This window comes from Falco biarmicus, chromosome 18 (assembly GCF_023638135.1).
Source record: "Falco biarmicus isolate bFalBia1 chromosome 18, bFalBia1.pri, whole genome shotgun sequence".
Classification (NCBI taxonomy): Eukaryota; Metazoa; Chordata; class Aves; order Falconiformes; family Falconidae; genus Falco; species Falco biarmicus.
This window is the reverse complement of record NC_079305.1, coordinates 454,272-519,743: the sequence shown is the minus strand read 5'-3', so window position 1 is coordinate 519,743 and position 65,472 is coordinate 454,272. Positions and strand designations below refer to the sequence as shown.

The window sequence follows — 65,472 nt, the reverse complement described above, 5'->3', positions numbered from 1 at the left end:
AGGTAGAGTTGGGTGGTTCAATCCGCAGCACCCTGCCTGAGGGATGGCAAGGATGCCACCGCCACCGGGATGGCCGGATCCTGCTGATCAGCTCATTTCCTCCAATGGCTGGGGGAAAAAAAGAAGGAAATGGGAAAACAAAGCTCCCAGGGCTGCTTGGTGGCCTCCTGCCTCCTACCACCTCTGCGCCTCACGTGCTGGGTCTTGCCTCGAAGCCTCCCGGGCTGAGGGCGGGCGGCAGATCTGTCGGTGCAGGGCTCAGGGCCCCTGGGCGATGCTGCTGTGCAGGGATGCTGTGCCTGGCCGGATCCAGTGTGGGATCAAAGATGCTGTGCCTGGCCGGATCCAGTATGGGATCGAGGATGCTGTGCCTGGCCGGATCCGGTATGGGCTCAAGGATGCTGTGCCTGGCCGGATCCAGTGTGGGATCAAGGATGCTGTGCCTGGCCAGATCCAGTATGGGATCGAAGATGCTGTGCCTGGCCACATCCGGTATGGGATTGAGGATGCTGTGCCTGGCCGAATCCGGTATGGGCTCAAGGATGCTGTGCCCGGCCGGATCAGTATGGGATCAAGGATGCTGTGCCTGGCCAGATCCAGTATGGAATTGAGGATGCTGTGCCTGGCCGAATCCGGTATGGGCTCAAGGATGCTGTGCCCGGCCGGATCAGTATAGGATCAAGGATGCTGTGCCTGGCCAGATCCGGTATGGGATCGAGGATGCTGTGCCTGGCTGAATCTGGTATGGGCTCAAGGATGCTGTGCCCAGCCGGATCAGTATGGGATCAAGGATGCTGTGCCTGGCCAAATCCGGTATGGGCTCAAGGATGCTGTGCCCGGCCGGATCAGTATGGGATCAAGGATGCTGTGCCTGGCCAGATCCAGTATGGGATCAAGGATGCTGTGCCCGGCCAGATCCAGTATGGAATCAAAGATGCTGTGCCCAGCCAGATCCTGTATGGACTCAGGGATGCTGTGCCCGGCTGGACCTGGTCTGGGCTTGCTGGCATGATGGATCCCGGGATCCAGGGGATCCCTGCGCTGCCACTCCAGTGGGAGCCTGTGGAAGGGGGGGCTGTGACGGGCGCAGAGCTCAGACACTTTCATTGCACGAGTGGCCGCAGGGTCTGACGGGGCCTCATCCTGCCCCGGCGACACAAGGCAATCAGCTGCACCAGATCCCCCGCTGCACCAAGCCGTGCTGAGCACCCGCCAGATCCTGCCAGCACCCCGCACTTGCCCCCCCACGCCCCTCGCTCGCTCACTCGGCACCCTGGGCTCAGCCCCGCACAGAAACGCCCCAATCCGGCAGGATTTGGCCCCGATCGGGGCTTTCCCGTCCGCACTCATCCCTCCAGCTCTTCCCCAGGCTCAGCACCAGCCTGGGTCCAAAACACCCGGGACGCAACATCGGCTCCTTGCCCAGCCCCTTTTAATTAACCCCCCCTTTCTGGGATTCATTAAATCATCGTTAGCGGCCGTCTTCTATGAATCCCAGCCCCAGTCCCTTTTAATTATTCCTTATGCCTCGCCGGTATTTGGGATCGCGGCCAGCTGTGCATCATCTCCAACGCACAGCAACACCAAAAGTGACAAATTGGGAATAGAACCTCTGTCCGGCCCAGCCCGGTGCAGGAGGTTCATAGCCAAGCCCCCCGCCCCAGCACTGACACCCAACCACCATTCAAACCAGTTGCTCCCAGTAACGCAAAAGCAAGAACGCCCCCAAACCACAGACACCCCGCGCGACGCCCCCAGAAGCAAGGTCCCCACCGGCGACTGTGAGCCATCCGACATTCCATATGGTGACGCAGCTTCCTATAGAGCCGGGGCAAATATCGCACCTTAACCTGTCGCGTGTCACCGCCACCGCTCCGGAGCGAGACGCACCCAGCGGAGCCAGAGGGATGCAGCGGGGACCACGGCGCATCCCCCCCAGCACAGGGAACCCCGCGGGATGTGGCGAGGGGAGCAGGAGGGGAAACTGAGGCAGATGAGGGCTGTGGGTGGGATGGGTTATGTCTCTAAAATAGGTTTATATTTCCAAAATAGGTTTATATTTCCAAAATAGGTCTATATTTCTGAAATAGGTTTAATTTCTGAAATAGGTTTAATTTCTGAAATAGGTTTAATTTCTGAAATAGGTTTATATTTCTAATAGCTTTGCAGCCCCCCACCAGGTTGGTGTTCGGGCTGCTTTGGGTGCTGAGGGATGCTCAGGCTGGGGGGGTCGGTCCCGCTCCCACCTGCCCCCCCCCAGCGCTCGCTCACTGCGCTCACTCCGGGTCCCCGCAGGCGGCCGGGACAGACAATGTCAGCCCATTAAGGGCTTTAAGAAGCCGGGGGAAAGGGGGGGGGGCGGGCTTTTAAATAAGAAAAGCGGCGCAGCTCGGGGTCAGGTTTCGGGGCCGGTGCCCGGGGAGAGCCCCCCAGTTCCCCAACACCCCCGGGGACACAAACACACACCCCGAAGGGACAAACTGAACCAAAACTAAGGGGAATAAACCTGATTTCTACCTTTTTTAGCAGCAGCAGCTGCTGCCTTCAGGACGGGGCTTGGCCGGAGCCTCACAGGACCCGAGGGGGGGCGGGGGGGGGGCTCCGGGGGGGGCGCGGGGGCACTTACGGTGCGGGCGCCACCGGGGGAGAGAGCTCCGTTGGCGAGGTACGGGCTGCCCAGCTCGGGGAGCATCAGGAAGGGGTAGCCGGGGTAGGGGGGCCCCTTAAAAAAAACCCCATCTTGTTGTCGTCTGACCACTGGGGAGAGAAGGGAGGGGGGGTCAGGCGGGGGGAGGGTGCACCCACAAAGTGGGGGGTCCTCCGACGGAGGGAGGAGGGGGTAAGTAGGGAGGGTCATGGGTAGGTCCCTCTGGGGGTGCCCCAGTCCCTGGAGGGGTCCTTGGTTCTTCCGGGGGGTCCTAGTGGCGGGGGGGGTCTCGGTTGCAGAGGGGTGGGGGTCTGGCTGGTGGCAAGGGGTTCCCGGGACCGGTGGCCCCCCGGGGTTCCTGGGGGGGGCGGTCCCGGTGCTGGTCACTCCCGAAAAGGACCCGGCTGCGGGGGGCTCCCGAGCCCGGTTCCCCGGGGGGGTGGGCACCGGTCCCCCCGTGGAGGAGCGACCGGGAGCCGGTCACCGGGGATGGGGGGGGCCAGGCTTCCCGCGGGGGAAGGTCGGGACCGGTTCCTACGGGGGGAGAGGGCACACGCGGGGGGAGGAGTGGGAGGACACAGGAGAGGCGGACACGGCGGGGGGGGGGTGGACACCGCGGGGGTCCTGGGAAGTGGACACGGAGGGGGGGGCGGGCACGGGGAGGGGGGCGGACACAGGAGTGTCCTGGGGGGGCGGACACGGGGGGGATGGACACGGCGGGGGGGCGGACACAGGGGGGTCCTGGGAAGTGGACACGGGGGGGATCGGATTCGGGGGGGGGGGGGGGGAGTCATATACGGGGGGGTCCTGGGAAGTGGACACGGGGGGAAAAACACGGGGGGGATCGGACACGGGGGGGCGGACACGGGGGGCTCGGGGGACGTGGACACGGCGGGGGGGGGGGGAGGGGAGCGGCCACGGGGGGTCGGCCACGGGGGGGTCCCGCCCGCAGCCGGGGGCGGAAACAAAGAAGTTGCGAAGTGTCGGCCGGTCCCGGGGGACGCGCCGGGGCCGGGGGCGGGGGGGGGCCGGGGCGGGGGGCGCGGGGGGCGGCGGCGCGGCCGGTACCTTCTGCCAGATAGTCCCGCGGCTTCTGGAAACTTTCCCGGGGCTGGGGGGGCCGCTCCGCCTGCGGGGAGAGGGCGGTGAGCGGGGCCGGGCGGGGGTCGGCCGCCCCCGCTCCCCCCCGCCGCCCGCCGGGCTCACCTCGGGGCCGGGGCCGGCGCCGGGGCCGCCCCCCCGGTTCTCGGTCTCGCTGACCAGGGAGGACTTGAGCTCGTCCAGGTCCCCGTGGGCCGAGCCGCGCCCCGCGCCCTTGTCCTGCTCCTCGCCCTCGTCCTGGAAGGCGATGAGCTCGTCGGGGGCCCCCAGGTCGTCCCCCCCCGCCGGTTCCAGCTGCGGCATGGTGGGGGTCCGGCACCGCCGCCCCGCTCCGGCACCGCCGGGCCCCCGCCGCCGCCGCCGCCGCCGCCCGGGAGGGTCGGGAATGCGCGGGGCGGCGGGGGGAGGAGGAGCCCGGCTGCAAACCGACACCGTGGGGCAGGGCAGGGCCCTCGCACCGCCCCGCCGCCGGCCCCGGCCCCGCCACCGGCCCCGCCGCCCGCCCCGCCACCGGTCCCGGCCCCGCCGCCCGCCCCGCCGAGCGCCCACGGGGCGGCGGCCGACAGCGTGTCCCCGCCACGGCCGGGGCTCCCGTCCCAGCCAAGGACTCCCACCCCTTCTGTGTCGTCCGTCCCCCCCCATCCCGGCCGGGGCTCCCCGTCCCAGCCAGGGCCCCCCATCTCATCTGTGTCCTCCCCATCTCAGCCAGGGATCCCCATCTCATCTGTGCCCCCCCCCCCCCCCCATCCCGTCGGGGGCTCCCCATGCCAGCCAGGGACCCCCTCCCATCTGTGTCCACAACACCCCGACCAGGGCCCCCCATCTCATCTGTGTACCCCCCATCCCAGCCAGGAGCTCCCTGGCACAGCCAGGGTCCCCCATCCCATCTGTGTTCCCCCCCATGCTGCCCAGGTCCCCCCACCCTGTCCAGAGTCCCCCCATCCCACCCAGGAAACCCCATCCCATCTGAGTCCCCCCATCCCACCCAGAGTGCCCCCTCCCATCTGGGTCCCCCCATCCCACCCAGGGTGCGCCCTCCCATCTGAGACCCCCATCCCACCCAGGGTGCGCCCTCCCATCTGAGACCCCCATCCCACCCGGGGTGCCCTCTCCCATATAGGTGCCCCCATCCTGCTTAATCTGTCCCTACCCTGCTTGATCCTATTCAGGTGTCCCCATCCCATCTGTGTCCCCCCATCCCACCTGGGTGCCCCTGTCCCACCCAAGGTGCCCCCACCCTACCAGGGTTCCCCCATCCCATTTGGGTGCCTCCATGTAACAGGAGAGCCCCCATCCCGCCCATCCCATGGAGATGGCCCCATCCTACCCATGTGTCCCACCACACCTGGGTGTCCCTGACCTGCCCAGGTGTCCCCGTCCCACCAGGGTGACCCTGTTCCCCATCAGCCGGATACTTGGAGAGGACTCCCCACCCCACCCCACGAGCACCCCCAGGGTCCTACCACAGTGCCCCAAGCAAGCCTGGAGGACAGATTCATTGGAACACCCACCCCCTGCTCCCCTTTTTCTTCCAGGCTGGGCTCATGCCCTGTGCCGGGGACACACGGGTGGGGTGGGTGCTCATCCTGCCTGTCACCCCAGCGGCTGTGGGAGTGGTACCCAGCGGGGCTTCACCCAGCATCTCCAAGCCATATTGGCTTCATCCCATCCCATCGCCCACTGCCTGAACACGAACCCCAGTCTTGGACGGAGGTACACCTCCCCATTTCACCAGACACCGGGGACAGTCCCCAGATGCCCAGTCCCCGGGGGTCACAAGTCTGTCCCCCCCGCCCCCCCCGCCAGGCCAGCAGCCCCTTGCTCCGCTCCACAAAGGTTCTTCAGTTGCTTTGCCTGAAATACTCCATGAAAAGGCTTTTGTAACATCTAAATAACTGGTGACCCCGGTCCCCCCTGCCCAAGTTTCTCAAGGAACAGCGAGAGGCAGCTGCAGGGGATCGTGCCGGCTGCCCCTTCCCGGCTCCCAGTCCTCCAGATGTTTTATTACCCTGCTTTTAATTAACATTTCCATCCATGTGCTGAATGGGGAGTGCACGCCTGCCCCTCCCCAGGCAGCTCCTTGCTCCACGGGCAGATGTGGTGGGGAGAGCCCCCCTGTGCAGGGTCCAGATGTGTCTGGGGGGCTGTGCGAGCCCTGGGCTGCTAAAAAACATAAATTATCACTTAAAGTCTTCCTTTTCCTGACATCCCCCGGGCTGGGAGATAAATAACATGGCATGAGCCCACGAAGGAGTGAGGATGTGGCTGGTTCCTGGCATGGGGCACGTGAAAGTGACCATCCCACTCCTCAGGTGACCCCCAGCTTTGCAGGACCCCAAGTACACAAGCAGGACTTGCAGGGCTGCAGTTTTGGGGTCTTTCCCAATATTTTTTGTATGTCCTACAGAGCCAGGAGAGCCTCCACAATGGGTTTGAAGGTCGCCATCAGAAGGCAACTGGTGTTCTGGAGGCAAAACCTCACTGCAACTCCTTTCCCAAGATGTTCCCAAGATGCTTCTGCCCCGTTATGTGATAATTAAGGGCATCCTAGCTGGACAGGCGGGACCGGAGGCCCATGAGATGGAGGTGACAGTGGGATAGGAGGTCCATGAGATGGAGGTGACAGTGGGCTAGGAGGTCCATGAGATGGAGGTGACAGTGGGGTAGGAGGTCCATGAGATGGAGGTGACAGTGGGGTAGGAGGTCCATGAGATGGAGGTGACAGTGGGATAGGAGGTCCATGAGATGGAGGTGACAGTGGGGTAGGAGGTCCATGAGATGGAGGTGACAGTGGGGTAGGAGGTCCATGAGATGGAGGTGACAGTGGGATAGGAGGTCCATGAGATGGAGGTGACAGTGGGATAGGAGGTCCATGAGATGGAGGAGGCGATAGATACTGAGGTGGAGTCCTTCAAAGGTGTCACACGTGACACTTGGCCACTGCGCAGCCCAAGTGAGGAGCCGCTGCTGCGCCCCAGGGCCCCATCCCCTCAGCCGGCCTTTGCCCCGGCTGCCGCACCCCGGCAGCGGGTCCTGGGGGGCACAGGGCTGGGGCCGGGGAGCAGGGACGGTGCGTTGGGACGGGAGCCCCGGGGGCAGGAGCAGCTGGGGGGGGAGGCGGGGGGGGGGGGGGGGAGAGCGGCCACGGGGGAGGGGAAGGGTGGGAAATGAGCCTGCGGCGGGGAAGGGGTGGCAGGGCCGTCAAACACCCCAGCACCTTCAGCCACCCTGGGAGCCTTGGACACCCTGGGGACCCTTGGACGGCCCACAACCCACGGCCACCCCAGGACCCTCGGCCACCCCAGGACCCCTCACCTGCCCCGGGACACTTGGACACCCTGGGATCCTCAGCCACCCCAGGAGCCTCGCGTCTCTCAGAACCCTCGGCTGCCTTGTGACCCTCAGCGACCCCATTCACCATCTGCCACCCCCATCCCACCCCCACGCTCCCCATAGACCCTCTTTTCCCCGGGGGGCTGGGGACATGCGGGGATGCCCAACCCCCCCCCCCCCCCCCCCCCCCCCGAAGGCCCAAGGAGACAAATGCCGGCACACCACCATCACTGTCACCGGTGCTGGGGACAACTGGGGGGTCCCGGGGGATTCATTTAACCCAACCTCACCCTCCGGGGGGGGCTGGGGTGGCGGCAGCTCAGCCCCAGTTATTTTGCCAGTGGATGGTGGTGGCGGCTCGGGTAGGGGGGGGGGAGGTGGGTTTCTCCGGGGGGAGGGGTGTTTCCCCCCAGTGCTCCCACAGCTGTGGGATGGGGATGATACGCTCCTGGATTTTTGGGGAGACCCCCCCCCCCCCCCGCCTCCACATCCCTCCTGCTGGTCCTGCCTGAGGGTGACCCCCCAGGAGGAGGAAGGCTGGGACGAAGAGCTGGGAGCGAAATCCGCTGAGGGGCAGGGCAAGGGGAGCACATGGAGGGGGTGCGGCTGGGAGGGACACCCCAAAAATCCCCCGAGCACCCCCCTCCTCACCCGGGGGGCTGCACGGCTCCAGCCAGCAGCTGGCTCGGGGCTGGCCTCGGGGGGGGGTGGGGGTGGGGTGGGGTGGTTAGCGGCGGTTTGTCCCGGGGGCAGGGGCGGGGCGGTGGGGACAGAGGGACACGGACGATCTGCAAATGGCCCATAAGCACCGGCCGGGGGCCCGGGCAGCACCCGCACCCCTGCCGAGGGCAGGATGCTGCCCTGCCCGGGGGCCACCGCCTGCCCCGCAGCCTGAGCCCCCCCCCCGCATTCCTCGTGCTCAGGGGGCGGCCGGCCAGGCTGGGGGCCAGTTTGCAGAGCAAAAGGGGGGTCCCAGCGCCCTGCTCCGAGCAGCAGCATCCCCTGCCCCATGCCAGGCGCCCACCCGTGCCCCCTGCCCCACATCAGGCATCCATCCGTGCCCCCTGGCCCACGCCAGGCATCCCCCCGTGCCCCCTGCCCCACACCAGGCATCCACCCGTGCCCCCTGCCCCACACCAGGCACCCATCCGTGCCCCCTGCCCCACACCAGGCATCCACCCGTGCCCCCTGCCCCACACCGGGCACCCATCCTGCCGTGCCCCCTGCCCCACACCAGGCATCCACCCGTGCCCCCTGCCCCACACCAGGCATCCACCCGTGCCCCCTGCCCCACACCGGGCACCCATCCGTGCCCCCTGCCCCACACCAGGCATCCACCCGTGCCCCCTGCCCCACACCAGGCATCCATCTGTGCCCCCTGCCCCACACCGGCATCCATCCTGCCGTGCCCCCTGCCCCACACCAGGCATCCACCCGTGCCCCCTGCCCCACACCAGGCATCCATCTGTGCCCCCTGCCCCACACCGGCATCCATCCTGCCGTGCCCCCTGCCCCACACCAGGCATCCACCCGTGCCCCCTGCCCCACACCAGGCATCCATCTGTGCCCCCTGCCCCACACCGGCATCCATCCTGCCGTGCCCCCTGCCCCACACCAGGCATCCACCCGTGCCCCCTGCCCCACACCAGGCATCCACCCGTGCCCCCTGCCCCACACCGGGCACCCATCCTGCCGTGCCCCCTGCCCCACACCAGGCATCCACCCGTGCCCCCTGCCCCACACCAGGCATCCACCCGTGCCCCCTGCCCCACACCGGGCACCCATCCGTGCCCCCTGCCCCACACCAGGCATCCACCCGTGCCCCCTGCCCCACACCAGGCATCCATCTGTGCCCCCTGCCCCACACCGGCATCCATCCTGCCGTGCCCCCTGCCACACATGAGACTGTGGGTGCCGATGTCCGTGTGTCCCCCCCAGCTGTAGCCGGGTACACCTCACCTTCATTGCCAGCCCACCCACTGCCCTGTGGGGCCGAGGCCGGGGGGGCGGCCACCCCCCACCCCCCCTGGAGGATGTTTTTAGTTCGACACCAGAACAAGGCAATTCTGGTTTGGGGCTCCTGCTCCTGCCGAGCCCCCTTCCCTTCCCACAGCACCCACATTTTGGGGTGAACTGGGGGGCCGAGAGGGACCCCCCCATGCCCTGCGTGGGAAAATGTTCGTCCTGCGGATACTTTTCTGATCCCCAAACTCGGGCGTTTCCTGAAAAAAAAGCAGAATGTTGGTGATTTTGGATAAGATAGAGGCACGTTTGCACCCCAAAAAGCTCCAGGCTCAAAGGTGCAGCGATGGGCGGAGACCCCTCCATCCCCCCACAAGCCCCCCCCCCATCCCTCCTGCCCCCCGGCTCCGTCTTGGGGAACCTCAGGGGAATCCCGAGTGGTTGGAGCAGGACTGCACTGGGGGGGGGGGCACGGGGTCATGGGCGTTTTGTCCGGGTGTCTTGGGGGGCGGAGCCACATCGGGGCGGGGCTGTGGGGACCCCCAGGGCTGCACTGGGACAGGGGACCCCAAGGGCCACCCTGGGCTGGGGGGCACATTGAACTTCCTGGGGGCCCGGGAGCCACCATGGGGTGTTGGGTCCCCGAGATCTGCCCTGGGATGGGGGCCCATGGGCCGCCATGGGGTGGGGGTCCCCGGGAGCCGCCCTGGGGGGTGGGGTCCCCGCGGGAGCCGCCCTGGCCAGGGGTCCTCAATAGCCACCCCGGCATGGAGGGTCCCCTGGGCCGGGGTCCCGGGGCCGGGCTAGGCGGGTGCCGGGGCCGTGCGGGGGGTGCCCCCGGGAGAGGGGCGTGGCCTGGAGACCAAAGGGCGTGGTATAGCGGATTGGGGGCGTGGCCTGGAGACGGGGCGTGGCTGTTCTGGGGCGGGGTAGTAGGTGGGAGGTCCCAAGGGGGCGGCGCCGGGGGGCGGTGCCGGGGGCGGTGCCGGTAGTGGGGGGCGGTGCCGGTAGTGGGGGGCGGTGCCGGGGGGCGGTACCGGTAGTGCCGGGGGGCGGTGCCGGTAGCGGGGGGCGGTCCCGCGGCGGGCGGGGCGGCGGCGGCGCGGGGCGGGCGGGAGCGGGCGCTGCCATGGCGCTGAACCTCGGCAAGAACGGGCGGGCGCTGCAGGAGGCCTACGGGCGGGTGGTGGCGGCGGGGAGCCCCACCGACTGGTGAGGGGCGGAGGACTCTGCGAGGGGGGGCGGGGTGCCGGGAGGGGGGCTGGAGGGTGGGGGGGGTGGCTGTGGGGGTGTTTGGGGGGGCTCTGGGGGTATATAGGGGGGCTCTAGGGTGTATGGGGAGATGTGGTGGAGTTTGGGGGTCTCTGGGGTGTTGGGGGACCTGTGGGGGTGTATAGGGGGCCTCTGGTATGTTTGGGGGGGCTGTGGGGGTGTTTGGGAGGGGCTCTAGGGTATATGGGGGTCTGTGGGGTGTTAGGGGGGTGTATAGGGAGCTCAGGATCTCTGGGGTGGGAGTCTGGGGTGTAAAGGGAAGGTCGGGGGGGGCGGTAGGAGTGAAACCAGGATGTGTGGGGGTGTCTGGGATGGGGCTGGGGGGCCTGGGGGGTGTTATGGGGGAAGGATTAGGGCTGGGATGGGGTCTGGGGGGGATGTGGTGGAGGGGATCAGTTGGAGGGTGTGGGGGTGTCTGGGGTGAATGGGGGGATCAGGGGTGTGGGGTGCCTGGGGGGGGATGTGGGGTGTGCGGGGGAAGCAGGGGGTGTGGGGGCGGCACACACAAATCAGGGGTGTGGGGCTGTCTGGGAGGGTGCAGGGTCTGGGGAGGGGTCTCAGGGGTGTGGGATGACCTGGGGGCACATGGGGTCTGGGGGGGTGTCAGGGGTGTGGAGTGTCAGGTGGGATCAGGGGTGTGGGGTGTCTGGGGGGACATGGGGTGTCTGGGGAGGTCAGCGCCGTGGGGTGTCTGGTGGGACACGGGGTCTATGGGGGAATCAGGAAGTGCCCAGGATGTGGGGCAGGGGGTGTGGGGGGCCCAAGGGAGCTGTGTGCATGGGGGCACCGGCCGTGCCCCGTGAGTGGGGGGAGGTTTTGGGGGCACGCTGCAGGGAGGGCTGCAGCCGAGGGGAGATGCTGAGGGGCTCTGAGCTTCGAGGTGGGGGCTTCTCCCCCAGCGGGTGAAACCTCCACTTCCCCCCCCTCCCCCCCCCAGGGCCCTTTTCACCTACGAGGGCAACAGCAACGACCTGCGCGTGGCCGGCTGCGGAGGTGAGGGCATGGGGGGCGACCCCCTGCCACCGGGCTGGGGGCTGCGCGGGGGTGTTTGGCTCCGGGGCAGGGGACACCACTTGCTCCCGCGCCTCCTGGGGAAGGGTGGCTTTTTGTGGGGTTTTCTGTAATCCCCGAGCCTGTTCTCAGCCCTGGCACTGGCGAGGGGTGGTCCGGTGGCGGGAGATGGCAGGAGCATGTGGCTGGGAGCGCCGGGGTGCTTGGTGCAGTTTTGGGATGAGGAAAACAGAGAAGGGTCTGGGTGGCAGGTGGGAGCGGCGCGTGTGTGGCTCTGCCTTCTCCTTCCCTTGCATTTTCCTCTTTTCCCAAGGATCCGGAGTCCGGGTCCCTGGACCTCCTTGCAGTCCTGAAGTATTTTAGATCCCAGCCGGCCGCAGCACAAGGTGACAGAGGGACCATGAAGCGCCTCAGGGCTGGCTTCCTCAGCTGGGGCTCCAGCTCGCTGCTGCCCAAGTGCCCTTCCTTCTTTGTTTCCCTGCTCTGTGGGACCTTTTTAATTTTTTTTGTTTTTTAACCCGGCTGCCGATTCCCACACAAATCCTTCTGGGTGCAAAGCTAAAGCTGTTAGAAAGCCGCGCATCCAGGCAGGTTTTTCTGCTCTGCATTCGCACTCCCCCCAGCTCGGCTGTGTTCCCTCACTGGCCGCCCTTCTCCTTTGGGAGCGTTCCTTGGCTGCTGCGGTTGGGTGCTGCGTCCCTGGGCAGGGCAGGGCTCGGCAAAGCCTGTGGTGCCAGGGCCTGTCCGGCTCTTTCCGAGCTGCCGCCGAGGGCCGCGGAGGATGCGCCGGCCTGAGCACGGACCCGCGGCCGCGGGGGCTCTGTGGGGCCGAGACAAGGTGTGCCGCTGTCGAAGCGTGAGGGTCATACGGAAAAGATCTGAGCTTAGGGCTCACGCAGGTGCTGGCTCCTCGGTGAGGTTTAAATTAAAAGCGCCGAGTGGTTCATAGGCTGGAGTCCGCTTGGTTCGGGGCAGCGTGCTGCGGAGCTGGGACCCCCCCGCAGAGCTCCGCTCCTCCCAGTGCTTCCCTTGTGTCCCTCCATGCCCGCGTTAAACACTGACCCGGTGCCTGGCGAGGGCTCCCAGCAGCTGACCAGCTTCGGGCTTCCAGCCTGAAACTTTTCTGCTTGCCGGGCTTGGAAACCATGGTGCCAAATTTAGAGCCGAAACGTAAATATTTAATAGTGGAGAAGAAAACAATCTCGGGTCCTGCTGCAGTGCGGAGCACAGTGGGCTGGGCTGTGCCGTCGCCGGGTGTAAGCAGTAGCTTGTTTTCCACTTTTCAGGGGTCAGGCAAACCGAAGTAGGAGGAATTGTGGTCTGTGGGAATTTTTTTTAAATGAGAGCACATGTTTTTGCCTTTTTCCTCCTTTTCTGGTAGTTTTTTGGCATGCAGTTCTCGCGGGAGCGACGCTGCAGTTCGTGGGGCAGCACAGCACTTTCCATCGCTCGCCCGCCTTGCACAGACCCTCTGCTGAGCCTTCCTCCGCACAGAGCTGGGCTCCCCTCTCCTCCTCCTCCTCCTCTCATGGCTGGCAGCATCCCCTGCAGAGACCTGCCTGGCGGGGCCCTGAGGGTTCGGCACCGTGAGGAGAGCGCGAGGGCAGCAGTTCCCTCCCGCGGCTGGTGACGGTGACCGGTGACCGTACCCCGTGCCAGCCTCTTGCTGTCATTTCTGCTTCCCATGTGATGAAGCGGGGCTCGTTGCAGCCGCCGGCGGACCTGGAATGTGGGACGGGAACAAGGCGTAGCCGGTTCTTGGGACTTTTCTGAGCTTCGTTGCATTGGTGACGGGCAGCGGAGATCTCACCGGAGACCTCACGGTGCTGTTCTGTGTAGGAGCATGTGGGCAGAGCGTGCGGCTGCCTGCGCTGGCTAAAGCCTTTAGTTAGTCGGGGGCACGTGAGCATCTCCCTGCCCTGGCGTCACTTGCCTTGTGTTACGGAGCCGGGTCTTTCCGTACATGGGTTTGTGCTTGTTGCAGTGAAGCTCTGAGGAAGAGGAGCTCTGGCAGCGAAGGCTGCTCGGAGCAGGGGCACTGGGGAGAGCGGGCTGAGGGTCGGCTCCTGTGCAGCCGAGCAGGTAATGGGAGAGCTGGGCTAAGCACGAGGGGTCTGAAACGCTTTTGGTGCAGGACAGCTCCAAGTCTAACAGGAATAACCTCCAGCAGGCTGTAGCCTCCACAGGCTCAGCCGTTCCCACCACGTGTACGTGACCTGCTTGTCTTAACGCCCTCTCCTTTCTCTCCTGGGGCAGATGGGGGCCTGGAGGAGATGGTGGAGGAGCTCAACAGCGGGAAGGTGATGTATGCCTTCTGCAGGGTGAAGGATCCCAACTCTGGCCTGCCCAAATACGTCCTCATCAACTGGGTGAGTGGGGCAGACCTCCGCCTTTCCGGAGAGAGACCTGGTGCAGATAAATCCCTGTTTCTCCCCTCAATTCTCTCCAGAACTTCAGTTGCCCAGTGCTCAGCAGCCAGCACTGGGGTGGGGGATCCCCCCCACCAAGCTGCAGCGCCGAGGACGTACTGTGCCCACTGCTGTGGGTGCATGGTGCAGACCCCATGGACACAGGCGAACACGCTGGGAGGACTCGCTTCCCCATTGTGTCTTTGGCCGTGTGGCTCGCTCCACTGGCAGCGACGCTGCTGGCAAACGGCTCCAAACCCATCAGGGATGGGTTGAATGAGGCGCTTGAGGTTCAGCAGGAGCTGGGAGCCCTCGTGGTGTGGCTGTTGTCCCTGGGCAGGAGGCTCGCCGTGACCCGCTGGGCAGTGCTTGCTGCAGAGCAGGCTGTTTTCCACGCAGCGAGCTCTGGGGAGCCCTCGCCGTGGCCGGTGTGGATGTTTTGCAGGCTTAGATCAAGGTGCTGCCGCTATAAAACCAGCCTGGGGTGGGACTCTGCTAAGCAGGTGCCGGTGGTTTCTCTTTGCAGACTGGCGAGGGCGTGAATGACGTGAGGAAAGGAGCCTGTGCCAACCACGTCAGCACCGTAGCCAACTTCCTAAAGGTCTGGTCCTCTTTTAATGGCATCTTCCCCGTACCAGTGGGCACTGGGCTGGGTGTCCCCAGCCACGGGGACCCTGCACCCTGCCCTTTGGGGGCTGTTTGCGGGCGGGATGGTGGCCAGGAGAGCCTGGGAGTGCTCGATACCGGCTGCGCTTCCCTACCTGAGCCCTTTTCCTTCCCTTGGGAGCTCCGGGAGCGTGGGCAGGACCTGTCAAAGCAGCGTGGTGGGTTTAGTGGCTTCTGGAGTCACCCCCTCACTCCTGTGCTGGCTTTCTCCCTGCTCAGGGGGCTCATGTCACCATCAACGCTCGTGCGGAGGAGGATGTGGAGCCCGAGCTCATCATGGAGAAGGTCGCCAAGGCCTCTGGGGCCAACTACAACTTCCACAAGGAGAGCAGCAAGTTCCAGGACTCAGGCCCTCAGGCTCCCGTGGTGAGTGGGCTCCGTGGGGGCTTCCTGGTCCCTCTGGGCTTGCAGTTGGGCAGAGGCTGGGTCCACTGTCACGCTGCGGTGGAAGGGGCTCCCTGTGCTCTGCTGTGCTGGCGGTGGAAGCGCTGATGATTTTACCCAGGGCTGGTTCCTCTTGGGCTTGTTGCAGGATGGATCAGGACACGAGCATGGGATGGTGGCACAGGCGAGATGTCCTTGTGGCAAGCAGAAAGCCTAAGCTCTCCTCTCTGTAGACCCAGCCATGATTTTAAGCAGGACTGGTTCCCCTCAGCTCTATTCAAGTTTTTAGAGACACAAAATCTCCAGCTTTTAAAATTTGCAGAGTATCTGCGAGGCTGGGGGCTCCTCCAAAGCTGTGGCGCAGCCGAGGGACAGGGAAGGTGTCAGTGCAGGAGCATTTTGACCTGCTTGCAAAGGAAAACTGAGGCTTCCCGCGGTGCTGTGAGGTGTTGAGGCCAGAGATCTCAGTGGCTTCCTTTCTGTCTGCATGGAAACGTTCTGTGGGCAGGTGTCTTAACACCCCCCTCCTCAAGCAAGTGAGGTTTCTCAGCTGCACAAGGGAGAAGCTCAGCTGCACGTGCTCTCCGATTCTGAATCGCTTGACCCCGCTCCGGGACATGGGTGAGGAGCAAACCGGAGCTTTGCAGGACCCTCACTTGTCCCTCGGCGCCGTGCTGGTGCGGCAGTGCCACGTTCCTGTGTGTCCTGGTCACTTATTTGCTGGCTGCTCCAGTCTGGGCTCTGCGGGCGACCTGATTTTTGCTTGGGGGATGATGAAAACCGGGGTGGAAGTCCCCATTTCTGGTGACAGGCACATGGCTGGGCCACGGCCAGCCCTGCTTTAAAGCCTGGGGCAAAGCGTCAGGCTGCAGTAACTTGTAAAGAGTCACAGACTGTGCTGAACACGGCATCGTGCTGGTTTTGCTGTTGCATTCTATCACAAAGTGTCTAGTTTTTCTTTATGCTGAATATCTTCCCTTGACCCTTTCACCCAGCCTGCTGGCCCTTGGTGTTGTGGGGCTGCCAGGGGAAGGCAAAGAGGGGCTGGCCAGTCCCGTAGCAGCAGGAGAAAGCTGCCAGAAAGCTTCCAGGACAAATTTCTGCAGAGAAATGCAAAAATGGTGATTGCTTACGGACTGCTGCTCACCTGTGCCGCCTTCTGCCTCCTTCAGGGCTCCGTCTACCAGAAGACAAATGCAATATCCGAAATCAAGAGAGTCAATAAGGATAATTTCTGGGCCAAAGCCGAGGTGAGTGTTGCCACTTCTCTTCAGCAGCCAGGCGTAAGCAGGACGAGGCGTTTGGATTTAGCCGGAGATTTCTCTCCGTCTGCATCCCCCCTCTGTAACGTGGGCTCCCCTGCCCAGAGTCAGGGATCCAGACCTCGAGCGGGTGGGGAGCTGGGCTGGCTCCAGGGGTCCTGCTGCCTCGGGCTGCCAGGGGAGGACGAAATCAGCCTTGGAAGAGCAAGATGCTTTTCATCTCATCTTAATTTGGGCTCAGGGCCGCTGGAGCAGGTGCATGGGGAGACTGCTGGGCTGCAACCCCGTTCCCAGTGGATGGCAAACTCGGGGTTTTTTTTTTTGGGGGGGGGGGGAGCTGTTTTTTGACCTTTCTGAAGGCAGCTCTCCCAGGCGGAACAGCAGGGTGAGCCTGCTCTGTATTTGCTTCCTGTTCAGGTTGCTTGCAGCAGGGTTTTACAGCGGTTTAGCAATAGTGTGTGAAGCTTCAGGCTGCGGAAGTGTCGCAGGCACCGCGGGAGCTGCCAGGGGATCCACCGTGCCAGCTGGTGGCATGGTGCAGCGTGCAGGGACCTGGGGGGGGTCTCGGAGCTAAACCCACCACTTGACTCTCGTCTTCCATTAGAAAGATGAAGAAAACCGCCGGCTGGAGGAGAAAAGGAGAGCAGAGGAGGAGCGGCAGCGGCTAGAGAGAGAGCGTCGAGAGCGGGAGCTGCAGGAAGCAGCTGGGCGAGAACAGAGATATAAAGCCAGATCAAATGAAATCGAAGCCCAAAAGTGAGTCCCTGCTGCTGGCAGGTGCTTGTGACGATGCCTGGAGCCCATCCCGCTCTTTGGGATCTCTCAGCTTGCTCTCGGTGGTCTGTGCGCCCTGGGCACCGCCTCTTCCAGGCTGCTGCCCCTGTGCTGACGGTGGAGCGGTGGAGCGTTGTTCCGCAGCGGGGGCAGGTTTTGCCTGTGCGTTCTCTGCTGCTGCAGTCACTGCAATCACTGCAATCCCAGGAAACCTCCTTCGAGGTAGCGCATGTGGCGGGGATCGGCCTCAGCTTGCGCTGGGACAGGCTCAGCCCAGCCACCCCTGCAGGGCACGGCCCTCGGGCACCATCATCCACGGGTCCCATCCTGACAGCTGCTGTGCGGTCCGAGCATCGGTCTGCACGTGCCGACGTGTCAATGTGTTGCATTTGCTTTTGCTCACCTTCCTGGAGCGGTGGCGAAGGTTTGGCCCAGCTGATTGGGCTAGCCTGTGGGCTCCTCCAGCTGGGGGTCCCCCAGCAAGCCCCTGCAGTGGGGAGAGCATCTTCTCCCTGGCTGAAGCACTGTTTATCCAGCACCACCTGTGGGTCTTCCTGCCTGTGGATCCTGCCCCAGCACCGGGTGCCCCGCTAGTGTCACCAAAACCTGCGGCTGCGGGACGGGGGTCCGCAGGGTGCCAGCAGGCTGGGTTGGGTGGTGGAGGGCTCTGAGCTCTGCACAGAGGAGGTGGCATGTGCCAGACGGCCATTGTGCTCCATCTGCTGATTTCCTTCCTCTCTGAGCCTGGCGTGACCCCAGGGAGCCTTCTTGGCGGTGGAGCCGGCTCCCGCGGGCACTGCCTTCCTGTTCTGAGCCTCGATGGGGAAGTCTGTCTCACCCGTCCGTGCTGGTGATTTTGTCTGTGCCCTGAAGGAAGAGGCTTCCCCGGTTTTGTCCTGCTATTTGAAGCAGCTTCTGCTGCTCTGCTCCTCTCTGCTTGCTGTTCCCCCTGCACGGCTCGGAGGGTGGCCTGTGGCTCCCCACCTGGCCCCAGAAATGGGAAAATGTCCTGCCTTTGGTCTTCCCTGTGCGGCTGCAGCAGGGTGAGGTCCCAGAGCAGCCCTGTGCAGAGCAAACCACTCACCCTGCCTGTTCATTAACCCCGATTTGTCGTTTGTCACCGCAGGAGGCTCCAGCAGCAGCAGGAGGCAGAGAACAGGGACAAGGAGCAGCAGCAATGGGTGAGCTTCAGCATTGTCCCCATGGCGAGGTCTCATCACACATCCTCTCAATGGAGGGGGCAGGGTGCCACAGTGCAGAGGTGGAGGGTGGTGGAGGAGCTCCCTGGGCACTGCTGTGGTGGGTGGGGGGCATGGAAAGACCCATGGACACCCTCTGGCAGGAGAGGTGCCACAGGCTGGTCCTCCAGGTCTCTTGCTCCATCCCTGATTTCGCTGGATGGGCTTCGGTTTCGTTGGATCTGGCTTTACATCTCTGCTCACGCTGGCTGCGTGCTCCCGACAGCTGGTCCGGCCGCAGCCTTGGGGAAAGCAGAGTTTAAAACTCTCTGAGCCTGGGGACTCTGGAGGGAACTTAAGTCCTTATCCTCAGACTGGCAAAGCTCCTGCATCTCCCAGATCCAGGGGGTTTCCTCCTCATGCACCCTCCATCGCCGTGGCTGGTCCTTGTTCCCATTTCTCCTGTCCTGGGGGCTGGCTGGGGAAGCGGGGGTCTCGCTGGGGAAGGCGGGCGCTGGCTTGGTGCCCACCCAGGCTGTAGCAGACCCTTTCTTGTGCCACAGAGGGAGCAAGCTGAGGAGTACGAGGCCAGGCAGCGGAAGGGCTTCAAGAGAAGTGAGTCGGTGGAGAAAGCCCAGGTACGCCGCCAGGAGCCTGAGCGCGTTGCTGGGGGGCTGCGGTGGCTCGGCTCTCCCCCTCGTGCTGCTCCCTGTCTCAGGGCTGTGGCGCCTTGACCGCGGGGTCTGCGCCCCCTTCGCCTTCGCAGGAGGCCGCGTCACTGATAGCGCAGAGGGCGGTGAACCCCCGCGACATCTTCAAGCAGAGGGAGAAGTCGATGCCGGCGGACGCGGTGGCGGCCTCCCAGCCAGGTACGGCGGGGTACGGCGCTGGGCCGGGGCGGGCAGCATGGGGCAGTTCCTGGCCCTGCACCGGGTCGCTCTGTGGGTGCTGCGATGGGGGAGCGTGGTTGGGAGGGGGGTGTCACCCATGAGGCCACCGTCCCGCCCAGCACGGGCAGCTGTCATCACACCCTGCGCTCTCCGCCATGGGCAGAGCGATGTCTCTTGCCTGGCTTGTGTGGTTTGCTGTGGCACAGCTCTCGCTGCCGGCTGTGCCAGCTTTCAGCAGCTGAGGTGGAAATTTTCTATACTTTGACACCACTTCTGATGCTTAAACTTTATTTTTTAAATGAAAAATAAATATTTTAATGCCAGGAAAGCACCACTGTTGGAATCTATCCCGTTGGTTCCACCTGATATTTTCTTTTCACTGGCTGAACCAAGCAGGAGTGCGTCCCTTAGAACAGACCAGTCTGATCTATCGGACAGAAACCAGGAAGCTGTGAAAACCAAAGCTGAAAGTGGCCAAGGAAGTCGCTGAGAGCACGTGACATCCTCCGCAGTCGGTGCAGCCTTCTTGAAAGTGCCTTGAATTAATTTGCAATAAGCACTTTTATTTTGTGATATGAGGGCAAACGCACTTGCTTTAGGTAGGCAAGCCATCAGTGGGACAGGATGGAATGCCGCGGCGGGGGGGTGGGGGTGGAAATGTCTTTCTTGCTATTTAAATGTCACAGAGGGCGGCTGATTGCTGAGGGTGAGAAATCTCTCGGGATTTCCCTCGTTAGTATTCGGTGTTTTTCAATGGAGGAAAGGAAGACAAATGCCCTGGCACTGGTAAAAGCCAGTGAGCTTGGTGCTTACTCACTGCCGTGCTGGGGCAGGGCTCGCCTACCGCTCCTGCTTGGCTTTTGTTTGCATTCAGAAGCATAGATGGGGGAGATAACGGCCGATGGTTACCTCCTGCCAAGGAAAGTGCGCTGGCTTAGAAGACTGGGAGCAACCAGTCTGAGTTGTACCCCTCCCAGCTGCTGATCCTAACAATGTCTGCGAAATTCAGGGTGCTCCAGAAATTCAGGGTGCTCCAGAAACTGCCGCGGAGAGTCGGACCCGGGTGAATGGTGGCCTCCAGCTACTCTTCCTCCCCCAAAATATATCTCTCTGGTTTTTCCCTTGGCTGCAGCTACTGCTGTAACCAGTAGACAAACTTGTTTTTTGTAACCAGGATTAGAGCTGGAAAATCCTGCTTAGGAGGAGGACTGAGCCACGGGCTCCTAAGGCAAAAAGCGTCTGGCAACACCCTTTGGTGGCTGACTCCTGGGGAGCCATGGAGCTGTCACCTGGAGCATGGAAGCCTTGATGCCTGCCTGGCTCCTGCAGCGCATTTCACTCCTTTTCCAGGCAAACTTCGCAGCCCTTTCCTGCAGAAGGAGGTGAACTCTGTGCCGAGTCCTGCCTCCCCGGTCTCTCCTGCCCGGGATGCTGCCCCAGCCTCCTTCACCCCCTCCTCTGCTTGGGGGATGCCTCCAGCTTCCCTGGTACCCGCAGCAGGTGTGTGGCTTTGCTTCCTCACCTAACCAAAGCTTTTCACCTCGCCTCTCCAAAGAGATCCCCAAAACTGGGCATGCTGAGGTTAGGTTCCGAGTGTCTTTTGTTTTTCCATGCCTTGGCAGAACATGTGTGGATCTTTAGGTCAGAAACCTACAGCGATGTCTTTGGCCGTGGCAGGGGTGGCAGGGGCTGAGCGTGGTGCTGAGGCCGTGGTGCTGAGGCCAGGAAAGGTGGCTGGTTGTTGCTGCCTGGTGCAGAGGTCCCTTGTTTCCTCCTCAGGCTCAGCAGACGGTTCAGCAGCTGAGGGGATGAGGAAATCTCCTGGCTGAAAGGCTGACATTCAGCTGCGTGCACCCCCAGAGCCCCCTCCAGACCTCCTGCTGCAGGGGCTTTGAGGTTTGCACACAGACCTTTCCAAAATGCCTTTGAGACCCAGCAAAGAGGGCTTTTTACCCCCACGCAGTGATTTCCCTCTGGGCAGCAGCCAGCTCTAGCAGTTAGAGCTGTTTTGCCATCCCAGTAAAGACCAGAGGATCCGCGCGTGCCGTGGTGCAGGGCTCCCCCTGCCCAGGCATCGCTGCCCTGGCTGGGGTGGCACGGCAGGGACCGTGGTGGGATGCTCTGTCTCCTTTCGGGTGGTTTGGGTGGGAGGAGGGCTGGCAGTATCCAGAAGGTTTTCCCATGTGCCATGGGTGGCACGGAGGTGTTGCTTTGTCCTTGAAGGGCTGTGTCATTTCACATCCCTGCTGGCTTGTCCCCGGCTCTCCAGGCTGCTTGCTGCCCTGTCCCAAGGCTGCCCCACAGCTTTGCTTCAGGAAGGTGGGCGCTGGCAGACAGCCCCCAAGCTGCCACTTCCCTGCTTCCCAAGTAAGTCAGAATTTACCTGGTCACAACCAAACCCTTTGAGCAATTGAGTTCAGCAAAATGCTTCAGCCAGAAATAGGTTTTCTTTGGTGGAGCAGAACCAGCCGTTGTTTCAGAGCGACTTGTTACGCTTTCACTCCCGTCCACCCCAGGGACTTGGTGGGGCAGGAGTGAGCAGGGGGCCAGCAAGGCTGAGCTCCAGCGGTCCCCCGGCTACAGTCACTGCTAGACGCTGCTCTTGGCCGTGGCCTCTGCACCAACCCTTCCCCATCAGGTTTGGTGTTCACCGCAAGGAGCAGCCTGGAAACAGTTCATCTTGAGCAAGAATATTCCTTTCCACATCAGAGATCCCGACTCTCTCCCTTGTCCTTTTCATCGCTCCCGAACCCCCTGCTCACCCCGTGACTGGGTTTGTGCCTGCTGGACCCATCCCCTCGGCAGGACAGGAGACCCGGAGCGTGTCCATGCTAGACGTTTGGTGGCACCTCAGCCTGGAGCAGCAGCCAGACAAGCGAGGGGACAGGAGGAGGTTCAGGTGACTGATGTCGTGGTGAGATGCCATGTTTCTGTTGCAGGACAAGACTCCGGGTACAACTCAAGCATCGCAGCTTCCCACGTGGAAGAGGCAAATCTGTATGAGGAGCCGCCGGACCCCTCGGCCATCTATGAAGAACCCCCTCAGGTTGGTGCATGGGAGAGGACAGAGGACCCTGGAGTGACAAGGGCACCTGAGAGCTGGCCAGGATCCTCCTGCGACAGAGGGTGGCTTGGTCTCAGCTTTTAGGATGAGCCTGGAACCCTCGTACGAGTGTCTCTGTGGGTGCAAGCATCCTCCGGCGCTCCCAGCTGCCTGGGCTAAAACCTGTAGCAAGCTGAGAAATCCCGGAGTTCTCGCCGCGCTCAGGTCACATCCACATGGCTGGGGGTGCTGTGTCCCTTCGCAGCGCTGACAGCGAGAGGTGCTGGTGCTGAGCCCCCGTGTCACCCATCCCACAGCCTGAGTCCGCTCCAGCTGGTGGCACTGCCCCGTCCCTGGAGCCCTGGGAGGTGGGGGTGGGGGGAGTGGGGGACACACGCTCTTGTCAGCCCCTTTGCCAAAGTGCTTTCGCCTCCTGCTGCTTCGCAGGTCCCAAACCAGCGGAGCTGACAAAGCCCAGCTATTCTTGGCATGCTCTGTCAGATTCTCCAGTGTCTAATAGTGGGGTTGTGTCACGCTGCAGTGTTGCCCTTGGAGATGTCGTGGCTGTTTGGTTCCCTTTCCTCTGTTCCTCCATCTTCCCTCCCACCCCCTGCTCACAAAACCATAAGCGTTTCAAACACACTTAATTTTCTCATTCTTGAATTTGTCTGGAAGTGTCCAGCTGGTTCAAGAGGAGCAGGAGAGGGGCTGAGTGGTTGCCTCAGCCTTCCTCTGCAAAAGAAAAGAAAAAAAAAAAAAAAAAAAAGAAAAGAAAAAAAGAAAGAAAGTAAAGAGCCACCAGCTCAGGTCTCAAAATAGCAAAGAGAAACGCTTGGGGATCCAGGCTTGGAGCTGGTCCAGCTTCACCAGACTTAAATGTGGGGGTGCTGAGCCGCTCTCTGCAGCAGGGGTCCTGAGGGATGCGGATCCGCTCCCAGAGGGGCTGTCTGCTGCCGGCCTTTGTTCCCTCGGTGCGCGGCTGGCTCGCATGCTGTCTCCTCTCTCCTGGCAGGGACGCGTGGCGTGACATTCCCAGAGCCACTTTTTTATCCCGGGGGGCATCTGGGGTCTCCTGCATGCGATGCTCTGAGGCTCGTGGGGCTGATCTGAATCTCTGGGTGTTGCACGGTGTTGGACTCCTCCCCTCCCACCGTTTTCTCTTGCAATTCCCGGTGGGCATCACCTCCTGGTCTGCCCGGGAAGCCAAGCAGGGCCGTGAGAAGCGGAGCAGGGCGATGTGCACCCCATGTGCCGGGCATTGGGGTGGCGAGCCCCCCGGCTGCAGACCCTTGCAGTGCCTGTTGAAGCACGAGCTGCCCGGCACTGCACCGTTCACGCCGGTAACTCCTTTCGTGCCTCTCTCCTTCCCGAAGGGACACGTTGACGATGCCAAATACGACTACGCCGTTGAGTACCAGCAGCCGCCGGACCTGACTGGGAAGGGGCTGTGTGCCCGGGCGCTCTACGACTATCAGGCTGGTAAGAGCTGCAGGGCTCGGGCTTTGCCTCTGAACTGGGGGGGGGCTTTGCTGGGCCCAGTCTGTTCCCAGAGAGCCAGACTGGAGACACCACCCACCACACTGGGCGTTCCCACGGCTGTGCACTGGGTAAAGCGTCTTCCACCCAAATCAGAGCTGGAAAAGCAAGCAAAGGGAGCTGTTGGCCTCTGGTTTTTTTCCTCTAACATCTGTTCGCGCTTGCCTCCCTGTCTTCCCTCCCCTGCCTCCTGCCTCAGAGCCTGTTTTACCCAGATATTCATGTTATAATTTACCGACCCCCGGCCTTTCGCAACAGCAGTGGGGCTGGGCCGCCCTCGCTGCCTCCGGCCGTAGGAGCACGGCTGTGCTGGGGAGGTGGCTCGCAAGGGGTTTGGCTGCAGCAGCGCACGGCCCCAGGGAAACTGAGTCACGGACCCCTTCCTTTAAGCAAAGGGGTGTCTGTCAGGGGGGCTGCGTGCCTGGCACAGTGTGTCCCTGCAGGAGGGTCGTCCGAGGCAGGGGGGGACTCCCAGCCTCTCTGGCTGTGCCGGGCAGGGGGGTCGGGTTGGTTTTAACCCCCTCCCTCACTCTGTCTCATTCCAGCTGATGACACCGAGATCTCATTTGATCCGGAGAACATCATCACCAACATCGAGATGATCGACGAAGGCTGGTGGCGCGGCTATGGTCCCGATGGCCACTTTGGCATGTTCCCTGCCAATTATGTGGAACTGATAGAGTAAGGGGGCTGGCAGGGGCTGCAGGGACCAGAGCTGCTCCATCCCCCTGGGAGTGTTTGACTCCTGCCTGATTCTTCCAAACGCTGTGTGGCTTTTATTTTATTTTATTTTTTTTTTTCCTCTCCAAGTGAAGTGCCATTGCCCTGCGCCCTCGCAGCAGGGCTGACCCAGGCACTGCTCCTCTCTGCCCTCTCCCATCCCCCATAGCTGGCCCTTGGTTGGGATGAAGGGTCCCATCCCATCCTGAGCCCCTGCAGTGCTGATCTCCCCCTCCTCCCTCTGGTTTGGAGTGTGAATTCTCTTTCAGGACTGAAGGAGGGGATGACTAATCCCTTATGGGGCATTTTCAGGGAACAAGTTGCCTCTCCCCCCATGCTCCCTCTGAGCCCGTGGCCACGATGCAGATACCGCTTTCCCCATTTTGGCTCACTGACAAAGCTCACTGTGCTGATTTTAGCATCTCACAGGGTGTGACAGCACCAAGAGAGCCAAAACTTGGCTCCGCGGCGTTGCCATCCCCACCCTGAGCATCCCAGAGCTGACACCAGGGCTGTCCCAGGTGTCCCAGTGTCTTCCTCTCTGCTGTGCCCACCGGAGGGGTTTCCTCTGCCCTTCCCTCTCCCCAAACCATGCTTTGGGAATGTAAATCATGGGTGAGCAAGCTCCCCTGCAGAGGAGATCCAGCGAGGCCAAAGTGGGTGGTTTGAGTTAATTTTTCAGCAAAACCTGTGAGCATGGGATCCCTCCCCTCCTCCGTCACCCCAAATTCACTGTGAACAAGGAAGAGCCCAGCCCAGCTGCCACCTTCCCCGTGTTGTTTCTTCCCTCGGTGTTGCTTTAGAAGTAGAAGGAGAGGATGGGGTTTGGAGGTGCCGAGGGTCCCGGCTCGCCCACCCCTCCGACAGCACTGGGGGATGCAGCAGCTCCCCTGAGCCTGTTCCCCTGGGTCCTGTGGGCTCCTTCCCCACTGCTCACTCCTCCCGTTCCCTCCCTGTCCCTCCCAGCAACAATAAAGGGCTTTTCTTTGGTGATGGATGCAGCAGGATCGGTGCAGTCCTGGGCAGGAATTGGGGTGAAATGCCAGTGTGTTGGCACGGGGCCGGGCAGAGCTCATGCATTCCTGATGTCAGCTGTGAGCGCTAACGAGAAATCTTTTAATAAGGCAAAGCCGAGCTGTGTGGGGGAATCACCACGTGTTTTTGCAACAGGTCACTGTGACCAGGCTCGTGCTCCAGAGAGGGGGAAGGAAGTCAGGGATAATTGGATAAATAATTAGCCCCAGCGCTCATTATTTGAGTCTAATGAGGGAGGGAGGTTTGGTCAGGAAAGCAGCCGGAGGCAGTGGCTGGCAGAAATGAGCAGCAGTGATGGGGGTCCTGCATGTAGAGGGGCTTTAGGGGTGTTCTTGGGGACGTGAGGACATCAGGGATGGCAGGGGGGGATGACATCAGGGACACATGGGCATGGAGGCTGCAGGGACACCAGGATGAGGGGACCTTGGTGGGGCAGGGACACTGAGGATGTGGAGACAAGAGGGACTTGGGGACATGGGTGATTTGGGGACGTGGGGTCCCCAGGGATGTGGGGACCCAGGGCTGGCAGCCAGGTGGGTGCCACAGGCCATCTCCCACCTTTTCCAACTGTGTGGGGGTTGGGTACTCATGCAAGAATGAGCGCTCCCCTGTCACCACAGCAGGGGGTGTCACCCCAGGGGGCAGAGGTCTGGTGCACTCATGACACAGGTGGCCCTGCAGGATGCCATATGGGGTGGCATCACGCTGGGGTGCTGGGGACATCTTCCTGCTGCTGCCACGGCCCCTGCACTGCCATAGCCCTGCACTGTCTGTGTCCTCTCGTGTCCCCCCACCCCCAGGGCTGGCACAGCACCCAGAGCAGCACGACGTAGGACTCGGCATTCCTTTATTCTCCAGAGCCTGGGTGCAGGATGGGGGAAATGTGGATGCAGGGGTGGGGTGGGCATGGAAATGGTGTAGGCACAGAGGTGGGGTGGGCAGGAAGATGATGTGGGCATGGGGACAGCATGGGCATGGAGACGATGGGGTGCAGGTGGCACAGCACGGGCATGGGGTGGTGCGGGCATGAGCAGAAAGGTGGTGAGGGCGTGCAGGTGGCAGAGGCATGGCAGCAGTGAGGGTGGGGGGGCTTGGCACAGGGTCACTGTGGGCATGGCATGGGCTTGGGGTGGGATGGGGAAGGGAATGACAGGGCATGGGGTGAGCAAAGGCACGGGGGTAGGATGGCACAGGGCCGGAGATGGTGTGGGCTTGGGCATGGCATGGGCATAGGGTGGGCAAAGGCATGGGGATGGGGCTGGGATGGGGCTGGGATGGTATGGGGGTGGAGATGGGATGGGGATGGCAGGGGGATGGAGATGGGATGGCATGGGGGGGGCTGTGATGGAGATGGGATGGCATGGGGATGGCAGGGGGATGGAGATGGGATGGCATGGGGCTGGGATGGCAGGGGGATGGAGATGGGATGGCATGGGGGGGCTGTGATGGAGATGGGATGGCATGGGGATGGCAGGGGGATGGAGATGGGATGGCATGGGGATGGCAGGGGGATGGAGATGGGATGGCATGGGGGGGGCTGTGATGGAGATGGGATGGCAGGGGGATGGCAGGGGGATGGAGATGGGATGGTCACAGGGACAGCTGAGCAGGGTGCAGGTGCTGGCAGGGAGCTGGCACAGCCGGCATATGCCTGGTGACGCTCTGGGCTGGGCGCTGGCCCTGTGGCCACCTACTCCCTCACTTCCAGCTGGTGAAGAACTGCTTGAAGAGGGGCGTCTCGTGGCCCTGCGGCAGGATTTCCACCTGCCAGGACAGGTACAGGGAGGGGATGGGGACCAGGATGGGGTGACATCATCCATGCCAGCGCCCGGGCACCCCTCGCCGCCTGCACCCACCTGTGTCCGGGGTGAGTGACCCATGCGGGTGATGACCTCCTCGGCCACCTTCAGGGCCGCCTGGCGCTCCTGCTCATTGGCCTTGCGCCCTGTGGATGGGGACATCAGAGCCATGCTGGGGGTGGCCCCGGTCCCCCCATCCCCCCCCGACCCTGTCCCCAGGCACCTTTCCAGACGTAGACCTTCCCTCCGGCGCTGTCGTCCAGCACGAAGCAGTCATCGGAGCAGAGCAGGCTCTGGCTGAAGGGGCTGCTTGTGGCCACCTGGCTCAGGTCCATGCGCCCTGTCATGTCTGACACCTGCCCGTGGCCAGGACGTCACGTCACTGCACGGCTACCCTGGGGTCCCTCAGCTGTGCCCAGCCCTGCGTCCTCCCACACGGCCACTGCAGCATTCCCCATCTGTGCCCTGCCACAGGGCCACCACAGTGTCCCCTGGCCATGCCCAGCCCCCTATACCCCCTGAGGCCACCGTGCTGTCCCCTGGCCATGCCTAGCTCCATGTGGCTTTCCTAGGGCCACCGTAGTGTCCCCCAGCCATGCCCAGCCCCATATAATCCCTGGGGCCACCACAGTGTCCCGAGCCATATCCAGCTCCATGTCCCCCCCTGGGGCTACCGCAGGATCCCGCAGCCATGCCCAGCAACAAGGCCACCCTGATGTCCCCTGGCCATGCCCCGTGACCGCCATGGTGATACTCAGCTATGTCCAGCCCTGGTGCCACCATGGTGCCCCACAATGGCCTTGCCTTGTAGAGGACAGCTGCCCCCGCGTTTCTTTGGTCGGCCACAACGTCCTCCTCAGGGCTGCCCTCCTGCAAGGTGGGCTTGGGGCCCAGCACCTGCAGGTGAAGAGATGGGGTATCACGGACCCAGCCCAGGGTCACTCGGGTCCCCTTCTCCTCCCGGCGGAGATGTCCGGGCCCCAACACACCTGGAGCATCTCAGGTGGCTCCTCGCCATCCACCACGATCTCCAGGCGAGCCTTGCCACCACGCTCACCATCCCGGATGGCCATGGCCAGCTCCTGCGCCTTGCTGCGCTCCAGGATGTTGCACCTGGCCCCGCACCAGACAAAGAGGGTCTGGGGACAAGGAGAGGGACAATGGTGATGAAGCCATCCTGTGGTGGCCCGCAACCCAACTCACCCGGGCTGAGGGTGAAGGAGTCACTGGCGTTGAAGGTGGCCCAGGGAGATGCCCCAACAGGCACATGGACACCGCAACAGACGGACACCCAGACAGGCAGACAAGACACCCAGATGGATAAATGGCTGCCCCAATGGACGAATGGACACCCGGAGGGACAGGCAGATACTCCAACAATCAAACACACCTATAGATAGGGGGGACACCCCAAATTGATTGATGGGCACCCCAAGAGGCAGATGTCTCCAGGGACAGACACCCCTGTGGATAAACAGGTGGCCACCTGGAAGGACAGAGGAGCAACCCAGCAGCCTGGCACTCAGAAGGACAGACAGACAGCCCTGCCAACAGACACCCAGAAAACCCGGCAGCCATCCCTATGCGTGGACGGAGGCTTTGACAGACAGACGGACACCCCAACAGATGGACACCCTGAAGGACAAACAGCCAGCCCTACAGATGGATAGTGCAGAGGGACACCCGAAGGAGCTGGTGGACACCCCAGAGGACAGATGGACACCACAAAGGACATGTTGCACTTTGCCCTGCACCAGGTGAGAAGTGTCTGGGGGACAGAGGGAGGGACAGCAGTGACAGGGCCACCCCTGCCCACCTCGCCCAGGTCAAGGATGAAGCAGTCGCCGGTGTTGAAGCTGGCCCAGCTCAGGTCCTGCTCGCTTGCCCGAATGTTCTTCTTGCCCTTCACCTGGTAGAGTTTGCACACGGGGCCGGCACCAGCGCTGGGGCGGGTGGGCTTGAACGCTGAGTCCACACCTCCCTCCTGCTGGCACGGGGGTGCTGAGCACCTGGCACGGTGTCCAGCACCCAGTGGGGAAGACAAGCACTGGGGATGGATACTGAGCACCCAGAGGTGATGCTGAGCACCCACCAGGCAGGCTGAGCACCCAGCAGAGATACTGAGCACCCAGAGGTGATGCTGAGCACACAGTAGAGCTGTTGAACAACCAGCAAGGATGCTGAGCACCCATCAGGGATGCTGAGCACCCAACGTGGAGGCTGAGTGCCTACTGGGGATGCCCAGCACCCACAGAGGGTCTCACATGCTCAGTGGGGAATAAGCAAGGTGGGGAGGGTGCTGAGTACTCAGTGGAGATGCTGAGCACCCACTTGGGATGCCAAGAGCCTGGCTGGGATGCTGAGGGCTCAGCGGGGTGCTGAGCACTGGGGGCACCCCAAGCCTCCACTGGGGAGGCCCAGCACCCGTACCTGATAGGTGATGCCACACGGGAAGTACTCCATGAAGACGTCGGACTCGTTGCCCTGTACCTCGCGGTGCGTCACGGGGCGCTCACCCAGCAGCGCGTTCAGCTGGGTGGAGAGGAGGGCACAGGCGCCCTGCTCGTCCCGCGAGGAGTCCCGGCCTGTGGCAGCGGGCCAGCACTGAGCCCCCTGCTCCCACCCCTGCCCCCCCTCCCCTCACCCCACCAGGGCTCACCCATCCAGAGGTGGAGGTGGGCTCGCTCGTCCGGCCCGTTGTGCAGCACCAGGTAGGCGTCCCCCGAGAAGAAGGTGCCCCATGTTGCTTTGGGGACCTCCACCGGCCGCAGCTTCTCCACCCGCCAGATGTGCAGCCCTGGGCGGGTGGCGTCGGAGCCGAAGGGGGAACCGCTGTGGGGTGAGGGGGGGGCGTGAGCTGGGGGGGCGGGGGGGGGGTCAGGGGGCGAGGGAGTGGTACCTTTTGGGGAGCGCAGTGTACATGGCGTCAGGGAGGTGGTGATATCGGAGGTGGGTGGATACCACAGACCTGTGGGTGGAGGGACGCTGTGAGATGGACAGCACAAGGGACGGAGAGCCAGGAGGTCAAAGACCAACAGGGAGATGGACGCCCCAACAGACACTGAGAGGGACAGAGAGACACCCCAACAGACACCCAGAAGGAGAAGCAGACACCCCAATGGACAGATCAACACCCAGAAGGACAGACAGATGCCCCGGCAACCATCCAGGACAGATGGACACCCTGATGATGCCCCAATGGACACCCAGAAGGACAGATGGACACCCCAGCAGACACCCAGAAGGACAGATGGACACCCTGATGGAAATGAACATTCCAACAGGCAGACAGACACTCCAACAGACACCCAGAAGGACAGATGGACAACCCTGACAGGGAGATGAACACCCCAATAGACAGATGGACACCCAGGAGGATGGACAGACACCCCTATGCACAAACAGATGCCCCTATGGGTAGGGGGACACCCCAATAAATGGACCTCCAGGAAGACAAATGCCCCAATGGCCAGTTGCACCCTGACATAGAGCGGGACACTCAGAAGGACAGACAGACGCCCCTACAGACAGACAGGCACCCTGACAGCTAGGCTGACATCTGGAAGGACAGACAGACACCCCAACAGCCAGCCAGCCAGCCCGGGGGGGGGGGGGGGGGGAAGCCCCAAGACAGACAGATGGACACCCCGAAGGACCCCTGGCTGGACAGACAGACACCCCCCTGCAATGGACAGACAGTGACACAGCCGGACAGACGGACACCCCAACAGACACCCCCATCTGACGGACAGACAGTGACACAGCCGGACAGACGGGCACCCCAACAGACACCCCCATCTGATGGACAGTGACACAGCCGGACAGACGGACACCCCAACAGACACCCCCATCTGACGGACAGACAGTGACACAGCCGGACAGACGGACACCCCAACAGACACCCCCATCTGACGGACAGACAGTGACACAGCCGGACAGACGGGCACCCCAACAGACACCCCCATCTGACGGACAGACAGTGACACAGCCGGACAGACGGACACCCCAACAGACACCCCCATCTGACGGACAGACAGTGACACAGCCGGACAGACGGGCACCCCAACAGACACCCCCATCTGACGGACAGTGACACAGCCGGACAGACGGGCACCCCAACAGACACCCCCATCTGACGGACAGACAGTGACACAGCCGGACAGACGGACACCCCAACAGACACCCCCATCTGACGGACAGACAGTGACACAGCCGGACAGACGGGCACCCCAACAGACACCCCCATCTGACGGACAGACAGTGACACAGCCGGACAGACGGGCACCCCAACAGACACCCCCATCTGACGGACAGACAGTGACACAGCCGGACAGACGGACACCCCAACAGACACCCCCATCTGACGGACAGACAGTGACACAGCCGGACAGCCAGGCGGACCCCCGGTGGGCGCACAGCCCCTCACTCAGGCGGGCGCAGCGGGCGGTGGCAGGACGGACGGACACCCCGACGGCCGGGAGGCTCCTGCCAGCCACAGGCACGCGGAAGGCAGCGGTGACTCAGGCGCAGGAAGGGTGGGGATGTCACCCAGCATCATCGTCACCAGGAAAACTCCCCACAGCGGGAGCGGCTCAGCACGGGGCTGACGGGGGGGGCACCGGGGGTCCCGTCCCCCCCCCACCCCGAGCCACGCGAGGGTGTGCGCTATGGACAATAAGACACTTGCAGATTCAGAAGACATTGCGTATTAATTGTCACTCACGCAGGGACCAGTGACACAATTCTCGCCCCACACAAACCAGCGGTGCCTGCACACAGTACCACCCCGTGTGCCCCCCGGCGGATTTGCCCTCTCTGGGGGGCTCCTGGGGTCGGAGGGCGCCATCCCCCCCCCCGCCCCCCCCCCCCCCCCCCCAGTTACCTTTGTCCCGCTTTCAGCCAACTTTCTGTTCATGTCTGTGGGCTGCAAGCCCTTATCGCCCATCTCCTCCTGCGCTTTTTTTCTTAGATCAGCATCGAGACAGAAGCTTGTCATCAGCAGGTCTGTGTTTCCTGCCCCCGCAGAGGCGGCCCCCCTTAATTAGAAGTCCCTTCATTCATCGGTTGTGACAACTCTATAGGGTCAGCTTGACCTAAGTTTTGTGCACGTAAGTGCTTAACCAGAAACACTAAATCAGAGTTTAGCACTAGATCATAACTCCATAATTTGGGAGTTTAGACAATTCCCTCCCTTTGGGACTTATGTGCTATATGAATATCAATATATATTCATATATGAATGTCATGTATATTCATATATGAAATAAGTCCCACTCTCTCTGAACTTCTTTCAGTTGCAGCGATACAACACTTCACCATACAGTGTCGTATGATGTACAGGCAAATATAACGATCACGAGTACGATAATTACAATTAACTTCTTGATCTGTAGGTGTAGATCAGGAAACCAGGAGGTTAGCCAATTCCAAACTTTCTGAAGTCCCTAGGAGGTGTCATCTTTGTGGACCTCATGCAAGATTTTAGTATGTTTCTAAAACTCTTGGAAGTCGGTAGAATTATGTCACTTTGACACATGTACACACAACAACTAGTATTAACACTAGGGCAAATGCTGCCTTGAGGTGCCCACAGCATACCTGATGCCAGCCTGTTTTGCAGAGCTATTTCTGCAACGCCTTCCTGCGAAGCCCCCGTGGCACCCGCAGCATTGCTGGCTGTCCCTTCCGTTACTGCCTATACCTTTATCACTGCCTTCCCCAGCTCAGCAACCCCCAGCCAAGGACTAGAGCACCCAGCAAAAGCACAGCATCGAGTGGGTCTGTCTATAACGGGTTTTAATCCTGCCTGTAGAGGAAGGCAGGCAGTGGGTTGATTGACACGGGTGATGTGCAGCTGTAGCTTGCTCCCACTAAGTGGTTAAATAGCCCTGAGGCTGGTGGGAGGGGGTGCTGGTGCTCTGACCTCTGAAGGAAGGAGATGCAGCACAGACAGTAGAATCTGACCGATGGTAAGAGCCTTGTTGCAGCCTACTGGTTTGTTGTGCTGCAACACCTGCCTATAGCTCTGTGGGTAGGTCCTTAACCACAGATTATTATCAAATTTCTCAGCTATAGTCATATTGGGAAGAGCCACCCCCAATGTGCAGGTGCCTGAGCCTCTTGGTGGTGAAGCTTTTCGTGCTACGCTGCCGCAAACCCAGTGCCACCAGTCCCCAGTGGAACATTCCAGTACTTTCTTGCAGTTAATTCTGGAGGGGTTCATCAGACCAGACACAATGCAGGTGGTGCCCCACAGACCCCAGTTCCTCTTGTGCGTGTCACACGCATCGCAGCGGGTGAGTGGGGTTTCCATACTGTCCAAGTTCAGAGGGCAGTCTCGTTCCGATTAGCGCAGTTTGGTCTTGCCCACAAGTTACTCCAATTAGTCCTGAATGGAATGGGGACACCAGCTAGAGGAATTCCTCTGTGAGTGCACCCAGGGAAATGGGTACAGGCCCAACAATCAGTCCTATGAACAACCACCATCGATTTTTCCACCATTTTCAAATGAGTGTTCTGTGTCCATGAGGCCTCCTGATCCCACCGAATTTGAGAATTTATCGCACCATATTGCAGTAACAGGCAAAATTCTATACATCTGTATAACGTTTAAACAAGTATCTACAAAGAAAACATGCTAATATTAAAGAGACAGTTAAACTCAGACCTCCCTGTTATACAATCCGGTCCTACAGAGGGGCTTGTTTCAGTCCAAGAACGGTTCATTAAAATCTCTTGATTTTTAGTTTCAAGAGGAGCCATCTTTCAATTTCCACTTTACTTCAGAACTCTTAATCCTGGTGTAACGGATCCAAGAATCAATTCCTTTAAGTTCACTGCAGTACTAGTTGCCAGCATTACTAAATACGGTCCTTTCCGCCGCTCCTTCAACGGCTCGGCATGCTGCAACACTGGTAAGATGACAGGTCTTACGAAACCCTTGTATTAACGTTAAAATTAAGCTTTCACCTCCATCTGCACGGCTGTTTGTGCTGCCTGTTAGTATAGCAAGAGACTCAACCCAGAACTTTATGATTCTCGAGTTCGCTTCAAGCATAAAGGCCCTCCTGGCTTGACAGTCCATTCTGGCGGTATGGTGGTCCCTGTGATGTATCCACGGAGCGACTCCTTCAAGCTTGGCAGTGTGTAGGTGGTGAGTAAAATCTGGAGAGGACCTTTCCACTTCTCTTTGAGCAGTTTATCTGACCACACTCTCAGATACACCCAGTCTCTGGGTCGGTCTTGACTTGATGTGGAGGCATGTCCAGGAATAAAGGTGTGCTCACGGTGACGTACCATCCTTCTTGGGTTTTGGTTGCCTTTAGTAAATGAGCCAATGGCTCGTCTTCTGGTGTATGCTGTGAGCTCTTAGGTCCTAACTTCTGGATTTTTTCTGGCAGGACTAGCAATCCTTGCCTTTCAGCTGCTTCTTTCGCTGCTTTACCTGCCATTCGGTTTCCTAGATGCACTGGACTATCTACAGATGTATGCGCTTTACAATGTTAAATTGCCACCGATCCAGGAAAATGGATCACCTGTAAGAGTTGTTGGATCACTGGCCCGTATTTGACTGGGAATCCTTGAGAGATTGAGAGTTCTCTTTCTTTCCAAATGCCCCATGAGCACAGACCACTCCATCGGTGAATTTTGAACCTGTCCATACATTAACAGGGTTATCTTTTGACAATTCCAATGCTCTCAATCAGGCTATGAGCTCCGCCTTTTGGGCTGATGGGTCAGATGATAGGGCTTTGGCTTCTAGTATTTTCCACACAAGGCTGCTACCATCTACAGACAAGTGCCAGACAGTGTTCCCTGTTGGCGTCTCTTTCAAGTCCACCGGGCTAGAGCAAACCTGTTCCATCGTTTGCAAACCATCACAAGTGAGTTCTTCATTTCCACTAGGCTCAGCAGCAAGGGCAGCTGCGGGATTCAGGGTTGTGGTCACTTTCAGTTCCACATTGTCTTGTTCCAAAAGGACGGCTTGATTCTTTAGCATTCTGCTTGGTGACAGCCAGTGCCCTCCTTTCTGTTCCAGCACCGCCGTACCTGCGTGGGGGGCAAGTATGGAGGGTTTTGGCTCGTGTGTCGGTTCGGGGGTCTCTTGGCTCAGTAGCTCTGTAGCTGCTGCTGCTTGGAGATGGGCTGGCCGTTGTCTGCTGGCATTGCCCAGGTGTTTGGAAAAGTACCTGCGCATCTTTTCCATGTCCCCAGTCTCTGGGCCAGCGCTCCTAAGGCAACGTGCGATCTTTCATGCACCAATAGTTCAAACGGGTTTTCTAGATTTCGGGACGCCTCGAGCTGGAGCACTCACGAAAGTCCGTTGCAATTTAGAAAACGCATCTCTGCACCCCAGAGTCCAGACAAGAAGTTTTCTGCTTCCTCCTGCAGCTTCCTAGGAGAGTTTGGCAATGAGTCTGAAATTCATTATCCATAAGCGACACCGCCCGGCCATCCCGAGGAATGCTCCAAGCTCTTTGATTCCGAGACTCCGCTGGCCCTTGGGAAACTGTAAATCCCCAACACGTTACTTCTTCGTGGGTGAGCGGTGCCTTTTTCCGGGATACTTGGTACCCCCCTAGCCCCCAAAAGTTTAGGAGATCTGTCATCAATGGTATAGAATCTTCCATATAGCTGGTTGCTAGCAGTATGTCATCTACACAGTGCAGCACGGTGACATTTTCACACACCTTTTGCCAGCTTTCCAGATCTTTGGCCAATTGATTTCCAAAGATTGTAGGACTATCTTTAAATCCTTGTGGCAATACAGTCCAGCACACGTGGGTTTTTCTACCAGTCTCAGGGCTTTCCCATTCCAAAGCAAACAATTCTTGACTCACAGCGTTGAGTGGAAGGCAAAAGATCACAACTTTTAATTCTAACCTAGAAAATCATTTATCTGTCCCCTTCAGGGTGGTCAGGAGGGGGTACGGGTTTGCTGCCCCTGGGTGGACATCTTGCACAATCTGATTTATAGCTCTTGTATCTTAGACCATTCTAGATTCTTCTGAATTTGGCTTCCTGACTGGCAATACTGGAGTTATATTCTGATTGGCATTCCCTTAGTAACCCCAAATTTATGAATTGTTCCATTAATGGCTCTAGTCTAATGACTTCTAGTTTAATTGGGTACTGCTTTTGCCTTACTGGTTTGGTGTTTGGCTTCAACTGGATGAAAATACTCCGGTGTGTGCTTGGGGTCCTCACGGCTCCTCCGACCCATGGAGATCCCAGAAAGCAGGTCCCACCTGGGGCACTCAATTCTGTTACAGAAAACTGTCACCAGGAAAGCTCCCACAGCGGGGGCAGCCCAGCACGGGGGCAACAGGCCATTGCGGTGCGGGGCATGGAGGGGTCCCCCCACCGCGCACCCCGAGCCACTCGGGGGTACATGCTATGGACAATAAGACATTTGCATATTCAGAAGGCATCGCGTATTAATTGTCACTCACGCAGGCAGTGACACATTTCTCGCCTCACACAAACCAGCGGCGCCCCCAGACAGCACCGCTGGAGGGTTGTACCACCCCGTGTGCCCCCCGGCCGGTTTGCCTGCTCTGGGGGGCTCCTGGGGTCGGAGGGCGCCATCCCCCTCCCCCGTTACCTTGGTCCCGCTTTCAGGCAGCTCCGGGTGGGCTGCGCCCCCAGCAGCCTGTCTCCTCCCGCGGCCGGTGCTGGGGGCTCCTCGCTGCACAACCCGGCTGACGAGGTGTCTCTCAGCATCCCCAAGGCCGCCCCCCTTAATTAGAAGTCCCTTCGTTCATCAGTTTTGATGACTCTAGAGGGTCAGCTTGATCTAGATGTTGTACACAGGTTTGTTTAATGTACGGCTGAACAGTAAAGCAGAGTTTAGCGCTGAATCAGGGGTCGGTAGTTCGGGAGTTCAGGCAGGGCTGAGCGGAGGGGGGTGGTTCGGGGGGGTGGGGGTGGGGTACAAGGGGTGTCCCGAATTGCCAAATCCCGTAGCCTCAAAGAGGGGAAACGACATCAAATGTTTAATAAAACAAAATGTATTGCTAGAAGTTTGAGACAATTGAAACGAACTAGCTGTTAATGGTTAATTCAAGATTTATTTTTGTGTATCCTGCTTTGTCGAGCTTCGAGGAGCGCTGATAAATCCTTTGTCTCCAAGAGCGACCCTGGAGGAGGCTCCCCACGGCGAGCGGAGCTGCCCGGGAGGGTGGGTTCGGCAAACCCGGGGGAAACAGAACTGGTGGGGATGGCACCCTCCGACCCCAGGAGCCCCCCAGAGAGGGCAAACCCACCGAGGGGCACACGGGGTGCTACAAACCTCCAGCGGTGCTGCCCGGGGGTGCTGGGTGAGAAACGTGTCACCGGTCCCGTGCGCAAGTGACAATTAATAGGTGATGCCTTCTGAATATGAAAATGTCTTATTGTTGTCCGTAGTGTGTACCCTCGCGTGGCTCGGGGTGCACGGTGGGGGGACCCCCCATGCGCCTGCCGCATGTGGGGACCTTTCCTGGTGACAGTTGATGATGGGGGGAGCTGTACTGGGGGAGTCGTACAGGATCCGGGCACTGTGCTGGGAGTGGAGCTGGAAGTGGGGGGCACTACTGGGGGCTGCATGGGTGGAGCACACAGGGGGTGGGCTGCAGCAGAGGCTCACTGAGAGGCACTGAGAGGCACATGGCTGGGACCTCCCCCCCCCCCCCCCCCCCCCCCCCCCATCTCCCCACAGGCCCCAGCCACAGCATTGCTGGGAAGTGACTCACAGCTGGGGGGGGGGCACGTGTGTGACGAGTGTGGGCGGCCTGAGCCCGCCACGTGGCCCCACCGGCCTCCACGCAGCCCAGGGAGCCTGCTGGGCCGGGGCGGTGGGGGGCAGCCGCTGCACCCCCTCAGTGCTTTGGGTGGCACGCTGAGGGGTGCGCACCCCATCCTGCCCCCCAGCCCCGGGGAGCTGGGGGGGGGCACGTGTGTGCAGCGCGTGTGCAATGTGCATGCTGTGCCGTGTGCTGCATCCCACGTGCAGTGGGTGCGTGGTTCACGTGCGTGGTACCTCTGACACACAGGGCATCCTGCATGCTCCGTGTGTAGTGCATGTGCAGGGAGCCCGTGGGCAGCCTCCCACACGTGTGCAGGGACTCGTGTGCAGTGTGTGTCTTGTGTGCAGTGCGTGTCCCACGTGCAGGTTCTCATGTGCAGTGTGTCACACTGCGTGTCCCATGTGCAGGTTCTCACATGCAGTGCATGCAGTGCATGTCCCGTGTGCAGTGCGTGTGTGGTGTGACAGTGTGCTGTGGGGTTCCCATGTGTGGTGCATGCAGTGTTGTGTAGGCAGTGTATCCGCGCAGTGCTGTACGTGTGCAACGCTGCAGTGCCAGGGCAGCGTGTGTGCATGTGTGCACATACAAGGCTGCAGTGCCAGCGCCTGTACCAGCATTGGTGCCGGTGCCAGGGCGGTTCACCACATGTGGTGCCAGCATTGGTGCTCACACAGTGCTGATGCTGTGCACGGTGCCAGTGCTGTGCCAACGCCAGTGAGTGCTGGTGCTGGCACAGTGCTGGTCCCTGCACGGTGCCAGTGCCCTGTAATCCAGATCCCACGCAGCACCAGTGCAGCAGTGGGCCCAAGCCAGCGTGGGGCCCTAGGCAGTGCCAGTGCTGTGCAGTGCCACTGCAGTGTGGGCTCCCCATGCAGTGCTGGTGACAGTGCGGCGTCCCAGTGCAGTCCCAGTGCCAGTGCAATGCCACTCCTGTGCAGTGCCGGTGCCGGGGTCCAGCAGGTCCCATGCTGGAGCCGTGCAGTGCCAGTCCCACGCAGTGCTGCGCAGTGCCGGTGCCAGACCCATGCAGTGCCGGTGCCGGTGCCAGTGCCGTGCAGTGCCAGTGTTGGTGCCGAACGGGTCCCGTGCAGTGCCGTGCAGTGCCGGTGCCGGTGCCGAGCGGGTCCCGTGCGGAGCCGCCGCAGCTCGGTGCCGCCCCCGGCTGCTGCGCCCGCCCCCAGCCCGCCCGCCCCGGCTGTTCGGGGCCGGGGCCGGGGCCGGGGCCGGTGTGGCGGACGCGGCGATGGGGCTGGCGGGGCCGCCCCGCTCCTGCCTCCTGCTGGCGGCCGCGCTGCTGCCGCTGCTGCCGCCCGGGGCCGCCCCGGGCCCCGCCGCGCCGCCCGCGCTCACCGACGCCGAGATCGAGGCGTTCCTGAGGGGCTTCCTCGGGCCCGGCCAGCTCGGCGGGGACGGCGACGGCGCCGGGGACGGGGACGCGGATGGCACCGACTCGGCCTTCGGCACCGACCTGAGCATCGGCACCGGCACCGGCACCGGCACCGGCACCGGCACCGGCATCGGCACCGGTGAGCGAGCAGCACCGGCACGGCGGGTCGGGGCTGCCCCGGCCCCGGGCACTGCCGGGGTCCCGCGGGGCCCCCCCAGCCCGGCCCGGCCGCCCCTCACCCCGCGGCGGGGCGGCGCCCCCCTCCCCCCCAGGCTCCCCGCGGCCGCTGCTGGAGCCCGAGAAACCCAAGAAGGGGAAGAAGGAAAAAAAACCCCAAACCCACCAAGAAGCCCAAGGAGAGACCCCGGGGCTCCAAGAAGGAGAAGGACAAGGACTCGGGCAAGGACAAACCCCCCAAGAAGTCCAAGGAGAAGCCCCCGAAAGGCTCCGAAAAACCCCCCAAAAGGCTCCAAAAAGCCCAAGGAGAAGCCACCCAAGGCCACCAAAAAGCCCTCCGGCAAGAAGCCACCGGAGCCACTGACCACCCCTGCTGAGCCCCCCCCCACCCCACAGCCCCCACGGGGCAAGGGCGATGTGGTTACGCGCCAGTTCCCGGAGCAGCCTTCGCCCTACGAGGAAGGGGAGGAGGAGGATGGAGGTGGCCGAGGTGAGTCTTGGGGACCCCCATTTTGTCACCAGCCGGGCTGGGGTGGGGGTTCTTGGCACACCACGGGGTCACCCCATGTCCCGCTTGCCTCCCTGGTGGCCCCCGGCGGCTGGCTGGGCTTTGTCCCGCTGGGGTCCCCCCCACACCCCCACCAGCCTTCCTCCCCGATGGGATTTTCTTTCCTGTGTGGAGCTGCCAGGGGCCAGGCTGGGGGGCAGGGGGGGCACCACCAGCCCCTCAGTCTGTCCCTGTTCCCAGGGGAGCTGGAGGAGCTGCCGAGTGAGCCCTGGGAGCCGGGCCGGGAGGACTGGCACCCCGAGCCCAAGCCTGGTGAGTCCCCAGGGCCACCTCTCGGTGTCTTGGGGCCACCTCCCTGCTCCCTGGTGCCACCTCCCTGCTCCCTGGTGCCACCTCCCTGCATCCCGATGTCACCTCCCTGCACCCCGATGTCACCTCCCTGCACCCCAGAGCCACCTCCCTGCATCCCAGAGCCACTTTCCTCTACCCCAGGGCCACCTCCCTCCACCCCAAGGCCACCTCCCTGAGTCCCAGTGTCACCTCCCTGCACCTTGGGGCCACCTCCCTATTTCCAGGTGCCGACCCATCGCAACCCAGTGCCACCTCCCTGAACTGCAGGGCCACCTCCCTGCACCCCGGGGCCACCCCCTGCACCTCAGTGTGACCCCCTGTGCCCCTTCCCCACGTGCCCCCTCCCTGCAGAGGTCCCTGAGGAGCAGGAGCCACCGACCCTGGACTACAACGAGCAGCTGGAGCGGGAGGACTACGAGGACTGTACGGTGCTGGGGTGCGGGGGGGGGGGGTCCTCCAGGGTCCCCTGGCCTGCTGGGAGGGACGGAGGGTGCATCCGTCACCCCCCACCACCACCTTGCACCCCCAAAGCCAGTGCCACCCCCCTGTTCTGTCCCCAGTCGAGTACATCCGCCGGCAGCAGAAACCAAGCCCCCCAGCAGGAAGAAAACAGAAAGAGTCTGGCCCCAGCCCGAGGAGCCACGTAAGTGGGGGGATGGGGGGACCAAGGGGGGGCTGGCACCACTAGGGGTGGAGTTGGGGGGACAAGCCTCAGCCTTGGGGAGCATCATTTTGGGGCAGCCTGGAGCTGGGGTGGGCACAGGGACTGCGTAAGGGGTGCAGGGTACCCCACAGGGGTGGGGGGATCTCTTGGGGGCACGGGGACCCCGTGGGGATATAGAGGGGTCCTGCGGGGCCATGCAGAACCCCTAGGGACACAGGGATTCCACAGAAGCATGGGGAACCCCCAGGGTACACCCACTCCCCCCACCATCCCCAGCATGGCCCCTTTCACCCTTCCCAGTGAAGCCAGAGGAGCCACCCCCCGCCGCCACCCCCACCGCCCGTCCTGGTGACCCGAAGGGGACTACGGGGAGGGCTTTGAGCAACCTGACTATGACGACCGTGAGTGCTGAGCAGGGGGGGAGCCTGGGGCATCCCAGGACCCCCATCCCTGGGGAGCTCTGCCTGGCCCCATGGGTAGCGATCTCCCTCCCTGTGCCCTGCTGGCCTCCAACCAGTGGCATCCACCCCCGCCCCCCTGGCCCTAAAGGGGTGTCCCAGCCCCCCTCGCCATTTGCACCCTGCAGTGGCATACGGGCTACCCCCCCCGCCGAAGCCCAGGAAACACCCAGAGAAAGAGGACGAGATGGAGACGGACAAGGAGAAACACAAACCCTGTGAGAGATGGGCAGGGGATGGGTGCTGGGGTGTGGTGGCATGTCCTCATGCCGGGTGGCACATCCCAGCTGGGGGCAGCACATCCCTAGAGTCAGTGGCACATCCACAGGGTGGCTGGCATGTCTCTGAGTTGGGTGGCACATCCCTAGGGTCAGTGGCATGTCCCTGGGGTAGGTGACATGTCCCTCGGGTGGGTGGCATGTCCCTGGGATGGTTGTCACATCCACAGTGCGGTTGGCATGTCCCTGGGGTGGGTGCACAATCCCTGTGGTGGTTGGCACATCCTTGGGGGTGGGTGACATGTCCCTGGGGTGGGTGGCACATCCCTGTGGTGGTTGGCACATCCTTGGGGGGTGGGTGACATGTCCTTGGGGTGGGTGGCACTTCCCTGTGGTGGTTGGCACATCCTTGGGGGTGGGTGACATGTCCTTGGGGTGGGTGGCACTTCCCTGTGGTGGTTGGCACATCCTTGGGGGTGGGTGACATGTCCTTGGGGTGGGTGGCACATCCCTGTGGTGGTTGGCACATCCTTGGGGGTGGGTGACATGTCCTTGGGGTGGGTGGCACTTCCCTGGGGCATCTGGCACGTCCCCAGGATAGTTGGCACGTCCCCAACAGGGAAGCCGAAGAAAGGTGGCAGCAGCAAGGAGGAGGAGGAAGACCCTTGGGTGGAGGAGAAGGGCCGGGACCGCAAAGGTGGGTGCCAGCGACCTGTCCCCTCACCCCCGGACCCTGGGCTCTGTCTCCCCTCACCACGCCTCTTTTCCAGGAAAACCCAAAAAAACAGGGGGGAAGAAGTGGGAGCCGGATGAAGATGAATGGGCCCCTCCGGAGGAGAAGACAAGTGAGTGTCCCCGTTCCTGGGGGGGAAGCAGGCACCCCACTGCGGGGGATGCCCACTGCCTTCCCCCCCACCTCCACTGTCCCCAGGATGTCCCCCCATCGGGCTGGAGTCCCACCGCATCGAGGATGACCAGATCCTGGCCTCCTCCATGCTGCGCCATGGGCTGGGCGCACAACGCGGGCGCCTCAACATGCAGGTGAGGGTCACCCAACTTGTGCTCGCCCCCTGTGCCAGCGGACCCCCCCACCCACCTCCGCCTCGCTGCCCCCACCCCAGGCAGGCACCAACGAGGACGATTTCTTTGACGGGGCTTGGTGTGCCGAGGACGACAGCCGGGCGCACTGGATCGAGGTGGACACCCGCCGCACCACCAAGTTCACTGGCGTCATCACCCAGGGCCGCGACTCCCAGATCCAGTATGGGGCTGGGGCCGGACCCGGGGACAGGGGGTGGGGCAGTGGCTCAGGATCCCCCCTCCCAACCTGTCCCCTTCCTTCTGCAGCGAGGACTTTGTCACCAGCTTCTATGTGGGCTTCAGCAACGACAGCCAGAACTGGGTGATGTACACCAACGGCTACGAGGAGATGGTACGTACAGGACACCAACACGGGCTGGTTGAGGGGGGTGGGGATGGTAGGGACCCTCCTCCCACCCTGGCTACATCTCGCCCCCCTCGGCAGATGTTTTACGGCAACGTGGACAAGGACACACCAGTGCTGACCGAGTTCCCCGACCCGATGGTGGCCCGTTATATCCGCATCTACCCCCAGACGTGGAACGGCAGCCTCTGTCTGCGCCTCGAGGTCCTGGGCTGCCCCCTCTCCAGTAAGAGCCACCCCAAAGCAGTGGCTGGGGGGGTGGTTGCGGGGCGGTGGCATCTCTCTACACCTGCCACACCATGTCCCTGTCCCCTCCACAGCCATCAGCAGCTACTACACCCAACAGAATGAGGTGACCTCCACGGACAACCTGGACTTCCGCCACCACACCTACAAGGACATGAGGCAGGTGAGCACCCCTGTGGGGCAGGCACCTCTGTGGGGCAGGCACCTCCGTGGGGTGGACACCTCCATAGGGGGTGGGCTCAGCCCCCCGAGCACTGCCCCCCATCACCTCCCCCCCCAGCTAATGAAGGTGGTGAACGAGGAGTGTCCCACCATCACCCGCATCTACAACATCGGCAAGAGCTCACGGGGGCTGAAGATCTACGCCATGGAGATCTCCGACAACCCGGGTGAACACGAGACGGGTGAGGATGGGAGGTGTGTGGGGAGCAGGCGGCATGCCCCTGGTGCAGGCGGGGGTGGGGGCAGCACGCCGACCCTGCCCGCGCCCTGCCCACAGGTGAGCCCGAGTTCAGGTACACGGCGGGGCTGCACGGGAACGAGGTGCTGGGCCGGGAGCTGCTGCTCCTGCTGATGCAGTTCCTGTGCAAGGAGTACCATGACGGCAACCCCCGCGTGCGGAGCTTGGTGACCGAAACCCGCATCCACCTCGTGCCTTCCCTCAACCCCGACGGCTATGAGCTGGCCCACGAGGCGGTAAGGGGATGGTGGGACAGGGGATGGGACAGCGGCACGGGGGGATGCAGCCCCCCGGCTCACCGCTGCCCGGGCTGCCCACAGGGCTCCGAGCTGGGCAACTGGGCGCTGGGCCACTGGACGGAGGAGGGCTACGATCTCTTTGAGAACTTCCCCGACTTGGCTTCAGCACTGTGGGCGGCCGAGGAGAGGAAGCTGGTGCCCCACAAGTTCCCCAACCATCACATCCCCATCCCAGAGCACTACCTGGCCGAGGATGCCACGGTGAGCCACGGCACAGGGCACGGTGCTGAGGCGGTGCTGGGGAGGTGCTGTCTCACTCTGCTGTGCCCGCATTGGCAGGTGGCTGTGGAGACACGGGCTGTCATGGCATGGATGGACAAGAACCCCTTCGTGCTGGGAGCCAACCTGCAGGGCGGGGAGAAGCTGGTGTCCTACCCCTTCGACACGGCCCGGCCCCTCAGCGAGACACCAGCGGCCGCCCCTCGCTCTCCGGATGACTATGAGGACGACAACCCCGAGCTGCAGGAGACACCTGACCACGCCATCTTCCGCTGGCTCGCCATCTCCTACGCCTCGGCCCACCTCACCATGACCGAGACCTTCCGCGGGGGCTGCCATACGCAGGACATGACCAATGCCATGGGCATTGTGCAGGGTGCCAAGTGGCACCCCCGGGCTGGCAGTAAGTGGGGGGAGCACGCCGTACAGCGTCGGCTTGCCTGCCCCATGCTCCTGCCACATGAAGGCGTGAGCAACCAGCTGGGTGGGCACTTAAGCTGTTTTTCCTGCAGGCATGAATGACTTCAGCTACCTACACACCAACTGCCTGGAGCTCTCCATCTACCTGGGCTGTGACAAGTTCCCCCACGAGAGTGAGCTGCAGCAGGAATGGGAGAACAACAAGGAGTCGCTGCTCACCTTTATGGAGCAGGTGTGTGCGGGGACGAGCGGGGCAGGGAAGCGGCAGCTGCCCTGCCTGCCCCACTCAGCTCCTCCCGTCACCTTTCCTCGTGTAGGTCCATCGGGGCATCAAGGGCTTGGTGACGGACCAGCAGGGAGAACCCATCGCCAATGCCACCATCGTCGTGGGGGGCATCAACCACAACATCAAGACAGGTAGGGTGCCAGGCAGCGTGCTGGGCAGGGTGCTGGCAGCACCGTGCTGCCTCCATCACCCCACTGCCCCCCCTTGCTGTCCGCAGCCAGCGGCGGGGACTACTGGCGCATCCTGAACCCGGGTGAGTATCGCGTTGTGGCTCGGGCCGAGGGCTACAACCCCAGTGTCAAGACCTGCAGCGTCTTCTACGACATCGGAGCTACCCAGTGCAACTTTGTCCTGTCCCGTTCCAACTGGAAACGCATCCGGGAGATCATGGCCATGAATGGCAACCGGCCCATCCGCCGCATCGTACCTGGCCGCCCCATGACGCCCCGTGAACGCATGCGCCTGCGTATGCGCCTCCGGCACCGCATGAGGCTCCGGCAGCAGATGAGGCTGCGGCGCCTCAATGCCACCACAGCTGCCAGCGGTCCCACGGCTCCACCACCCACCACGACCCTGCCCTTCCCCCTCAGCAGCACTGCCTACACGCCCTGGAGCCAGGAGCCACCCACAGCTGGCACCTGGGAGATGGAAACCGAAACAGAGGTGGTCACCGAGCTGGTGACAGAGACAGAGGCCTGGGAGCTGGGCACAGGGACGGCGCAGCCCTTCACCACGGCCGAGACCTACACCGTGAACTTTGGTGACTAGGAGGTGCTCATCCTCTTGCTCCTGCCTGAAGCCAAGGCTGGATGCTCACAGCCCGTTTGGTTTCACCTGCCACAGGCTCTGGCATCTGCTTCTAAAGTCTTCCTCGAGCCCCGGGCAGCCTGCTCTGGGTGGGCTCCAGCTCCTCCACTCATGCTGCTTCCTAGGACTGCAGGGCACGCCACCCCGATGCTTGCCCCAAACGCTGGGCAGCCGCGGAGCGTCTCTCTTGCTGGGCTCCAGAGCCAGGCAGGAAAGGACACGCTGCCCTGTCCCTCGGGGCTGGGCAGTGCCAGCCCTTGCCTGGCAAGGGAGAGGGTGAGGCCAGCCCCAGCCCTCGCCCCGTCCCCACCTCCCAGCGCAGCAGGGTCGGCAGGGGTGGTTCCGTTCTCCAGGGCAGGGCCCGCACGGAGGCAGGCACAGCCCCTTGTCCCCTCCACACAATTTTCTGTTACACAAATAAATCGAGTTATATTGGTACGAGCTTCTCTTCTCTCCTGTGCCCCCGGCAGCCACAGGCCAGCCCTCCCAGGACAGATGGGAATAACACAAAGGCGGTGGGCGCCAGGACCCTCTGAAGGGCCAGAGGTTTACCGAGTCCATGCCCTGCCTGCTCAGTCAGTGCCCAACCTCCATGTCCCCATCATCGTCCTCGGCCCCGAAGCCGGAGAAGCTGATGGGCTGGCAGCTGAGGTTGCACAGGTTGACGAGGCAGGCGGTCTGCGTGGTGCTGAAGGCAGGCACTGTCACCAGCAGGACCTGCTGCCCATCCTCCCCTGCAAAGACAGGCGGGTGTCAGGGAGATAAGCCCCGGGTCAGCACCCCGGTGTGGGGTCCCAGGCCCAAGCGAGGATGGGGGGGTGCTGCAGGCCGTGGGACTCACCTTTGAGCAGCTTGGACTGGAAGTGGGGAGCGTTGCCACAGAAGTAGACGTGAGGGCACTCAGTGAGGATGAAAGGGTCGGATTTGTAGAAGGGGTAGCAGCCTGGGAGGGATGGAAATTAGGAGGGGAACCTGCACCCCTTCGGAGGGCAAACATCTCCCCAGCCTCAGCAGCCACCCAGCCCTTGCCTTACCCAGGGTGTCTGGGGCTGTGGGGCTGATGTGTCCCGCCCGCAGCGTCCACTCCAGGATCTCTAGGTAGTCATCCATGCTGCTGTATTTGAAGATGTCGCTGACATTTTGTCCTGATGTCCCCAAAAACCTGTAATATTTTGGGGGAAGGAAGGGGAGATTCAGATGGCTGTCCTAACCGTGACTTGCCCCGTGGTCCCACGCCACCAGCAGCTGTCACAGAGCTGGTGGCGCACCAGGCTTTTCTACCTGACACCGTCCACATCAGCCTGGTAGGGGTTGGTGACCAGCCGGAGAGTGGAGTAGGCGCTGGCGAGGGGCAGCATGCAGTGATGCAGTGGCTGCTGGGGCAGCGTATAGTTGGTGGGGTCAAACTCGCCGGGCATCACATCCACAGGCACAGAGGTCTGCAGGCAGAGCGGGGATTAACGGGGATGACCAAACGACCCTCCTTCGAAGGGGCTCAAAGCAAAGCCCTGGCTGGAACCTGCTGCCAGCTCTGCCTGGTTTGGCTCCTGCCACTTCCCCATAGGAAGCCCCACTTGGCTTCACCACAGAGACCAGATGCTGGGAGAGGGATGTGAAGCTGAGCTGTGTGCTGCCTCCCCTTCCCACCGCGCGCCCGCACGGCACCATGTGTGGTGCTCGAAGGGAAGCTGGGGCTGGGGTATTTACTACCCCACACCCTGGGTTGCTGGCAGTGTTGCTTCTGTGGCTTGGGAGCCAGGCTCCCTCTCCCAGAGGGTACTCAATGCCCCAGCCAACCCTTTCCTGCTCCAAGCACTCACGCAAAGCTGCAGCAGGATCTCATCCAGCATCTTCACAGCCTCCACACTTGCCGCCTGGGTCTTCTTGGTCAAGTACTTCGCCTGGGTCAGCAGGGAGACAGTGAGGGAACAACCCTGTGCTCCCCCCAGTCCCTCTCTCTCCACCTCAGCGGGACCCCTGGTGCCAGCCTAGGCCCCAGAGAGCATTGCTGAGGTTGAAGACCCCTTCCCCGCCGTACCTTGTTGATGGTGTCCCGGCTCTGCGTGTTTTGGCTCAGCAGGTTCCCTGCCAGGATGACGCGGGAGATCTGTGCGGCACAGCTCTGCTCACCCTCGGCGCCCAGCTGCCCCGTCACCACGTCCACCAGCAGCTGCGTGCTCAGCAGGGACTCGCCACTCCCACTGCCCAGCCCCAGCCCCGACACCAGCAGGACAAACCTAGACGGAGAGGCTCGGGCAGCATGCCGTGCTCCCTGCCCACGTGGCAACATCAGGGCTGTCCACACCAAGGGGCTTCAGAGAGCCAGGGGTGGGGGGAATGAGCCCCTATTCACGCCCTCTCCTGGCACCAGGCACCTACTTCGATGGGCACGTGGGGCACACAGTTCCCAGGGCGCGGGGATACGGCAGGGGACACGGTGCCAGCCCCACTCCTGTCACGGCAGGAGACTCACCGGTCTGAGCTGGGGCCTTTCCAGCGCAGTGGCTGGGGCAGGTCGGCGAAGCAGTGATCCTCCACTAGGAACTTGCCGTCGTCCTGCTCGGAGCCATACACAGCAAAGATGGTCCCTATGGCAGAGAGTGGGTGGTCAGTCCCTGGGCCTGCCCCGTGACGGGGCTCCCACCAAGGAGCCATCATCCCCTACCTGTCACCAGCCTCTGCACCTCGACGGCTCCTTCCAGCTTGATCCGCTGCAGCTCATCCTCGAGGATGAGCTCGTCAGTGGGATGGATGTACTTGGGCAGGGCTGGTGGAGGTACCAGGTTGTGCTGCAGGTGGGACAGGGCATGCTGTGATGGCCTCAGCGAGGACAAGCTGCTCTAAAGGGCCCTTCCCAACCCCAGCCAAACCCTGCTCGTGGAAACCAGAGGGTGGGCGAGTGACTCACAGGAGCTGCTGGCGCGGCCCCCCACTGCTGGCCAGGCCAACGCCCCCACTCCCGCTTTGAAGGCGGCGCTTTGGAGGCTCCAGCAGCTCTCGGCACTGCTCGCCAGCTGCACGCCACCCAGATGAGCTGGTTTTGTTTAACACTTCCCCACAGCGCCCTGGCGAAGCAAACATGCGTGCTGCTTCCCGGCCAAGGAGGAAGCGGCTCAGCCAGGCGGCGGGAGACAGCGCTTTGGCTCGCCTCGGGAAACATGTTTGCAATCACCGCCCAAGCAAGCGCTCCGCTTTCTTTGAACCCTGCCTGGCGGTGCTAACCCCATGCCGCGATAGGCAGGCTCCAAACTTCCCAACACGCTCCCCATGAGCCGGCTGGGAGCAGATGGGCCTCTGGCACCGCACAGGGATGGCAGAGCTTCCCTAGATGCCCCCCTCATCCTCCTCCCCTGCAGTAGGGAAAGGGGGTTTACTCTGCTAACCCCACTGGATCCAAACCCTCCAAGGGCAGGAAAAGCAACACCAAGCAGGCATACACAAGATGCAGGCTGACACAAAGAGTGGTGGCGTCTCAGGACGAGGTAGGCACAGAGATTATACACCAGCTCCCCAGGTCGAAGCCCTGGCAGTTCCCACTTGCTCAGCCACAGCGAGCACAAGGGAAGCAATGGGAAGCTGGCCAAGGCCCTGATAAGTGTTGGCACATCCCCCAGAGCTGTGCGGAGGAGGGGCACGCCATGGGAGGGCATGCTCCCACCATTACCTCCTCGCTGATCTCCTGCAGGATGGAGGGCTGCAGCTGCATCGCCTTGAAGAGCGTCCCCACCACACAGCACTTCTCGCCTGCCTGCAGCTCGCAGAGCTTCCTCAGCACTATGCCATTCCCTGCAGAGAGAAACGGGGCTCAGCTTGGGGACAGCTGCAAGGGCAGGCAAGGCTCACGGCTGGCTGGGACCAGCTGAAATGGCCTGAACATTGAGGCCAGCAAGAGGCAGAGGGGGAATGTTGCAAAGCCTCTTGCTTTTCCTCGAGGCAGAGCCAAATCCACATGTGTAGGCCAGATGGGGCCAACAGAGCAGAACCAGAGCGCCAGCACTGCCTGCAGGCATTTCCTCTGCATCAAGATGGGGGAATGCTGGGTCATGCTGGGGTCCAGGAGACTCACAGCTACCAGCCAGGCCAGCATCCTGCTGGGCCACAGGTCCAGCTCTGCCTGGGAAGGGAGGGTGCACAGGTCTGGGATTGTCCTGCCTGGGCACAGAGCCGCTACTCTTGCCCTTGGCCTTGAGGGGCTGGTGTTCCTGCTCCTCAGCCCGGAGACAACCCAAACATCCCACTCAGAGCTGACAGGCAGGAGAGATCATTCACCGTTCCCAAGATCCTGCGCCCGGGACCCCCATTGCAACCAGGCATGTGAGAAGATCCCAGCACAAAGACAAGCTGCTGCAGGGTTTCCTTTGTTGGAAAGGCACAAACAGATCCCTGGGCTGTAGCCAGGGATCCACAGGAACATACAGGCTGGGGGAAACAGTACGTGCCTCAGGAGGTGCAAAGAGCATTGCAGCCCCAGCGCTTTATCACCCTTGTGGCTGGGGAGCATTTGCAGACAGCAAAAAATGCATCTCCCTCACCTCAGGCTAAGCCCAAGACTACTCATCTCACCCACAAGGGCCTAGCAACACTTCAGCCCCATCCTTTACATGTCTGTAGGGCCTTTATTTCTCCCTTTAAATCAGCCCGTGAAGAAGCCCATCCATCCTGAGCCTCAAGCCTTGGAGGGAGGAGGACTGGCTGCTGGGCTGCACTGGCGCTGCAAGAACTGCCGGGCTCCTCTCCCAGAACAACACTGCCAAAGCCCATTGCTGCGCCACCTCCTCCATCAGCTCATCCCTTCGGGCTGCAGGCAGTGAGGTGATATTTTCCCCCTCAAAATCTCCCTTTGCTCATCACATGCTGCTGAATGTGACTCCTGTCTGGTGGAAGGCACCCTGCTGTGATCACAGGCACTCTGGCCTCAGTGGAGCTGGAAACACAGGTTTATCAATCCCAGGAATGCAAACACTCAGAGTCAGAAAAAACAATCCAGTTTTAGTTTCTTATTCTTGGCTCTAACCCCCCAAGTGTGTGTGTTTAGGGGGTGGAGGGCTGCGCTCTCCAGATTTTGCCTGCAGGCACTTCTCCCTGTGAGACAAACCCCAGAAATCTCATCCCATCACATGACTCTGGGAAATGGGGCTTTACAAAACCTCTGGTTCCCGTCACCATCAGCAAAATCCAGGGTTACAGTGCAGGGAGGCCAGCCAAGGAACGACATCCACTGCGGAACCAGCACAGCCTGGCGCAGGCTTTCCTTCCTCTCAGCTCTGAGCAGCCCACAGGGCTGGGGAGAGAAAGAAAAACAAGCGGCTGGCCCGAAAACCTCCATAGAAGGGCAAAGCCGAAAGCTTGGCTGGCCTGAGAGAATGAAATTCAATAACAGACTTTTACCACGCTCGGGGAGCCATGCGCTGCGCCGAGGCCTGCCAGAAAGCTCAGCCATGGTGCTCTGGCAGCAGCAAGGCAGTTGCTTCATCCAGTGCTGCCGTTACACTTTCAGATGGAAACTCTAGCATGAGGATCCCAGCCGCTAACCACCAACGCAGCCCCGCCAGGCAAGGAAACAGCCCCCCCGGAGCAACTGACGCTTCTACCAACCTCTGCACCCCACTTCCTGGCCAGGGTGCTCGCCAGCCCCCCACCTCCAGAAACCTCACGCATAACGCTTGCTCATGATAGCAGTGTGGAAGCTTTGTCCTGGCCTGGTGAGCAAAAAAAGTGTTTTCCTTGCACAGCTGATGTCTAAAGGTGCTTTTAGAAATGTTGAGACACTGTCTAGCAGACAAACCATCCCCAAAAAAACAGCCATGGGTTGGTTATTAGACACCTAATGTGTGCATGAGCTTAGGAACTGCTGAAAAATCACCAAGGAGCTTCCAGCAGGTGCCACATCGGCCACACAGCTTTGTCCTCTTTTCCCAAGGTCGGGGGGCTACTCCCCAAACCAACTCACCCCATTTCTGTCGTGCCCGCTCCTCCAGGATGGGCCGCATCTTGATGAGGCGCACGGCATAGATGTGAGCATACTGGTGGCTGAAGCTGCGCTCGCCCAGACGGAAGGGCTGGGAGCAGTCGGTGTACGCTGAGACTGGCACCCTGGCAAAGGTGGAGGCCTCGGTGGAGGGGGGGGCCAGTAATCCCTGTGCTGTGGGGGCCGCCTGTTCCGAAAACATGGTGGGTGCCAGGTTGGGGCAGCAGGGATGGGCACGGGAGGGCTTTAATGGTGGGTCTGGAAAGCAAACGGGCAAATTAAGGATCCCAGAAAACTGAGGTCAGCACGTGACAAGGCCCCAGGCTCGGCATCCCCTGGCCATCACTGACATCCCGGGACACCACAAATCCCTCCCTAGAAGCAGCCCCCACACCCCCAAACTGATCACCCCCCTCCTCAAGACACAGACGAGGTCTAGGCCCACACCCCCCAGACACTGCACCCCCTCCTTTCTCCCCCCCCCCCCCCCCCCAATACCAGGGCACCCCCAAACTCATCCCAGTGTCACAAAGTCCTAGGAATCCCCTCAAATCACCCCCCATCAACAGGACACCTAAAGCCCCCCCAGAACACACCCTGGCCACCGGACCACCCCAGGATGTCTCCCCCAACCACCCCCTGGCACCAAGAGGCTTGCGCAGCCCCCGAACACCCTGGCAGCAGGGCCCATCCCAGGACGCCCCCTAAACACACCCCCGGCACAAAGACCCCTCCTGGACACAGCGACCCGGCCCCAAAACACCTCCTGTCACCAGCACCCCCTCGAGGACAGCACACCCCCCAAGAACACCCCGGCTCCAGACCCCCCACACCCCCCTGCAGCCAACAGGGCCCTATAGGGTCCCCCCATGACTCCCGGGGAGGCCGAAGGGGCCGCCCCGCGCCAGGGCCCCTCAGACCCCCCCGCCAGGGACACCCAGGAGGCGACAGCCCCCCCGGCCCCCCCCGCCTGGAGAGTCCCCCCGCGCCCCCCGAGCGGGGCAGACCCAGCGCCCCCGGTGTCAGCGCCCCCCCGGACCCCCCCCGGCCGCAGGTCACGTACGGGGTCAGGGGTCACAGGTCGGGGGACGCCGCCAGGCCGGCACCGCGGGCCCGCCATGGGGGGGGGAAAGGCGCGAACGCCGCCACTGCCGGAAGTCGCGTGGCCGCAGGTCGGAAGTGACGTCACGGAGGCGGGTCGCCTGGGAAACCGCTGGCGGCGGCGCCGACTCGAGGCCGTTCCTGTGGAAATTGGGGAGGGGGGCGGGGAACGGTGGCCCACCGGGACCCTACAGAGCCCGGGGAGGAGGGGGGGCACCAGGGGTTGGGGTCCCTCTGGGGCACACAGGACCTCAGGGGTGGGCCCAGGGTCTTGGGGAGGGGGCCGGGCACGTGGGGACCTCAGGGACAGGGGTCTGCTGGGGACACGCAAGGATCCTGGGGAACCCAGGGACAGGGTGTGTGCAGGGATGACCTGTGGGGATCTTGGGGCTGGGGTCCACATGGCGCATGTGGGGATCACGGGGCTGTGGTTGTACGGGACCAGGCAGATGGGGACGGTGGGGACAGGGTCTCTGGGGGAGCTGGGGCTGGGGGCTGTGTCACCCTGTCCTTGAATCCCCATGGGCGGCAGAGCTGGACCTCCTGGTCACCCACTGCCCCCAAGGGGCCGGTTGCCCCCCTCATGCAGGGACATGCGAGCGCACAGGGTGGGCAGAGGCCAGCACAGGGGACCGTGATGGTGACAGTGACAGCCAGGGGAGATGCCTCACCTCCTCTGCAGGGAACCCTCCGCACGCCTGGGTGGCCTCGGCTGTCACAGTCCCCTCACTTGGCACTGTCACCCACTTGGCACTGTCACTGCCTACACGCTTGGCACCGTCACTGCCCCGTGCCTGGGATCAACATCACTGTCCCTGATGTGGCATCACCAACTGTCCCACACTTGGCTCCATCATGTTCCCCCTCGCTGGCACCGTCACTGCCCCAACTTGGCATCACGGCCCCGGGGAGACACTAAAATCGGGAGTGAACCCCCTAACACCAGCGTAGCCCTCAGCATCAGCGTTCTCGTTATTCGCAGTGCTGGGGGCGCAGGGGGTGGCTCCCCCCGCCCCCCGCCGCACTCACTGAGCACCCCGCAGGCGCACGTGGCACACGGCCGAGCCCTGCACACCCGCAATGTGTTGCAACGTCATCTTCACTTGAGCGCGGGATCGGTGACACATTTCTCGCCTCACACAAACCAGCGGCGCCCCCAGACAGCACCGCTGGAGGGTTGTACCACCCCGCGTGCCCCCCGGCCGGTTTGCCTGCTCTGGGGGGCTCCTGGGGTCGGAGGGCGCCATCCCCCTCCCCCGTTACCTTGGTCCCGCTTTCAGGCAGCTCCGGGTGGGCTGCGCCCCCAGCAGCCTGTCTCCTCCCGCGGCCGGTGCTGGGGGCTCCTCGCTGCACAACCCGGCTGACGAGGTGCTCCCCCGGCCCCGCTCCGTGTTCCCTGCTCTTCCCAAGGCTGCCCCGTGCTCCGAGTCCCGTCCTGAGCTAAACACTAAATCAGTGTCTGGTGACCGGGGAGTTTAGACAACGGGGGGGCACCGGGACTGACCACCAGGACCCTGCAGACCCCAGGAGGGGACAAGGGACACCAGGACCGACTCCTGAGATCTCAGGGAGCCCAGGAGGGGGACAGGGAACGACCGCCAGGGACACAGCAGGACCGACCCCTGGGACACCACGTTGCTTGTGGGAAGAGAGGGACACCGGGAGCGACCCCCAGGGGGGCACTGGAACCAACCCCCGGGGGGCACCGGCACAGAGCCCCGGGGGGGGGCACCAGGACCGACCCCCAGGAGCCCGGGGGGTCTGGCCCCACACCCACCTCCCGCCCCACGCCCTGAGGGGCTCGTGGACCCCATGCACAGCCCCCGGCAGGCTGAGGGCTGGGAGCCACCGGCAGCACCCCGCTCCCACAGCTCAGGGCCGGGGGGTGTGGGGCCCCCGGGGCTCGGCCACCTCCCTGTCACCCCTTCCTGCCGCGGGGCGGAGGTGCGAGGGAGGAAGGGGTCTGGCGAGCCGGCGACGCTCCATTTTAAGGGGTTTTTGGGTTTCTGCAGCGCTGAGTGGTGCAGCCGTCCCCACAGCCCGCTCGCCGGGCTATAAAAGCCATGGGCGTGGGACACGCCAGCTCACTGTCACCTGCTGTCACCCCCCAGCACTGGCTGGCACCCTCCATCACCCTCTTGAGTGGGCTCGCCATGGCTGCCGCCTTGCTCTTGGTGCTGGTGGCAGTGGGAGGTAACAGGGGTCCCTCCTGCCTGGCATCTGTGGGGAGGGGGCAGCAGGGGGACAGCACCCCGGGGTGGTGGGGGACACATGGGGAGGGACATGGGGACAGTGGGGATGGCGGCCTGGGTGTCAGTGTTCTTGGGGACACGGGGATGAGGTCTGTGTGGGGACCTGGGGATGGCAGGGTACATGTGGGGATGGGGACCTGGGGGGGACAGGGATGGGGTCTTTGTGATAATATGAATGGGGGGGAGAGTGTCTGCATGGGGACCTGGGGATGAGGGGGACAGGGTCCTCATGGGGACAGGCACATGGGGATGGCAGGGACAGAGTATGTGTGGGGACCTGGGGACAGTGGGGATGGCGTCTATGTGCGGACCTGAGGGTGGTGGGGGCAGGTTCCACATGGGGACCTGGGGAAGGCAGGGATTTCATCTGTGTGGGGACAGGAACGTGGGGGTGGCAGGGACAAAGTCTCTGTGACAACAGAAATGGCAGGGTCAGGGTCTGCATGGGGGCTTGGGGATGAGGGGGACAGGATCCTCATGGGGACAGGCATGTGGGGGTGGCACGGCCAGGGTATGTGTGGGGACCTGGGAACAGTGGGCACAGGAGGACAGGGCACAGGCAGGAGGGATGGCAGGGACAGCGGTCATAGCACAGGGATGGGGTCCCCCGTGAGGCACACAGGGACCTCGGTGATGGGCTCATGCTCCCACCACCGCACTCACCATCGCCGTCCCCACTCAGTGGTGCAGGCTGCGGCCCCTGAGCCCTGCCAGGGTGGTCCCGCGTCCTGGTGCCAGGACATGGCCACTGCCATCCAGTGCCGCAAGGAGCAGTACTGCCGCGACCACTGGGACAGCCGGGCCCTGGTGAGCACCAGCCCCACTGCCCCATGGCTGCGACACCAGCCATGGGGCAGCCCCTGTGAGTGCTTGGGCCGTGCTGGGGCCTGGTGCAAATCTGCGGGTCTGTGTTGTCCCCCCCCGCAGTGGGACATGGCTGAAGGGGATGCAGCTGAAGGGGATGCGGTGGCACCGGGCAGGGGGAAGAAGTGCAGCCTGTGCACCAAAATCATGGAGAAGTTCAAGTCGATAGCGGGTGAAGACCCTGATGAGGTAAGAGGCTGGCTGGGGGGCTCAGGACAGGGGCTCGGGGGGCTGTCACCCCACATGCGGCCCCACTGATGACGTTGGGGCTGGTCCTGGCAGGCAGCGGTGCAGGCAGCACTGAACAAGGGCTGCCGGGCCCTGGGGAAGCGCCTGGGACGCGTCTGCAAGCAGCTGGTGAAGAAGTACAGGGAGCAGATCAGCGAGGCTCTGCAGAGCGAGGAACAGCCCCAGGACACCTGCACCGCCATCAACTTCTGCAAGGCCTGAGCGGCCAGCACCCACCCCGTGTACTGCGCCCCACGTCCTGCACCCTGCGTCCCGCACCGCGATCCCATGTCCTGCATCCTGCACCCTGGCATCAGGCACCCTGCATCCCACACCTCACCTCCTGCATCCTGCACCCTGGCATCAGGCACCCTGCATCCCACACCTCACCTCCTGCATCCTGCACCCCACATTCCTGCGTCCCGCCTGCACACACCCCCCACGTCCTGCAGCCCACACCCCACGCCAGCCTTGGTGCTGGAAGGGCACTGGGGGTCCTGCGGCTCCAGGAGGGACCCTGCCTGCACAGCTGTAGGGTGGGGGGGAGACAGGGGAGCCCAAAATGCACCCTGGAGCGGGGGGAAGGTTGGAGGAGCAGCTTTGGTTGTCACTGGATGTGGGGTGACGGGGCGATGGTGGCCCCCGACTCACCCCTATCTCCTTGTCTCCACAGGGCTCAGCCCCACAGCTGGCCCCGAGTGCCACCCCCTGGACCCTGACCCCTCTCTGAGCCTTGCCTGTCACCCCAGCCCCCCAGCCCCCTCCCCAGGCAATAAAGCCTCTCACCCCAGGCCACCGCGTCTCCTGGGAATGGTGACCCTGTGCTGGGGGTCTCCTGGGAGCCCGTCCTTTGGGGTGCTGTCCCTTGTGCTGGGAACATGCCAGCTCCCTGAGGACAGCAGGAGCTGTGTGGGGGTGCGAAGCCTGGGTGGGATGGAGCTTCCTCCCCCCCTGGGGACACTGCGGAAGGACGAGATCCCCTCCTTCCATGGTTTATTTGGTCAGAGCGAGTGGCGGGGGCGGGCACCCCCTGTCCCCTCAGTCCTCTTCATCCCCGTGAGTGACGATGTAGCACAGGGAATTGTAGTCGATGTTCCCCAAGATGTCGGTGGGTGTCACCGCAAACATCTGCTCCAGCTGCAGATGTGTTGCACCCAGGGGGCTGTGACAGGTCCCTGCAGGCGCCACGTGGGGGCCACGGGGGACAGGGTGTATGGGGGACACGTGGGGCCCTTGGGATTGGGGTCCCTCTGGGGCACACAGGACCTCAGGGGTGGGCCCAGGGTCTTGGGGAGGGGGCCGGGCACGTGGGGACCTCAGGGACAGCGGTCTGCTGGGGACACGCAAGGATCCTGGGGAACCCAGGGACAGGGTGTGTGCAGGGATGACCTGTGGGGATCTTGGGGCTGGGGTCCACATGGCGCATGTGGGGATCACGGGGCTGTGGTTGTACGGGACCAGGCAGATGGGGACGGTGGGGACAGGGTCTCTGGGGGAGCTGGGGCTGGGGGCTGTGTCACCCTGTCCTTGAATCCCCATGGGCGGCAGAGCTGGACCTCCTGGTCACCCACTGCCCCCAAGGGGCCGGTTGCCCCCCTCATGCAGGGACATGCGAGCGCACAGGGTGGGCAGAGGCCAGCACAGGGGACCGTGATGGTGACAGTGACAGCCAGGGGAGATGCCTCACCTCCTCTGCAGGGAACCCTCCGCACGCCTGGGTGGCCTCGGCTGTCACAGTCCCCTCACTTGGCACTGTCACTTCTCTGTGGCTGGTGCCACATCTGTCCCCACCCTTGGCACTGGCATTGTCACCCACTTGGCACTGTCACTGCCTACACGCTTGGCACCGTCACTGCCCCGTGCCTGGGATCAACATCACTGTCCCTGATGTGGCATCACTGACTGTAAACGCTTGGCTCCGTCACTGCCCCCACCCTTGGCACTGTCACTGCCCCTGCAGTTGGTGTCACCACTTTCCCACACTTGGCAATGTCACTGCCCCAATGTGGCGCCGCAGCCATCCTTATCCCCACGGAGTGCCCACTGACCCGGCTGCAAGCAGTTCTCCTTCAGGTCCGCCTGGGTGATGATCCCGTCCCAGTTCTGGTCGATGCAGCTGAAGGCCTGGAGCAGTGCGGGCAGGGGGCCGAGCCCCAGCCCCTCCCGTCCCACCCCACTACCTCCTTGAACCTTGAACCCCTGGGTCTGCGGTTGCTGGAGCATCGTTGGTGCTGCGCTGTGCCCACCTGGTGCGGGGAATCCCTTTGGTGGCCCTGGCCAATCAGAGTGCAGCCCCCCCCCCCCCCTTCTTTTGTGCCCCGGCCAATCAGAGTGCAGGGAATCCTTTTGTTTCTTGCAGTCAACCAGCCTGCAGGGAGTCGCTTCCTCCCTGTTTTTTTTGATCACAGCCAATCAGAGTGCAGGGAATCACTTTTATAGTCCCAGCCAATCAGAGCACAGGGAGCTCCTCCCTTATTTTGGCCGCAGCCAATTGGAGCACAGGGAATCCCTTTTGTTTGGTTCTGGCCAATCGGAACACAGAAAACCCTGCTTGCTGAGGGCTGCCACCAATCAGAGCCCAAGGATGTCTTTCTGGTGGCAACCAATGAGAAGACAGGGAATTCTGCTGGCCGATGCCTGCAGCCAATCAGAACAGAAGGAATTCCCTTTCCCTCTTCCAATGAGCTGGGGGGATCCCGGGGCTGTTGGGTGGCACCTGCAGGGCTGGGGGCTTGAGGGTGGTGCCACTGGGCTGGCCCCAAACCCCTGCGGTACCCCAGATCCCCAGGGTGGCCCCAGTACCCCGAGATGTCCCTAGACCCTGGGGTGTCCCCATGTCCCATGTGGTGGCCCCAAACCCCAGGGCAGCCCCAGATGGTGTCCCCCAAGTGGCCCAGGCACCCCAAGATGACCCTAGATCCCGGGGTGCCCCATGTCCCAGGGTGGCCCCCGGCCCCCTGGGGTGGCCCAGAGCCATGTGGTGGACCCAGATGTCCAAGGGCGGCCCCAGAACCCCACGATGGCCCAGACCATGAGGTGACCCCACACCCCCAGGGTAACTCTGACACCCTGGGGGGCCCCCGACTCCCAGGAGGACTCCAACACCCTGGGGTGTCCCCGAGCCCCGGATGGACCCCAACCACCCTGCCCCAGACCCTCTGGGGGACTCAAATCCCTGGGGTGCCCTAGAAATTTCAGAGAATCCCAACACCCTGGGGTGCCCCAGATTCTCAGAAGGATCCCTGCACCCTGTGGTGCCCCCAACCCCCAAAGGGACCCCAAACCCCTTGGATTCCCCAGGAAAACCCCAATATCCTGGGGTGCCCCAGACTCCCAGAGGGACCTCAACACCCTGGGGTACCCCAAAACTTCAGGGGGATCCAAATCTCTGGGATGCCCCAGACCCCCAGAGGGACCCCAGGGGTGCCCCTAGTCCCCCCTGCAGCACCCCCACATCTCGGGGTGCCCCATTCCTGGTGCTGGGAGGGGTCCCCGGCTGCACTCACCCTTCCCCGCTGCAGCCTGGGCTGGGGCTCCCGGGGGCACCCTGGCTTTTATCCCCCCTTCTCACCCCAAGCGAAATCAGGTGGGGGACGTGTGTGGGCAGCCGAAGCAGCCTTGTTGCCAGCGCTGGGCACTGACACCGCCAGGCTGTGCTGGACACAAGCCAGGCCAGGCCCCCCGGTGTCACCGCAGCTGGGGGACACTCTTTATGGCTGGCTGGGAAGCGGGGCCGAGCTGTGGCACCCCGGAACATGAAACAGCCTCAGGGGGTGCCCCCCTGTTTGGGGTGGGCTGGGACCCACTGGCTTTCAGGGTGCTGCTGCAGGTGGGATCAGGGTTGAGCCCGTGGTGGGGGGCTATGCCCCCTTTTGAGGCAATCAGTGCTGGGGGGGGGGGCAGGGCACCCCCACGTTCTGCTCCCCACCTTGTCCCCATTGCAGGCTTGAGGCTGGAGGGGATCCCTGAAAATTGGCACCACATCTGGCACAGCTCTGGTGCACTCCAGTTGGTCTCTGCACCCCGGGGCTCACTGGTGGGGGCTGGCCCAGCCCCCTCCTCCACCCTGACCCCCAAGTACCCCCCAACCAGCCCCTTGTCTCTCGGCCAGCCCCTGGGGGGGTCTCATCCCCAGCGGAGGGGTTGGGGGTGCATGCAGAAGCCCCACGCTCTGCAGCTAGGTGAGGATGCAGGGGGCCGGGGAGGCACAGGAAGACACCCCCCGCCATGTGTGGGGCAGCCCCATGGTGGGGGTCTCCCAGTGAGCACAGGGGAGACAAGGAGCTCTTTCTCAAGCCCGGAGAAGTCCACGCAACCCCCATTTATTGGGGAGCTGGGAGCCACCTCTGCCAGCGGCAAATCTCTCCCCGTGTCCGTCTGCTCCTCGCAGAGCTCTGAGCGGGACCACCGTCCTCCCACCCTCCCCACCATCATCATCCTCAGCTTCCCCCCGAGTCCTTTCTCACTGCCCCATCATGCAGGCCATTTTGCAGGCGACGGCAGAGATGAGCGCGGCTCCGCGCCCGCTGCCTTCCTCTGACTGGATGAAGGTGATGTCGCAGCCGGGCGTCAGCTGCCGAACCGTGGCATGGAAGCGGTCCTTGAAGCTGCCAGAGGGGAAAAACCCGGGGTCAAGGCTGGGGGGATGTAGGGGGAGGAGGAAGGGGGTGGTGGCGGGAGGAAGGCTCTTGGGAAGCCTCACCTGGGATGGAGCTTGTAGACGGAGCCGTCAACGCCCACGGTAATTTTGAGGGTCTCCTGGCTGCGGCTTTCCCGCATGCGGTTGATGACGCCAGCCAGCCCGGCCGAGCACATCTGGGCAGCACGGGTGGAGACGCTCTCGCAGACCATCCGCACGATGTCACAGTCCGTCCCCGAGGGCAGCAGCTCAAAGGCCGTCAGGATGTTGTAGATCTGCTTGCGGTCATCAGAGTCGCTGGGATGGGGACAGAGGGGCGCATCGGCCAGGGGGACACAGTGGGACACAGGGACCCCGTGCAGGGCAGTTGTAGAGGGCTGGTGTGGGGTGACGGGATAGGGGATCCCAATATGGGGCAGAGCAGGCTGGTGTGGGGTGATGGGTTGGGGGACCCTGATATGGGGCAGTCAGAGCAGGCTGGTGCGGGCTGACAGGACACGGGGACCCCAATACAGGTCAGAGCAGGCTGGTGTGGAGTGATGGGACAGGGGTCCCCCATGTGAGACAACCCTGCATAGGGTGATGGGACACGGGGACCCCCACGTGGGAACACCTGGTGTGGGGTGGCTGGACAGACACCCCACTGCACCTGGACCGGTGTGGGGTGACAGGACAGAAGACCCTGATGCGGGGCAGCATAGCAGGCTGGTTTGGGGGTGCCACCTCCCACCGTGGCCCTGTCAGCTCCATACCTCTCGATCTGTGACACGAAGCGGGTCTCAAAGGTCCCACGGGTCTTGAGCTTCTCAGAGGCCTCCCCGTTGAAGAGCAGGTTCTCATCCACCAGCTTCAGCAGCACCAGCCGGACGATCTCCCCCATGTACTTCCCCCCAATGATCTTCTCATAGCTGGGGGGGAACACAGGCAAGGAGGCAGCCGTCAGGGCCAGGGCTTGGCGGGGGGCCACGTCCTGCAGCACCCCTTCTTTCCTTCCCCCTCACGTGCCGGACACATCCCTGCGCGTGGGCATGGCGGCCAGGGCAAAGGACCCCCGCCTTGGGGGTACCTGTGATGAGTTGCTCCAGCCTCAGCTGAGCCCAGCATGGTGCAGGTGGGCAGGGGAAGAAGAAGGGTGGGCAGAGGGGACGCAGCTGGGAATTTGGGAGGGGACACCCAGAGGAACTGGATCTGTCCTATTCCTTACAGTTGCTGACCGGGGTTAAGTGAGGTCTCGTCCACCACGCGGTCGTACTCCAGGAGGAACTCGTCCAGCTCCCCTGAGGCGCCGAAGGCCCCCCACTCCGTGTTGACGCACATCCTCCCCTCGTTGCCCTCCACCAGCTCCACGTTCTGCATCTCCTCCATGTAGCAGGCATTGCAGCCTGTCCCTGCCAGCGGGAACCAGGGATGGGACCGGGTGGTGGCAGGGGGGACAACGCTGATCCAATACCCATCGCGATGGCTCTGTGGGGCAGCCAGCTCTGTGGCTGCGGAGCTGTGCTCGGAGCTGCACATCCCCCTCCCGATGTGGATGGGGAAGCTCAGCCCCCCTGCTCCCCCCCGGGCCCTCCCCGCAGCCCCGTCCGGCTGCTTGTCCCTGGTGGGTGTCGGGGGTGGCCCCCGCAGGGTCCCAGGGGCTCTGGCAGCCGCACGGTGAGGGCAGCCTGGCCTCCGGAGGAGGTGATGATAAACAGCCCGGCGCTGGCGGCGCGGTGTTTACCCAGGCTGAGGGGACAGTGCGGAAAGCCCAGATGGCCGCGTGGTTGATCGCACTAAAGAGAGTGTGGGTCTGGGGGGTGGCGGGGGGCTGCCCCCCTGCAGGGGGGCAAAGGAGCCTGGGGGCTTCAAAACCATCCCCACCTCCCAGGCTCCCCAGCACGGCCAGCACCAGCCACCTTCAGTGGGTCCCCACCCACACGGTGAGGTGCCAGAGCCACCCGAAGCCTGGAGAGAGGATGTCCCCTGCTGGGGGTGGCCGAGCCATGGGTGACCAGACCCATTGCAGTGACCAACCCCTTTCTACCCTGAAGGTCCTCCCACCACCATGCCAGGCCCAGGTGATGCCATCTGGCGTCCCAACAACAGGAGACCTCGGCAGGGTGCCAGTGCCACACACCTGTCCTCAGTGTGTGTCCACAAAAAGGACAAGCCGCTGCTCACAGCAGGGGAGTGTGAGCGGGGCCATAGGAGCAGTCCACCCCCGCCTGCCACGCGTCCCTGTGGGAAGGGGCCGTCTTACCCACAATCATCCCAACCTCGCACCGGTGATCTTCATAGTAGCAGGAGATCATTGTGGCCACTGTGTCGTTCACCATTGCCACCACGTCCATCTCGAAGTCCTGGGGAGGGGAAAAGGACCATCAGGGTCTCACTGGGGGTCCAGGCTGTCCTGCAGCAGGGAAATCTGGGGTGGAGGGTCCCCAAGGGCAAGGACGCATGCATGTGTCACACACACACGTGTGCACACACATGGAATGACCCTTCCTGGGGACAAGCTGGGCTCCAGCAGTCCTGTTGTGGGGATGGCCGGGGGTACCAGGGCCTCCCCACTGCTGCAGTACCAGCACAAACCGTACGCTCATCTCACCCCTCGCCGTTTGATGGCATCTCTCAGGAGCCCAACCACATTGTTCCCTTCTGCGCCGGAGGCTTTGAAGCCCTTGGTCCAGTTCAGGAGGATGCCCTGGAGTGAGGGTAAGACCGAAATGGGGCTGTAGGTATAGCTGGGTCATGGGGACCCCCGAGTTCTTGTGCTGCGCGGCCACCCCCTCACCTTGTCGATGTCCTCGTGCCGCACAGGGAAGGAGAAGGTGAAGCCCAGGGGCAGCTTTTTGTGCTTCATCTGGTGCTTGTCCAGGAAATCAGAGATACACTCGGAGATGTAGTCAAAGAGCTGGAAGAGAGGAGGGCCAGCCTTTGCCAGGGGCTGTCTCCATCCTCCCACTGCCCATGGCCAGCCACCATCCCCGCCACAGGTCCCCCAAGCGTGGCCACCTCCCCACCACCCCCAACTTCTGCCAGCTGGGATGAGGGATGTACCTGCTGGCTTCCCCACTGAAATGTGGCACGGTGTGCCCCTGCCTGGTGACAGGGACCGTGCGGGAGGGGACGGGATGCCCTGTGTACCCAGCTCACCATCTCAGCCGTCCCTGTCATGGCATCCTCTGGGATAGAGTACATCTGGTGCTTCGTTTTCACCTTCCACTGCCCTTCCTCCCCCTCGCCCACTTTCACCAGCATCACACGGAAATTGGTGCCGCCGAGGTCCAGCGACAGGAAATCTCCGACCTCTGCAAAGCCAGGGAAGGGAGACACAAGATAACCAGCTCAGAGGGGAACTCAGACTCCTGCACCAAGTTCGGTGAGGTGTAGGGAAGAGGTGACATGACAAAGGACCAGGAGCAACACCCGTCCAGCCCAGCAGCGCTGTACCTGAGCCCTCAGGTGTGGAGCGGACATAGGTGGGCAGCATTTTGACAGAGGCTTCCTCATGTGTCTCCAGCTTTAGCCCTCGGTCCATCTCTTTTTGCATCCGGTACATCACCTTCTTCAGGTCCTCCTCCTTCAGCCGGAACTCTGACAGGATCCGCTCCACCTGCAGCGGGACAGACGGCATCAGCTGGGGATGGGGGACATGGGACACAGGTGGTCTGAAACACAATAAGTAGTCCAAATTTTCCTTCCTCTGGCCCTGGTTTTCCCCATCAGCACACAGGCACCCCAAAACACCTTATCCCATCTCTCTGCTATCCTGCTTCAACCTAACTGACACACTGGTGAATTCACAGGACCAGCATGAGCCACTGCTGTCCCCAAATCCTCTCTTGGTGCTGCCTGTGAGCCACCCGTGGTTGGCACAGGGGTCCCCATGCCATCACCTTCAGCTAGTTGATTTGCCATGAGCTCAGGTGTCGAAGGCAGTGCCATTCCAGCAGGGCTTGGACTGGTGACCTGGGACATCCCATCCCACTGGATCCCAGGGTCTTTTCCAGCAAGGAGCACTTCCAGCGATGCCATTCAGGAGCTTAGTGGCTCCTACCACGGGTGTGGGACACCTCTGGGTTTGCAATGAGGATGCTGGTGTCCTTCTCAGTCCCCCGGGAGCCGGGAGCATCCCCCTCCCTGTATCCTCCTGGGAGCCACGGGCCCCTTTTTCCACCCATCAAACTCAGTGTGAACAGGGGGCTGAGGGCGGGCGGGTGGGCGGGCAGGACCACAGGCAGGATATAAAAAGTATTATCAGGAAATGCTCCCTGGCCTTGCTGCCAGGGAGAACCGCAGGGCCCACTTGAGGAAAGCGCCTGGCAGGCAGGACCTGTATTTACCCTTCATGTAGCAACCCCAGGCTCCGCAGCCAGCGCAGCCTCCATTAGCCACGGCACGTAATTGGGGGCAGGCAGCCCCGGGCTGTCAGATGGAGCTGGGGGAGCGAGCGCTCGCTGCTCGGCCAGATGCAGCCGGTGGCATTAGAGGGCTCATTAGTCACCGGGTTCCGGGCAAGCTTAAAATGCTCCCGCTTGCACTTTCACCAGCAGACGGATGTTTTCCTCAAGGCTGCTGCTGTTTCCCGATGTGTTTCAGGGTGGGAGGCTCTGTAAAAGGCTTTGGGATGTGGTAAAGTGTGCATCAGGAGGGCACCCACCACCTCCATTTAGCCAAACCCTGACC

The 65,472-nt window shown here is 62.5% G+C and overlaps 8 protein-coding genes across 13 annotated transcripts in view; 3 read left to right on the top strand and 5 right to left on the bottom strand.

The window, feature by feature from the left end:
* The window catches only part of TCF7L1 (transcription factor 7 like 1), an 18,396-nt gene extending 14,236 nt beyond the window's left edge, over positions 1-4,160 (bottom strand). The window contains exons 1-3 of the mRNA XM_056362836.1: positions 3,854-4,160; positions 3,716-3,776; positions 2,627-2,757 (exon numbers count right to left, since the gene is read on the bottom strand). Of these exons, the coding sequence (XP_056218811.1) occupies positions 2,627-2,757; positions 3,716-3,776; positions 3,854-4,051 (390 nt within the window). The 5' untranslated portion in view covers positions 4,052-4,160. The remainder of the gene's footprint in view (positions 1-2,626; positions 2,758-3,715; positions 3,777-3,853) is intronic.
* A 5,977-nt stretch (positions 4,161-10,137) lies between these two features.
* Positions 10,138-25,180, top strand: DBNL (drebrin like). Of its 2 annotated transcripts, XM_056362838.1 has the most exons (14): positions 10,138-10,255; positions 11,253-11,308; positions 13,583-13,695; positions 14,261-14,335; positions 14,620-14,766; positions 15,957-16,034; positions 16,651-16,802; positions 17,947-18,001; positions 18,562-18,636; positions 18,765-18,867; positions 20,239-20,388; positions 21,828-21,934; positions 23,305-23,410; positions 24,013-25,180. In XM_056362838.1, exons 1-14 carry the CDS (start codon positions 10,173-10,175, stop codon positions 24,150-24,152), a joined length of 1,440 nt encoding a protein of 479 aa, XP_056218813.1. In that variant the 5' UTR covers positions 10,138-10,172; the 3' UTR covers positions 24,153-25,180. The 2 variants fall into 2 exon arrangements, with proteins under 2 accessions (XP_056218813.1, XP_056218815.1); XM_056362840.1 differs by lacking the exon at positions 20,239-20,388.
* A 1,572-nt stretch (positions 25,181-26,752) lies between these two features.
* On the bottom strand, positions 26,753-32,039 carry CAPG (capping actin protein, gelsolin like). Of its 3 annotated transcripts, none has more exons than XM_056362854.1 (10): positions 31,904-32,039; positions 29,921-29,989; positions 29,681-29,853; positions 29,452-29,606; positions 28,838-29,005; positions 28,011-28,160; positions 27,826-27,918; positions 27,245-27,377; positions 27,079-27,167; positions 26,753-26,986 (listed from the first exon to the last, which is right to left on the bottom strand). In XM_056362854.1, the coding sequence occupies exons 2-10, from the start codon at positions 29,941-29,943 to the stop codon at positions 26,921-26,923; spliced, it is 1,050 nt and encodes a 349-aa protein (XP_056218829.1). In that variant the 5' UTR covers positions 29,944-29,989; positions 31,904-32,039; the 3' UTR covers positions 26,753-26,920. The 3 variants fall into 3 exon arrangements, with proteins under 3 accessions (XP_056218829.1, XP_056218831.1, XP_056218830.1); XM_056362856.1 differs by lacking the exon at positions 31,904-32,039 and adding an exon at positions 31,423-31,656; XM_056362855.1 differs by lacking the exon at positions 31,904-32,039 and adding an exon at positions 31,448-31,656.
* A 7,012-nt stretch (positions 32,040-39,051) lies between these two features.
* Positions 39,052-46,190, top strand: AEBP1 (AE binding protein 1). The gene is given in 24 exon segments (XM_056362863.1): positions 39,052-39,304; positions 39,468-39,526; positions 39,528-39,650; positions 39,652-39,862; positions 40,121-40,192; positions 40,583-40,654; positions 40,792-40,818; positions 40,821-40,874; positions 41,210-41,296; positions 41,482-41,571; positions 42,191-42,268; positions 42,342-42,416; positions 42,503-42,612; positions 42,693-42,832; positions 42,919-43,003; positions 43,097-43,241; positions 43,336-43,424; positions 43,542-43,665; positions 43,761-43,957; positions 44,042-44,221; positions 44,300-44,642; positions 44,752-44,891; positions 44,977-45,076; positions 45,163-46,190. Coding segments are annotated over 24 exon segments (3,405 nt in total). The 3' UTR covers positions 45,714-46,190.
* On the bottom strand, positions 46,175-52,882 carry POLD2 (DNA polymerase delta 2, accessory subunit). 3 transcript variants are annotated; one of them, XM_056362842.1, is made up of 11 exons: positions 52,784-52,882; positions 51,703-51,978; positions 49,417-49,538; positions 48,418-48,541; positions 48,226-48,340; positions 47,791-47,989; positions 47,573-47,653; positions 47,034-47,191; positions 46,787-46,914; positions 46,594-46,695; positions 46,175-46,486 (listed from the first exon to the last, which is right to left on the bottom strand). In XM_056362842.1, exons 2-11 carry the CDS (start codon positions 51,920-51,922, stop codon positions 46,329-46,331), a joined length of 1,407 nt encoding a protein of 468 aa, XP_056218817.1. In that variant the 5' UTR covers positions 51,923-51,978; positions 52,784-52,882; the 3' UTR covers positions 46,175-46,328. The 3 variants fall into 3 exon arrangements, with proteins under 3 accessions (XP_056218817.1, XP_056218816.1, XP_056218818.1); XM_056362841.1 differs by lacking the exon at positions 52,784-52,882 and having other exon boundaries at positions 51,703-52,088; XM_056362843.1 differs by lacking the exons at positions 51,703-51,978; positions 52,784-52,882 and adding an exon at positions 50,900-51,582.
* Positions 52,883-54,853: 1,971 nt separating this feature from the next.
* Positions 54,854-56,960, top strand: LOC130160430 (antimicrobial peptide NK-lysin-like). The gene is made up of 4 exons (XM_056362861.1): positions 54,854-55,014; positions 55,756-55,880; positions 56,001-56,126; positions 56,220-56,960. The coding sequence occupies exons 1-4, from the start codon at positions 54,885-54,887 to the stop codon at positions 56,385-56,387; spliced, it is 549 nt and encodes a 182-aa protein (XP_056218836.1). The 5' UTR covers positions 54,854-54,884; the 3' UTR covers positions 56,388-56,960.
* On the bottom strand, positions 56,701-58,388 carry MYL7 (myosin light chain 7). Its single transcript, XM_056321753.1, has 2 exons — positions 58,214-58,388; positions 56,701-57,340 (listed from the first exon to the last, which is right to left on the bottom strand). The coding sequence occupies exons 1-2, from the start codon at positions 58,386-58,388 to the stop codon at positions 57,204-57,206; spliced, it is 312 nt and encodes a 103-aa protein (XP_056177728.1). The 3' UTR covers positions 56,701-57,203.
* Positions 58,389-60,600: 2,212 nt separating this feature from the next.
* Positions 60,601-65,472, bottom strand: part of GCK (glucokinase) — a 7,510-nt gene continuing 2,638 nt past the window's right edge. Inside the window, exons 2-10 of the mRNA XM_056362844.1 lie at positions 64,237-64,399; positions 63,940-64,094; positions 63,578-63,697; positions 63,392-63,487; positions 63,044-63,143; positions 62,009-62,192; positions 61,557-61,712; positions 60,868-61,101; positions 60,601-60,772 (exon numbers count right to left, since the gene is read on the bottom strand). Coding sequence (XP_056218819.1) covers positions 60,628-60,772; positions 60,868-61,101; positions 61,557-61,712; positions 62,009-62,192; positions 63,044-63,143; positions 63,392-63,487; positions 63,578-63,697; positions 63,940-64,094; positions 64,237-64,399 — 1,353 coding nt within the window. The 3' untranslated portion in view covers positions 60,601-60,627. The remainder of the gene's footprint in view (positions 60,773-60,867; positions 61,102-61,556; positions 61,713-62,008; positions 62,193-63,043; positions 63,144-63,391; positions 63,488-63,577; positions 63,698-63,939; positions 64,095-64,236; positions 64,400-65,472) is intronic.

Bases quoted from the DNA above. Each gene is read 5' to 3' on its own strand.
- DBNL (XM_056362838.1), top strand. From the start codon at position 10,173: ATGGCGCTGAACCTCGGCAAGAACGGGCGGGCGCTGCAGGAGGCCTAC. The intron at 18,637-18,764 runs GTACGCCGCCAG...TCGCCTTCGCAG, and splicing joins AGTCGGTGGAGAAAGCCCAG to GAGGCCGCGTCACTGATAGC. The intron at 20,389-21,827 runs GTGTGTGGCTTT...TTTCTGTTGCAG, and splicing joins TTCCCTGGTACCCGCAGCAG to GACAAGACTCCGGGTACAAC.
- CAPG (XM_056362854.1), bottom strand. From the start codon at position 29,943: ATGTACACTGCGCTCCCCAAAAG. The intron at 29,854-29,920 runs GTACCACTCCCT...CTCACCCCACAG, and splicing joins TACACTGCGCTCCCCAAAAG to CGGTTCCCCCTTCGGCTCCG. The intron at 27,168-27,244 runs GTGCCTGGGGAC...CCCCATCCACAG, and splicing joins GAAGGTCTACGTCTGGAAAG to GGCGCAAGGCCAATGAGCAG.
- POLD2 (XM_056362842.1), bottom strand. From the start codon at position 51,922: ATGTTTTCGGAACAGGCGGCCCCCACAGCACAGGGATTACTGGCCCCC. The intron at 47,654-47,790 runs GTACGGCGGGGA...CTGCTGACCCAG, and splicing joins GCCGGGACACCATCAACAAG to GCGAAGTACTTGACCAAGAA. The intron at 46,487-46,593 runs GTGAGTCCCACG...CTGTCTTTGCAG, and splicing joins CCAGTCCAAGCTGCTCAAAG to GGGAGGATGGGCAGCAGGTC.
- LOC130160430 (XM_056362861.1), top strand. From the start codon at position 54,885: ATGGGCGTGGGACACGCCAGCTCACTGTCACCTGCTGTCACCCCCCAG. The intron at 55,015-55,755 runs GTAACAGGGGTC...GTCCCCACTCAG, and splicing joins GGTGCTGGTGGCAGTGGGAG to TGGTGCAGGCTGCGGCCCCT. The intron at 56,127-56,219 runs GTAAGAGGCTGG...TGGTCCTGGCAG, and splicing joins CGGGTGAAGACCCTGATGAG to GCAGCGGTGCAGGCAGCACT.
- MYL7 (XM_056321753.1), bottom strand. From the start codon at position 58,388: ATGCTCCAGCAACCGCAGACCCAGGGGTTCAAGGTTCAAGGAGGTAGT. The intron at 57,341-58,213 runs GTCAGTGGGCAC...TGGCGCCTGCAG, and splicing joins GGAGAACTGCTTGCAGCCGG to GGACCTGTCACAGCCCCCTG.